General features: G+C 59.7%; 5 protein-coding genes across 12 annotated transcripts in view; 2 read left to right on the top strand and 3 right to left on the bottom strand.

The window, feature by feature from the left end:
• CLU (clusterin) overlaps positions 1-240 on the bottom strand; it is a 9,196-nt gene extending 8,956 nt beyond the window's left edge. Inside the window, exon 1 of the mRNA XM_032104905.1 lies at positions 60-240. Within this exon, the coding sequence (XP_031960796.1) occupies positions 60-240 (181 nt within the window). The remainder of the gene's footprint in view (positions 1-59) is intronic.
• Positions 241-2,075: 1,835 nt separating this feature from the next.
• SCARA3 (scavenger receptor class A member 3) lies at positions 2,076-8,097 on the top strand. The gene is given in 7 exon segments (XM_032103282.1): positions 2,076-2,402; positions 4,210-4,263; positions 4,363-4,482; positions 5,414-5,512; positions 6,105-6,352; positions 6,354-7,146; positions 7,593-8,097. Coding segments are annotated over 7 exon segments (1,761 nt in total). The 5' UTR covers positions 2,076-2,395; the 3' UTR covers positions 8,033-8,097.
• A 3,360-nt stretch (positions 8,098-11,457) lies between these two features.
• On the bottom strand, positions 11,458-26,402 carry CCDC25 (coiled-coil domain containing 25). Of its 4 annotated transcripts, XM_032103289.1 has the most exons (9): positions 26,229-26,398; positions 24,681-24,728; positions 23,830-23,869; positions 20,593-20,644; positions 19,328-19,403; positions 17,181-17,284; positions 15,392-15,594; positions 13,154-13,199; positions 11,458-11,695 (listed from the first exon to the last, which is right to left on the bottom strand). In XM_032103289.1, the coding sequence occupies exons 1-9, from the start codon at positions 26,251-26,253 to the stop codon at positions 11,666-11,668; spliced, it is 624 nt and encodes a 207-aa protein (XP_031959180.1). In that variant the 5' UTR covers positions 26,254-26,398; the 3' UTR covers positions 11,458-11,665. The 4 variants fall into 4 exon arrangements, with proteins under 4 accessions (XP_031959180.1, XP_031959181.1, XP_031959182.1 ...); XM_032103290.1 differs by lacking the exon at positions 24,681-24,728 and having other exon boundaries at positions 26,229-26,399; XM_032103293.1 differs by lacking the exons at positions 11,458-11,695; positions 13,154-13,199; positions 15,392-15,594 and adding an exon at positions 15,679-16,050 and having other exon boundaries at positions 26,229-26,402.
• A 1,574-nt stretch (positions 26,403-27,976) lies between these two features.
• ESCO2 (establishment of sister chromatid cohesion N-acetyltransferase 2) lies at positions 27,977-53,473 on the top strand. Of its 5 annotated transcripts, none has more exons than XM_032103281.1 (12): positions 27,977-28,028; positions 31,523-31,582; positions 32,284-33,250; positions 33,320-33,499; positions 34,706-34,784; positions 34,995-35,046; positions 35,883-35,991; positions 38,120-38,251; positions 38,764-38,853; positions 39,887-40,033; positions 43,444-43,703; positions 52,077-53,473. In XM_032103281.1, the coding sequence occupies exons 1-12, from the start codon at positions 28,009-28,011 to the stop codon at positions 52,879-52,881; spliced, it is 2,901 nt and encodes a 966-aa protein (XP_031959172.1). In that variant the 5' UTR covers positions 27,977-28,008; the 3' UTR covers positions 52,882-53,473. The 5 variants fall into 5 exon arrangements, with proteins under 5 accessions (XP_031959172.1, XP_031959170.1, XP_031959171.1 ...); XM_032103279.1 differs by lacking the exon at positions 27,977-28,028 and having other exon boundaries at positions 30,828-31,582; positions 33,320-33,366; positions 33,430-33,499; XM_032103280.1 differs by lacking the exon at positions 27,977-28,028 and having other exon boundaries at positions 30,829-31,582; positions 32,284-32,721; positions 32,797-33,250.
• A 1,423-nt stretch (positions 53,474-54,896) lies between these two features.
• On the bottom strand, positions 54,897-62,677 carry PBK (PDZ binding kinase). Its single transcript, XM_032103288.1, has 8 exons — positions 62,079-62,677; positions 61,029-61,099; positions 60,357-60,447; positions 59,364-59,506; positions 58,747-58,916; positions 57,910-58,039; positions 55,871-56,044; positions 54,897-55,137 (listed from the first exon to the last, which is right to left on the bottom strand). The coding sequence occupies exons 2-8, from the start codon at positions 61,075-61,077 to the stop codon at positions 54,938-54,940; spliced, it is 957 nt and encodes a 318-aa protein (XP_031959179.1). The 5' UTR covers positions 61,078-61,099; positions 62,079-62,677; the 3' UTR covers positions 54,897-54,937.
• Between the last annotated feature and the right edge of the window lie 788 nt (positions 62,678-63,465).

The raw sequence follows: 63,465 nt of genomic DNA, 5'->3' as shown, positions 1-63,465 counted from the left end.
TTTTAGGCAGATTTGGGACCTTTTAGAACCGTTGAAGCTTTAAGTCAGGACTGAGGGACGTTTAGGCCCGGCAGAGCGTTTAGGCCGCACTAAGCCCGGCTCAGCCTCCTGCTCCGCTGGCCAGGCCCAGGCAAGGACATCTCCCTGCTCCGACTGGTTCGGGCTGGGCTCGGCTTTTCCCGGGAAATCCGGGATGGAGCCGCCATTCCCGATCCGCTCGGGGGGCTCCCGCTTCCCCATGGAAGTCCTGGAATGTTTTCCCTCTTTTCCCGCCCCTCGTTGCCTTCATTAAACCGGGTTTAAGCTGCAGCCCAGGATGGGGTTAAGTCCTTGGAGCCGCTGGGAACGGGGAGATAAGCGGGAATTCTTTGGGATATCAACGCTCCAAGGCCGTTCCTGCCCCCGCATCCAAGGAATTTCTGATGGGGGCCGAGTCCCCGCTGGTGCCTTCCGGGAGCTTTCCCGAGGCTCCTTCCCAAGGTTCCCGATCGCCCTTTCCCGTTTTTCCCCAGCTCCATCTCTCCAAGCCCCTCTGCCCTTAAAACCCCGGAATTCCGGAATGACGGAGGCGGGAAAGGATCCCTGAGGGATCCAATCCAGGCAGTCCCCGGGAGCCCTGGGGGTGCCCAATCCCGGGAATCCCAACCTCTGATCCACGAGCCAGGATCAGCCTCGGACACCTCGGGATCAGCTCCAGGGAATTCTCAGGGATGGGGGTGGGGGGGGGTGAACATCCCGGGATCCCCCAAAATCTGGGAATGCCATGGGATGAGCTGCGGACGCAGCCCGAGGGGGGCTCAGTGGGAATTCCTGGGATTTTTTAATTCCCTGAGGGGGGAGGGGGGTCCTGAGGCGCCTCTGGATGTCCCCGATCCCATGGGAATCCCATCCCACGGCACCGACCTGGGATCAGCCGGGAGCTGGGAATGAACGGAGCCAGCCGGGACCCGGATCCCGATCCCAGACCCTGATCCGGGCGCCATTCCCAGGATCCCAGATCCAGGGCCCACATCCCAGACCCCGTTCCCCACACGGGATCCCCAAATCCAGGGGCCGTTCCCAGGATCCCCAAATTCACTTTCCCATCCCTGTCCCAAATCCAGGGATCAGATCCCAAACCCATCCCCTCTCCCCACCCCAAATCCAGGGATCAGATCCCAAACCCATCCCCTATTCCCAGCCCAAATCCAGGGATCAGATCCCAAACCCATCCCCTCTCCCCAGCCCAAATCCAGGGATCAGATCCCAAACCCATCCCCTCTCCCCACCCCAAATCCAGGGATCAGATCCCAAACCCGTCCCCTATTCCCTGTCCCAGATCCAGGGATCAGATCCCAAACCCGTCCCCTCTCCCCACCCCAAATCCAGGGATCAGATCCCAAGCCCATCCCCTCTCCCCACCCCAAATCCAGGGATCAGATCCCAAACCCGTCCCCTATTCCCTGTCCCAGATCCAGGGATCAGATCCCAAACCCATCCCCTATTCCCACCCCAAATCCAGGGATCAGATCCCAAACCCGTCCCCTCTCCCCACCCCAAATCCAGGGATCAGATCCCAAACCCGTCCCCTATTCCCACCCCAAATCCAGGGATCAGATCCCAAACCCGTCCCCTCTCCCCACCCCAAATCCAGGGATCAGATCCCAAACCCGTCCCCTCTCCCCACCCCAAATCCAGGGATCAGATCCCAAACCCATCCCCTCTCCCCACCCCAAATCCAGGGATCAGATCCCAAACCCGTCCCCTCTCCCCACCCCAAATCCAGGGATCAGATCCCAAACCCGTCCCCTATTCCCACCCCAAATCCAGGGATCAGATCCCAAACCCGTCCCCTATTCCCCACCCCAAATCCAGGGATCAGATCCCAAACCCGTCCCCTCTCCCCACCCCAAATCCAGGGATCAGATCCCAAACCCGTCCCCTCTCCCCAGCCCAAATCCAGGGATCAGATCCCAAACCCGTCCCCTCTCCCCACCCCACATCCACGTCCCGACGCCCCCATCCCGATCCCAGCCCCATTCCCTATCCCAGCCTCCCAGATCCCCCTTCCCGGGCTCCCGGCCCCCCATCCCAGCCCCTTTTCCCAAATTCCCGGGTTCCGCCCATTTGTTCCTCCCTGGGGGCGGGCTCGGCCTCGGTCCCTCCTTTCCCAGCCCCGATCCCGATCCCGCTTTTTGGGGCCGCGGGCCAGCCCGGACCGCGCCATTCCCGCTTTTCCACGCTCATCCCGCATGGGCGCGGCGGCCGCTCCGATCCCGCCGGGAATTCCGAGCGCTCCCCGGGAAGTTTCGGGAGCGCGGGGCCGGCGCGGGGGAGCCGCTCCCTGAACTTCTCCGGGAAGAGGAATTCCAGGGCGGATGCGGGAATTGGGGCGCTGAGGCCCGCGCTGGGGGCGATGCGAGGTGAGCCCGAGGATCCCGCGGGATTGGGGGGCTCGGGAGAGGGAAAAGCGGGAATGGGGAGGGAGAATCCCAAAATCCCACCCGGGATAATCCCAAAAATCCCACCCGGGATAATCCCAAAATCCCACCAGGGATAATCCCAAAATCCCACCCGGGATAATCCCAAAAATCCCACCCGGGATAATCTCAAAAGTCCAACCCGGGGAATCCCAAAAATCCGCTCCAGAGGATGATCCCAAAAACCCACCCGGAGAATCCTAAAAACCCACCTGGAGGAATCCCAAAAATCCGCCCGGGGGTATCCCAAAACCCACCCAGGAGATCCCAAAATTCCACCTGGAGGAGTCCTAAAAACCCACCCGGGAGGATCCCAAAAACCCACCCGGGGAATCCCAAAAATCTGCTCCAGAGGATGATCCCAAAAACCCACCCGGAGAATCCTAAAAACCCCCTTGGGGGAATCCCAAAATTCCACCGGGGGGAATCCCAAAAACCCACCCAGAGGAATCCCAAAAACCTACCCAGGGATATCCCAAAAATCCATGAGGGAGGAGATCCCAAAATCCCACCGGGGATAATCCCGAAAACCCACCCGGGATAATCCCAAAATCCCGGGAAGCCTTGGGATGAGGAGGGGGGGGAGTCGTACCCCCTCCCCCTCCCTCCGAAATTTGGGAAGGATCCAGGGGATCACGGTGGGAATGCCGAGCTCTGGGATTCTGGGAATGCCGGCACTGGGAATTCCGGACACGTCCCACCCGCAGGGAAATTTGGGAAGCGCGGGAAGGGGGACCCAAATCCCTGCCGGAATCCCAAATTTCCTCTCCGAGCACCGGGAATTTTCCCTTGGCTTCCATGGGATTTTTTATGGCTGGGAATCCTGGAAGGCCCCGGGAGCTGGGAACTCTTCCCGGAGCATCCCGAATTTTCCAGCCCTTCCTTCAGCGAGGGGCACCGGGAATTTTCCCTTCGCTCCCACAATTTTGAGGGTTGGGAATCCAGGAATCCGCTCGGGAGCCCTTCCCGCCTCCGTCTCCTGCTCTTGTCCCAAATCCAAGCGGAATTCCCAAATTCTCACCCTCGGGGTGCCCGGATTCCCGTGGGGACCCCGATGTCTTCCCGTGGGATTTGTCCTCCGGGGGGGACTCCTGGATTTCCTTGGGAATGCCGGGCTGGGGGGTCCCCAGGGATCCCGGGAACGGGATCTGGGAGCTCCAGGATCCAAGGAATGGGATCTGGGATTCCTGGGACCCTGGGAATGGGATCTGGGAACTCAGGGATCCCGAGAACCTCTGGAATGGGATCTGGGATCCCTGGGACCCTGGGAATGGGATCTGGGAACTCAGGGATCCCGGGAATGGGATCTGGGAACTCAGGGATCCCGAGAACCTCTGGAATGGGATCTGGGATTCCTGGGACCCTGGGAATGGGATCTGGGATCTCTGGGGTCCTGGGAATGGGATCTGGGATCTCTGGGATGCTGGGAATGGGATCTGGGAACTCAGGGATCCCAGGAATGGGATCTGGGAACTCAGGGATCCCGAGAACCTCTGGAATGGGACCTGGGATTCCTGGGACCCTGGGAATGGGATCTGGGACCTCTGGGATCCCGGGAATGGGATCTAGGATCTCTGGGATCCCGGGAATGGGATCTGGGACCTCTGGGATCCCGGGAATGGGATCTGGGACCTCTGGGATCCTGGGAGTGGGATCCAGGAGCTCAGGGATACTTGGAATGGGATCTGGGGATCTCCGGGATCCCGGGAATGGGATCCAGCCGCTCTGATCCCGCTCCTTTCCCTCGCAGCGGCCGAGGCAGCCGAGGAGGAGGAGATGCCGCCCTTCGGCTCCGCAGCGGGAGGTGAGGACCGGGAATGCCGGGATTCCGGCCGGGAACGGGGCTGTCGGGAGCCGCCCCATCCCGAGATCCCGATCCCTTTTCCCGGGATCCCTTTCCCAGGGCGATCCCGGAGCGGCTGCCGCCGGTGCCGCCGGAATCTCTCGCTCCGCGCGTCCGTCAGGATCCTCTTCGGCCTCTCCGGGATGCTCCTGGTGGCCGTGGCCGTGCTGGGAGCGCTGGGTGAGCCGGGATGGGCCGGGAACGCGGGATCGGGATCGGGATCGGGATCGGGGTGGGGCGGCTCCAGCGGCTCCTGGGATAGCTCGGGAATTATCCTGGGGGGGGGGGGGGGGGTTGATCCACGGGAACCTCGGGAATCGCCTGGAGGTTGGATCCCAGTGATTCCCAAGGGATGGAATCCCAGAGGAGGTCGGATCCCAGGTGATTCCCAGGAGGATCCCAGGGATGGCAATTCCCAAGGGATGGCAATTCCCAAGGGATGGAAATCCCGGAGGAGGTTGGATCCCAGGTGATTCCCAGGAGGATCCCAGGGATGGCAATTCCCGAGGGAGGGAATCCCGGAGGAGGTCGGATCCCAGGTGATTCCCAGGGATGGCAATTCCCGAGGGATGGAAATTCCCAAGGGATGGAAATCCCGGAGGAGGTTGGATCCCAGGTGATTCCCAGGAGGATCCCAGGGATGGCAATTCCCGAGGGATGGCAATTCCCAAGGGATGGAAATCCCGGAGGAGGTTGGATCCCAGGTGATTCCCAGGAGGATCCCAGGGATGGCAATTCCCGAGGGAGGGAATCCCGGAGGAGGTCGGATCCCAGGTGATTCCCAGGGATGGCAATTCCCGAGGGATGGAAATTCCCAAGGGATGGAAATCCCGGAGGAGGTTGGATCCCAGGTGATTCCCAGGAGGATCCCAGGGATGGCAATTCCCGAGGGAGGGAATCCCGGAGGAGGTCGGATCCCAGGTGATTCCCAGGGATGGCAATTCCCGAGGGATGGCAATTCCCGAGGGAGGGAATCCCGGAGGAGTTCTGGCAAATCCCACGCCTGGAATCTCCTGGGAATGCCCCTCCCAGTCCCAGCAGTCGCAGGTGGCAGCGGAGCGCGGATGGAGCCGCCATTCCCGGCTCCCTGACTTCCCGGATTCCCGCGCAGTGTTCCGGAAGGTCGATTCCATCTCCGAGGAGATCGGCTCATCCCAGAGCTTCTACGAGCGGAAAATCCTCTCCCTCCAGGAGCATCTCCAGGGATTGGGTGAGCGCTGCGATCCCGGCGCCTTTTCCAGGGATTCCTCCCTTTTCCAGCTCCTCCCCTCTTCCAGCCAAATCCCTGCTTTTGTTTTTTCCCGGGATTCTGGGCAGGGATGTCGGTCACACCCCAAGGGTGCGGTTGGTGGGATGGGGCTTTGGAGAAGCTCTCCCGGTGCCCATCTCCAGGGTGATGGAATCCGGGAATTCCAGAGGGATCCGGGTGGGAATTGTGGGATCAGGAGGAAGCTGGGATTGGGATTTTCCCAGTGCCCATCTCCAGGGTGATGGAATCCCGGAATTCCAGAGGGATCCGGGTGGGAAGGGACCTCCTGCGGGATCAGGAGGAAGCTGGGATTGGGATTTTCCCAGTGCCCGCTCCAGGGTGATGGAACCCGGGAATTCCAGAGGGATCCGGGTGGGAACGGCCCCCAGGGCTCCGGCTGCATCCAGGGGCCCCTTCCCAAGTCGCGGTGGCTCCGATTCCCGCCCAGCCCGGCCTGGAGTCGGGCACCGACCTCGGAGCGGCTCCGCGGATTCCTCCAGGCCCGGGAAGCGGGATGGGCTGGGATAACGGGCGGATCCTCTCCTCGGCTCAGGCGAGAAAACCGGGAACGGCTCCGCGTGCCGGGACACGGCGGCGCTGGGCCGGGAGCTCTCGGAGCTGCAGCGGGAGCTGGAGGAGATCCAGAAGATGCTCCTGGCCCAGGAGATCCTCCTGGATCGAACTTCCCAGAGCCACGCCCGCCTCTCCTCCGCCGGCTCCTCCATCTCCGGCGGGCTGGAAAACTGCTCCGCGTCCATCGGGAACGTCAACCGGAGCCTGGAGCGGCTGCGGGAGCGGGCGGGGGGGGTGGCAGGCGGTCGCTTCCCGCCTGGAGAATTCCCTGCAGGGCCTGGCCCGGCAGCGCTCGGAGGCGGCAGCGGCCGTGGAGCGGCTGAATTCCAGCCTGGCGCAGAATTCCCAGCGGCTCCGGGCGCTCCAGGGGAAGGCGGACGAGGAGACGCTGACGCTGCAGCGGGCGGTGACCGAGTGGCAGAACTTCTCCCGGGCCTTGGGCTCGCTCCGCTCGGCCTCGTCCCGGAGCGCGGAGCTGCTGCGGAGCCTGCAGGCCGGGCTGGGCGCGGCGGCGCGGGAAGCGGCGTGGAATTCCCAAGGGATGCACGAGCTGGCCCTGCAGCTGCTGGGGCTGCAGCTGGGGCTGGACAACGTCTCCTCGCAGCTGGACGAGCAGCAGGACAACGCCCAGGACCTGCGCTACCACCACGGCCACGGCCGCGACCGCACGGAGGAGCGGTTCCGGGCGCTGGAATCCCGCATGGAATCGCACGAGCTGGAGATCGGCACCATCGCGGCCAACGTGGGCGCCACGGGCGGGCACGTCCGCGGCATGCTGCGCTTCCTGGACGCCGTGCGCCTCTCCTGCTCCCTGGGCTTCCGCGCCCACGCCGAGGAGCTGCAGCAGCTCAACCGATCCCTCGGGAAGCTCCAGGAGGCCACGGGAGCGCTGCGGGAGCGCTCCGGGATCCTGGGCGCCCGCCTGGAATTCGACGTCCGCAACCTGTCGGCGGCGGTGGAGGAGATGAAGGCGGTGGACGCGCGGCACCGGGAGGCGCTCCGGAACGTCACCGCGCTCCGAGGTCCGCGGGAATGGGGGGCATTCCCGGGATTGGGGTGGGATCCTGATCCCGAGGCGGGTGGGAGGAGGGGCCGAATGATCCCTGGATGGTGCCGGGATCGTCCCGTGGACGTGGGGGCGTCCCAGAGAGAGCTGGCCCTTCTCTGGATTTGGGGGGTTTGGGGGGGTTTCGGGGATCCTGATCCCAAGGAAGGTGGAGGAGGATGCAAAGCTCCGCTGCGAGGTCCGGGATGGCACCGGGATGGCACCGGGATGGCACCGGGAGCATCGCACGGACGCGGATCCCAGGGACAGCAGGGAGCGCAGCGCTCGGGATGAGCAGCGGGAAGCGGCGGGATTTGGGAATGTCCCCAGCTCCCTGTCCCAGCCCAGCTCTTCCCGATCCCACTGGAGCAGCGTCCCCCGGGCGGAATTCCCGCATTCCCTCCATCCCCTCTGTCATTCCAGGCGTTCCGGGCCTCCCGGGGCCCCGCGGCCTCAGGGGCGATGCGGGATCCGGGGGCGCCCCGGGAATTCCAGGCCAGAAGGGCGACGCCGGAATTTTGGGATCGCCGGGACCGCCGGGACCGCCGGGATCTGCGGGCCCGCCCGGGCCGCAGGGGGAGCGGGGCCCCGCGGGCTCCCGGGGCTTTCCCGGCTCCAAGGGCTCCAAGGGAAGCTTGGGAATCCCCGGCTCGCGGGGCCCCGCGGGGCCCAAGGGCGATCCCGGTGTCCCCGGGCCCGCGGGAGAGCCGGGAAAGGCGGGAGCGCCCGGGCCGAGAGGAAAACCGGGAATGCCCGGGAGCCCCGGAGCCGCGGGGCCGGCGGGGCCCGAGGGGAGCAAGGGGGACCCCGGGCCCAGGGGAGCCCCGGGACTGCCGGGACCGCCCGGGGCCCCCGGAGCGTGACGGGAACCGGCACCGGCACCGGGACAGGGACAGGGGGGTCCCGGTGCCACCCCCGGGATGGGGACGGGGACAGGAACTGGGATCCTCCCAGTGCCACCCCCGGGATGGGGACAGGGACAGGAACTGGGATCCTCCCAGTGCCACCCCCGGGATGGGGACAGGGACAGGAACTGGGATCCTCCCAGTGCCACCCCCGGGATGGGGACAGGGACAGGAACTGGGATCCTCCCAGTGCCACCCCCGGGATGGGGACGGGGACAGGAACTGGGATCCTCCCAGTGCCACCCCCGGGATGGGGACAGGGACAGGAACTGGGATCCTCCCAGTGCCACCCCCGGGATGGGGACAGGGGGGTCCCGGTGCCACCCCCGGGACAGGAACTGGGATCCTCCCAGTGCCACCCCCGGGACAGGAACTGGGATAGGAACTGGGATCCTCCCAGTGCCACCCCCGGGACAGGAACTGGGATAGGAACTGGGATCCTCCCAGTGCCACCCCCGGGACAGGAACTGGGGCAGGGACGGGGACAGGGACCCCCAGTGCCCCCTCTGGGAGAGGGACAGGGACCCCCCGGTGCCACCCCGGGACAGGGACAGGAACTGGGACAGGAACTGGGATCCTCCCAGTGCCACCCCCGGACAGGGACAGGGACCCCCCGGTGCCACCCCCGGGCGGGGACAGGACCGGGCCCCGCTGTCCCCAGAGCGTCCCCGAGCGCGGGGGAGGGGACCGAGGGCTCCCAGTCCCTCCCAGTTCTCCCAGTTCGGGGCGCGGGGCCGGTCCACGCTCCCGGGAATCCGCTGGGAATCGATTTGGGAATTGGGAAGCGGGGGGGGGGGGGGTCCCCGCGGGCCGGGGGGTCCGGGCTGGGCTCAGCTGGGCCGGGCCTTTGTCCCCCCCCCCCTCGGTACCTCAATAAAGGTCCCTGGCGCCTCCCGGACTGGGAATTCCGGGAGTACTGGGAGTACTGGGAATACTGGGAAAGGCCAGGGCAGTGCGGACTTGGGAATGCTCCGCGCCGCTGATTCCCAGATCCGGGAACTCCGACCCCAAATCCCGGATTTGGGGGGGATCCCATCCCCACCCCCCCTTCCCCCATCCCAGGCATCAGCTTCCAAAATCTGGGAATTCTGACGGGAAGGAGCCGAGTTGGGATCCCAAACCCCGGATTTGGGGGGGTCCCGTGCCCCTTTCCCGGCCCGCGGAGCCTCATCCCGGGAATTCCGTGCCCGCGCCCTGTGTTGGTGTTGGCAGCTCCGTTTCCTGTTTTGATCCCAAAAATCGGCCCCGGCCCTGGAAAAGCAGCTGGAAAAGCAGCGCGGGGGCGGGGGCAGGGAAAGGGGGGGGATTTTCGGGAATTTTGGGGGGGGGTTCCGGGAATTTTGGGGGGGATTTTGGGGGCGGGGGGGGCCGAGTCCCGGGAATTCATTGCAGGGATGGGGCCGGGCTGGGATCACCCCGGGAAGGTTCGGGATCATCCCGGTGGGATTTGGGGGAGGATCTGGGGGGGGGGGCTGAGCCTCGGGAAGGTTCGGGATCATCCCGCTGGGATTTGGGATCATCCCGGTGGGATTTGAGGAGGATTTGGGAAGGGCTGAGCCTCGGGAAGGTTCGGGATCATCCCGCTGGGATTTGGGATCATCCCGGTGGGATTTGGGGAGGATTTGGGAAGGGCTGAGCCTCGGGAAGAGCTGGGATCACCCCGATGGGATTTGGGGAATTTGGGGGGGGGATTTTGGGGGGATCTGAGACCGGGAACTCATTGCAGGGATGGGGCCGGGCTGGGATCACCCCGGGAAGGTTTGGGATCATCCCGATGGGATTTGGGGAGGATTTGGGGAATTTTGGGGGGATCTGAGACCGGGAACTCATTGCGGGGATGGGGCCGGGCTGGGATCATTCCGGGAAGGTTCGGGATCATCCCGATGGGATTTGGGATCATCCCGGTGGGATTTAGGGAGGATTTGGGAGGGGCTGCACCTCAGGAATGTTTGGGATCATCCCGGTGCGATTTAGGATGATCCCGATGGGATCTGGGGAGGATTTCGGGGAATTTGGGGGGATCCGAGACCGAAAATCCTCCCCGGGCCCGGGTGGGGCACCCTAAACCCTCCCGATTTTGGGAATGGGGGACATGGACACCCCAACCATTCCCGGTTTTTGGGGTGGGAGACCCCAAACTCTTCCCGGCTTCTGGGGTGGAGCCCAGGACCCTCCAAAGGCGCCGATCCAGCCCCTGCGGATCCCCGGATCCCTCATCCCGAGCGTTCCCGAAGCCCCAGGAAAACCTCGGGAATGGGCCCAGCCCCGGTGCCAGGGCGGGAATTCCACGGGAACACCGGGAGCACCGACCGGGATCCCTCGGGAAAGCGGGAATGGGACGGGCCGGGAATGCTGACGGGGGAACGTCCCTGCGGATCGTCCTGGAAGGAAAACGGGGACCTGGGAAAGGATCCCGGGAATCCCAGCCTGGGAAAGGATCTGGGGAAAGGATCCAGGGAATCCCAGCCCTGGGAAAGGATCCGGGGAATCCCAGCCCTGGGAAAGGATCCAAGGGAAAGGATCCAGGGAATCCCAGCCCTGGGAAAGGATCCCGGGAATCCCAGCCCTGGGAAAGGATCCAGGGAATCCCAGCCCCGGGAAAGGAGCCGGGGGGTGTCTGGGATCCCCATTCCCATGGAAAAGGATCCAGGGGGATCCCGAGGACTCCCATCCCTACGGACACGGATCCAGAGGGTGTTTGGGATCCCCATCGCACGGGACAATCCCGGGAATGTCAGCAATCCCGGGAATGTCAGCAATCCCATCCCGCGGCCGCATCCGGAGCCCCGGGATTCCAGGGAAAGGCTCCGGGAACGCTCCTGGAGCGGGAGCGGCTCCTTCCCCCATTCCCCCATTCCCACCGGGATCAGGCGGGAACGGCCTCAGCTCTCCCACATTCCCACATTCCCCCTTTCCCACATTCCCAAATTCCCCCTTTCCCACATTCCAGAGCCGTCTCCTTTTCCCACCGATCCGGGAGCGCTCCCGGATCCCATTCCCGGGTCCCATCCCCGGATCCCATTCTCGGGTCCCATTCCCGGGTCCCATTCCCGGGATGCAGAGCCCAGGGAATTCCGAGCTGCGATCCCTGGGATATTCCCGCATTTCCGGCTCCCGAGGGAGCTCTTCCCTTTTCCCGCTTTTCCCCCAAACCCCTCCCGGGGTTTTTCCTGCCGGGATCCCGGAAAAGCTGCAGGGACCATCCCGAGGAATTCCCGGGATTCTCCCGCCCCGTTTCCCAGGGAACGGTGGGAACTCAGCGCAATTCCAAAGGGAATCCCAACCCCCCCCATCCCGAGCCGGAGCTTTTCCCGAAGAATCCCATCCCCCATCCCCAGGGCGGAGCTTTCCCGACAATTCCCGGCGGGAAGAATTCCAGAGGGTTCCCGGAGCCCAGGCTTTGTTCGCTCCGCTTTTCCAGCTCCCCCATTCCCGGGAAATCCCTCGCATCGTCCTTGGGAAAGCGGGGCCGGGAGCGCCCCCGGGGCCGGATCCGGCCGCGCATTCCCGACGTTTTCCAGAGGCGGAGTTCGTTTTCCCGGGAATTCTTTCGGCCGCGGCAGCGCCGGGAGCGTTCCCGGGCCGGGAGCTTCACATGAAATCGTCGGAGTCGTTCCCGTCCTGCGGGAAAAAACCGGGAAAAAACCGGGAATGCGGGAACGGGGATGGCCGGGAATTCCCGCGGCTCCGGGCGAGTCCCGGGAATTGCGGCGATTCCCGGGAAATCGGAGCCCAGCGCGGCGGGAATGCCGGGCTGGAGCGGGGGGAGGGAGCCCCGGGATGATCCCGATCCCATCCCGGCACTTCCCGGGATCCCGGGGGGCTCCAAGTGTTCCTTGGACACTTCCCGGCCCCCGGCGGCTCCTCCCCCCCCCCTCGGGATGGGAGCTCCGGGAATTCCCATTCCCGATCCCATTCCCAGTTCCCATTCCCAGCTCCGGCCGCTGTTCCTTTGGGATGGGAGCTCCGGGAATTCCCATTCCCGATCCCATTCCCATTCCCAGTTCCCATTGCCAGCTCCGGCCGCTGTTCCTTTGGGATGGGAGCTCCGGGAATTCCCATTCCCGATCCCAATCCCATTCCCAATCCCATTCCCAGTTCCCATTCCCAGCTCCGGCCGCTGTTCCCTTAGGATGGGAGCACCGGGAATTCCCGATCCCAATCCTGATCCCAATCCCATTCCCAGTTCGAATTCCCTGTTTCCATTCCAATCCCATTTCCAATCCCAATCCCGTTCCAGTTCCCATTCCCATTCCCAGCTCCTCCCTTGGGATGGGAGCACCGGGAATTCCCATTCCCATTCCCAATCCCATCCCCATTCCCAGCCCCATTCCCAGCCCCAGCGGCTCCTTCTTCGGGATGGGAGCTCCAGGAATTCCCAATCCCAATCCCATTCCCAGACCCTGTTTCCATTCCCATTCCCAGCTCCTCCCTCAGGATGGGAGCACCGGGAATTCCCATTCCCAATCCCGTTCCCATTCCCAGCTCTGGCAGCTCCTCCCTCGGGATGGAAGATCCAGAAATACCCATCCCAATCCCATTCCCAGTTTGAATTCCCTGTTTCCATTCCCAGTTCCCATTCCCAGCTCCAGCGGCTCCTCTCCTTCAGGATGGGAGCACTGGGAATTCCCATTCCCATCCCAATCCTGTTCCCAATCCCATTCCCATTCCCATCCCAATCCCATTCCCATTCCCATCCCAATCCCACTCACAATCCTAATCCCAATCCCATTCCCATTCCCAATCCCGTTCCCATTCCCAATCCCGTTCACATTCCCAATCCCATTCCCAATCCCATTCCCAATCCCATTCCCAATCTCATTCCCAATCCCAATCCCATCCCAATCCCCATCCCCATCCCATTCCCATTCCCAATCCCGTTCCCAATCCCAATCCCATTCCATTCCCCATCCCATTCCATTCCTCATTCCCTTCCCATTCCATTCCCAATCCCATTCCCAATCCCATCCCATTCCCATTCCCGTTCCCATCCCCGGCTCCTCCCGGGATCCCCCCTTGGGAAGGGCCCTGGGCAGGCGCCGATTCCGTCCCTTTCCCCGGAATTCCGGGATTGCTCACCTGGTTGGAGGACATGTTCTCCGCCTTCATCAGCGACGAGTAGCTCCTGCGGGGAGAATTCCCGGTTATCCCACGTTTCCCACGGAATCCCCATTGAAAGCCGGGGCTCGAATCCCAGAAATCCGAAGGGATTTTCCCCTCTGGAATTCGGCCGCTGCTCCCTCGCTCATGGACCCCGAGTTGGCTTTTCCCGAGGGTTTTTCCTGGGATCCCGCAGCTGGAAAATCCCGAATCCTGGATTTGGGAGCCCGGCCGCCCCAATCCCTGTTTTCCGAGCCCGGATCCCGGGGCAAATCCCGGCTTTCCTTCAAATCCCGGTTTTTGGGGCGCGTAGGGAGAGGCGGAGCTCGGGGAGCTCCCGAGGGAATCCCGGGAAGCGCGAATTCCTCGGGATAAATTCCAGGGGCACATTCCAGAGGGAATTGGGAGCAATTCCAGGGGCAGTTCTGGAAGCAATTCCAGAGGCAATTCCAGCGGTAAATCCAGGGGCAATTCCAGGGGCAATTCCAGAGGGAATTGGGGCAATTCCAGGGACAATTCCAGGGGGAATTCCAGAGGGAAGTGGGGAAATTCTGAGGGAATTCCAGAGGCAATTCCAGCCTCCCCTCCCCCCCAGCATTCCCAACCCCCTCTCCCTGCCTGATGCCCAGGAGGAGCCGCCGGGATCATCCCGGGAAAAACCCTGGAGCCGGAGAAACCCTGGAGGCACCGTCCATCCATGGATCCATGGATTCATCCCTCCACCCATGGATTCATCCCTCCATCCATGAATCCATCCCTCCACCCATGGATTCATCCATCCATCCGTGGATCCATGAATCCATCCATCCCTCCATGGATCCATTCCCTCTCTCCATCCATGGATCCCTCCATCTCTCTATCCATGCATCCATCCACCCATGGATCCCCCCCTCCATCCATTCCTCCATCCATGGATCCCTCTATGCATGGATCCATGGATCCATCCATTCCCTCCATCCCTCCACGGATCCCTTCCCCCTCCATCCATGGATCCATGGATTCATTCCCTCCATCCATCCACGGACCCATCCCTCCATCCATGGATCGCTCCATCCCTCCCTCCATCCATGGATCCATGCCTCCATCCATCCCTCCATCCATCCATCCCTCCCTCCATCCATCCCTCCATCCATCCATCCCTCCATCCATCCCTCCATCCCTCCCTCCATCCATCCCTCCCTCCATCCCTCCCTCCCTCCATCCACCCATCCCTCCATCCATCCATCCATCCCACCTTCCATCCCTCCCTCCATCCATCCATCCATCCATCCATCCATCCCTGCCTCCATCCATCCATCCCTCCATCCCTCCCTCCCTCCATCCATCCCTCCATCCCTCCCTCCATCCATCCATCCCTCCATCCCTCCCTCCCTCCCTCCATCCATCCATCATCCATCCCTCCATCCATCCCTCCATCCCTCCATCCCTCCATCCATCCCTCCATCCATCCATCCATCCATCCATCCATCCCTCCATCCATCCATCCCTCCATCCCTCCATCCATCCATCCATCCATCCATCCCTCCATCCATCCATCCCTCCATCCATCCATCCATCCATCCATCCATCCATCCATCCATCCATCCATCCATCCCTCCCTCCATCCATCCCTCCCTCCATCCATCCCTCCATCCATCCATCCCTCCATCCATCCCTCCCTCCATCCCTCCCTCCATCCATCCATCCATCCCTCCATCCCTCCATCCCTCCCTCCATCCCTCCCTCCATCCCTCCATCCATCCCTCCATCCATCCATCCATCCCTCCATCCATCCATCCCTCCCTCCATCCATCCCTCCATCCATCCATCCCTCCATCCATCCATCCATCCATCCATCCCTCCATCCATCCATCCCTCCCTCCATCCATCCCTCCATCCATCCATCCCTCCCTCCATCCATCCCTCCATCCATCCCTCCATCCATCCCTCCATCCATCCCTCCATCCATCCATCCATCCCTCCATCCATCCATCCCTCCCTCCATCCATCCCTCCATCCCTCCATCCATCCATCCATCCCTCCATCCATCCCTCCATCCATCCATCCCTCCCTCCATCCATCCCTCCATCCATCCATCCCTCCCTCCATCCATCCATCCCTCCCTCCCATCCGTATCCATGGATTTATCCATCCATCCCTCCATCCATCCATGGTTCCATCCCTCCATGGATCCCCGGCTCCCTCCCCGGCTCCCTGCTCCATTCCGGCCGTTCCCACCGGAGCTCCTCCAGCTCCTTCTTCCTCCGGAGCTCGTCCCTCTCGGCCCTGCGCAGCTCCTGCAGCTGCGCCCGGCGCCGGCCCCGCTCCTCCCGATCCCGGCATTCCCGCTCGGCCGCCAGGTCCGGGAAGCGCTCCACGCGCGTCCGCTCCAGGCGCCGCAGCTGCTCCGACGCCTTCCGCTCCACCGTCAGCGAGCGCACCTGGGCAACGGGAATGGGAATTTGGGAATGTGGGAATTTGGGAATGGGGATGGGGACACCACCGTCAGCGAGCGCACCTGGGCAACGGGAATGGGAATTTGGCAATGTGGGAATGTGGGAATGGGGATGGGGACACCACCGTCAGCGAGCGCACCTGGGCAACGGGAATGGGAATTTGGGAATGTGGGAATGTGGGAATGGGGATGGGGACACCACCGTCAGCGAGCGCACCTGGGCAACGGGAATGGGAATTTGGGAATGTGGGAATGTGGGAATGGGGATGGGGACACCACCGTCAGCGAGCGCACCTGGGCAACGGGAATGGGAATTTGGCAATGTGGGAATGTGGGAATGGGGATGGGGACACCACCGTCAGCGAGCGCACCTGGGCAACGGGAATGGGAATTTGGGAATGTGGGAATTTGGGAATGGGAATACCACCGTCAGCGAGCGCACCTGGGCAACGGGAATGGGAATTTGGGAATGTGGGAATGGGAATGGGGGAAACGGAATGGGAATGTGGGAATGGGAATGGGAATTTGGGAATGTGGGAATGGGAATGGGGACACCACCATCAGCGAGCGCACCTGGGCAACGGGAATGGGGGAATGGGAATTTGGGAATGGGAATGGGGGAATGGGAATGGGGGATGGGGATGGGGGAATGGGAATGGGGATTGGGAATGGGAACTGGGAACTGGGATGGGGAACGGGAACAGGGATGGGCATGGGAGCTGGGAATGGGAGCTGGGAATGGGGATTAGGAATGGGAACGGGAACTGGGAATGGGGACTGGGAACTAGGATTGGGAATGGGAACGGGAATGGGGATGGGAATGGGGATGGGAATGGGAAGTGGGATGGGAACAGGGGACTGGGAACGGGAACAGGGATGGGGATGGGAACTGGGATGGGAACGGGAATGGGAACAGGGGACTGGGAACGGGAACAGGGATGGGGATGGGAACTGGAAGCTGGAATGGGGAATGGGAACTGGAATGGGAACGGGAATGGGAACGGGAATGGGGTTCCCCAAGGGAGAAACCGCCCCGTCCTGGTTTGTGCTGGGAAAGTCGGGAATTGCAGAGAAAAATCCGGGAATGGGGGCGGCTCTGGGATCCCGGGATGCGTCCGTGCCCCCGGAATGGGATCGGATCCCTTCCCGCCCTTCCCGGCTCCGGAGCTTCCTTCGGACCCCGCAGAGCCCGGAGGCCCCAACTCCGGGGAATTCCCAACCCAGCCGGGAATTCCCGGGAATGGGCCAGAATTTGGGGCCTGGATTCCCGGGATCCCAGGGGGAATTCCCTGCATCCCATCGGACATTCCCTGGTGCTGGGGGGACAATTCCCTGATCCCAAGGGACACCATTCCCTGCATCCCATCGGACATTCCCTGCTCTCGGGGCCCCCATTCCCAGATCCCAGGGCCATTCCCAGATCCCAGGGCCACTCCCAGGATCCCAGGGGCCATTCCCAGATCCCAGGGCCATTCCCAGATCCCAGGGGCCATTCCCAGGATCCCAGGGCCATTCCCAGGATCCCCGGGGCCATTCCCAGATTCCCAATTCCCACATTCCCGGGGCTCTCACGTCCTTCTGCCGGTGGAATCCGATCTGCCCCACGTCCATGTCCGGCGTTTTCCGCAGGTTGCTCCAGGGGGTGTAAACCACGGTGACGGAGCTCAGCTTGCAGCCTGGGAATGGGGGAAAAGGGGGAAAAAATGGGGCAAAAAAAGGGGGGGAAAAGTGGGGAAAGGGAAGGGAAAGGGAAGGGAAAGAAGGGGGAAAAGAGTGGGGAAGGGGTGGGAAAAAGGAGGGAAAAAGAAAAGGAAGAAGGGTGGGAAAAGAGCCAGGAAAGAGCGGGAAAAGGGTGGGGAAAGAGAGGGGAAAAGGCAGGAAAAAAGGGGGAAAAAAGGGGAAAAAGGGGGGAAAAAGGGGGGAAAAAGGGGGGAAAAAGGGGGGGGAAAAGGGGGGGGAAAAGGGGGGAAAAGGGGGGAAAAGGGGGGAAAAGGGGATGGGAATGGTGGAAAAAGGGCAGGGAAAGAGAGGGGGGAAGGGTGGGAAAACAGGGAGGGAAAAGGGAGGGAAAAGAAGGGGAAAGAGCATGAAAAGAGAGGAAAAAGGGCCAGAAAAAGGGCAGGAAAAGAAGAGGGAAAAGGTGGGAAAAGGAGCGGGAAAAGGGCCAGGAAACAGTGGGAAAAGGGGGGGAAAAGGGGGGGAAAAAGGGCCAGGAAATGGTGGGAAAAGGGGGGGAAAAGAGGGAGAAAAGAAGGGAGAAAAGAGGGAGAAAAGAAGGGAGAAAAGGGGGAAAAAAGGGGGGGAAAAGGGGGGAAAAAGGGGGGAAAAAGGGGGGGAAAAGGGGGTGGGAAAAAGGGCCAGGAAATGGTGGGAAAAGAGGGGAGAAAAAGCAGGAAAAGGAGTGGGAAAAGGGCGGGGAAAGAAGGGGGAAAAGGTGGGAAAAGAGGGGAGAAAAGGGCAGGAAAAAGAGGGGGAAAAGGTGGGAAAAGGGCCGGGAAAAGGTGGGAAAAGAGCAGGAAAGAGAGGGGGAAGGGTGGGAAAAAGGGGAAAAACAGTGGGAAAAAGGGCGGGAAAAGAAATGGGAAAAAAGGTGGCGAAAGAGGAGGGAAAAGACGGGAAAAGGGTGGGAAAAGGGGGGAGAAAGGGTGGGAAAAAAGTGGGAAAGGGTGGGAAAAGGGCCGGGAAAGGGCGGGAAAAGGAGATGGGAATGGAGGGATAAAGGGAATGGGAGAGAGGGAAAAGAGAGGGAAAAGGGGGAAAAGGAAGGAAAAGAGGGAGAAACAGGGAAAAGAGCGGGAAAACGGTGAGGAAAAAGTCAGGAAAGCGGAAAAAAAAGTGGGAAAAGCAGGAAAAAATGGGGCAAAAAAAGGGGAAATGCGGGGAAAATGGGCAAAAAAAGTGGGAAAAATGGGAGAAATGGGCAAAATCCCTGCTGGAACCGCTCCTGCTCCCGAGCAGCTCCGGAAAACGGAGCAGGAGCAGCCCGGGATTGCCGGGAATGGCAGGGATGGAGCAGAATTCCCGAGGGAAAAGCTCCCGGGGGGGAGGGGAGGCTCCGATCCCAGGGAAAAGCGAATCCCGGGAACGGCGGCCGCTCCTCGCCAGGGATCCGGGGCTTCCCCGGCATTTCCAGGGAATCCTCTCGGGAGTGGGATCCCAAATCCTGAACCTGCTCTGCAGGCTGGGATTTCCCAGGATTTCCTGGGGTTTCCTGGGGTTTTCCAGGATTTCCTGGGCTTTTCCAGGATTTCCCGGGATTCCAGGCCAGAACCCGCCCGTTTCCTGCCCCTTTTCCCGGCTTTTCCCGCCCTTTTCCCGGCTTTTCCCAGGCTTTTCTTGGCTCTTCCTGCCCTTTTCCCACCCTTTTCCCGCCCTTTTCCTGGCTTTTCCCGCCCTTTTCCTGCCCATTTCCCGGCCTTTTCCTGGGCTTTTCCCAGGCTTTTCCCGCTCTTTTCCTTGTTTTTCCCAGGCTTTTCCCACCCTTTTCCCGCCCTTTTCCTGGCTTTCCCCGCACTTTTCCCACCCATTTCCCGCCCTTTTCCTGGGCTTTTCCCAGGCTTTTCCCGCTCTTTTCCTTGTTTTTCCCAGGCTTTTCCCACCCATTTCCCGCCCTTTTCCTGGCTTTTCCCAGGCTTTTCCTGGCCCTTCCCGCCCTTTTCCCGCCCTTTTCCCGCCCTTTTCCCGTTTTTTTCCCGCCCTTTTCCCGCCATTCCCGGCACCTTGGATGCTGTTGGCCTTCACCAGGTGGGCGCAGTCGCTCAGCACTTCCTTGGGAATGTCGTCCATGGTCTGGCCCTGCGGGCGGAATTCCCGGCGGCTCCGGGATCGCTCTGGAATTCCCAGCGGATTTCCCGCCTTTTCCCGAGCTTTCCCACGGGATATCCCGCTTTTCCCAGGGACTACCCCAATTTTCCTGGGGGAAATCCCAGCTTTTCCCGCTTTGCCCGGTGCCATCCCTCTTTCCCCACTGTTATCCCCAAGGGTTATCCCGCTTTTCCAGGGCCTAGCCCATTTTTCCCATTTTTCCCGGGCCCCATCCCTCTTTTCCCGCTGTTTCCCAGAGCTTATCTCGCTTTTCCCGCAGTTTCCCGGGGCCTATCCTGCTTTTCCTGGGGGTTATCCCTCTTTTCCCGCTTTTCCCAGGGGTTTTCCCGCTGTTTTCCTGCTGTTTCCCGGCTGTTTTCCTGCTTTTCCCAGGGGTTATCCCACTGTTTCCCACTATTCCCAGGTGCTATCCCTCTTTTCCCACTGTTCCCGGGTGTTATCCCTCTTTTCCCACTTTTCCTCAGGCCCATCCCTCTTTTCCCGCAGTTTCCCGGCTGTTATCCCTGTTTTCTCTCTTTTCCAGGGTGTTATCCCTGTTATCCCGCTGTTTCCCAGGTGCTATCCCGCTTTTCCAGGGCATATCCTGCTTTTCCCGCCGTTTCCCGGGTGTTATCCCTCTTTTCCCATGGCCCATCCCTGTTTTCCCGCTGTTTCCCGGGGCCCATCCCGCTGTTTTCCTGGTGTTTTCCCTCTTTTCCCGGGTGCTTTCCCACCGTTTCCCGGAAGTTATCCCACTGTTTCCAGCAGTTTCACAGAGGTTATCCCTGTTTTCCCACTTTTCCCAGGTGTTATCCCTCTTTTCCCGCTGTTTCCCGGGTGTTTTCCCGCTGTTTTCCCGCCGTTTCCCGGGTGTTATCCCTGTTTTCCCACTTTTCCCGGAGCCCATCCCGCTGTTTTCCCGCTGTTTCCCGGGTTTTATCCCGCTTTTCCAGGGCCTATCCCGCTTTTCCCGCTGTTTCCCGGGTGCTTTCCCGCTTTTCCCAGGAGTTATCCCTGTCTTCCCTCTTTTCCCGGGTGTTATCCCTCTTTTCCCGCTGTTTCCCGGCTGTTTTCCCGCTGTTTCCCAGGTGTTTTCCCGCTGTTTCCTGGCTGTTTTCCCACTTTTCCCGGCTGTTTTCCCACTGTTTTCCGGCTGTTTTCCCGCTTTTCCCGGGCTCACCTTGTGCAGCCGCAGGTAGACGTGGGCGGACGAGAGTTTATCCACGTGGAACCTGCGGAATTCCGGCAGCGCTCCGTCGGGAATTCCGGGCAATCCCGGCCCCGGAGCCCATCCCGAGCCTTCCCCCGCCCCGGGGCTCCGGAGGCTCCGATCCCGAGGGATCCCGATCCCGCTGGGAATGAGGCCGGGGAGGGGAATTCCCGGGAATGGCGAGGGAGGGGCTGGGATTGGGATTGGGATAAGCAGGGAAGGGGGAAAGGGGTGGGAATGGGAGGGGAAAATGGGGAAAAATGGGGGAAAAGAGGGTGGGAATGGGATGGGAAAATGGGATGGGAAGGGGAAAAAAGGGGAAAAAAGGGGAAAAAAGGGGGAAAAAAGGGGAAAAAAGGGGAAAAAAAAGGGGAAGAAAAAAGGGGGGAAAAAAGGGGGGAAAAAAGGGGGGAAAAAAGGGGGGAAAAAAGGGGGGAAAAAAGGGGGGAAAAAAGGGGGGAAAAAAGGGGGGAAAAAAAGGGGGGAAAAAAGGGGGGAAAAAAGGGGGGAAAAAAGGGGGGAAAAAAGGGGGGAAAAAAGGGGGGAAAAAAGGGGGGAAAAAAGGGGGGTGAAATGGGGGGGAAGGGGGGAAAAAAGGGGGGAAAAAAGGGGGGAAAAAAGGGGGGAAAAGGGATTGGGAAAAAGAATGGAGGAAAGGGATGGGAATGGGGGAAAAGGAAAGGGGGAAAAGGGAAGAGGGAGAAAGAGGAGGAAAGGAGGGAAAAGGGGACGGCAAAGGGACGGGAATGGGGAAAAAAGGGGGAAAATGGGATGGGAATGGGGGAAATGGGGATGGGAAAGTGGGGAAAAGGGAGAAAAGGATGGGGAAAAGGGAAAGGAGGGAAAAGAGGGAAAAGGGAGGGAAAAGGGAGGGAAAAGGGAGGGAAAAGGGAGGGAAAAGGGAGGGAAAAGGGAGGGAAAAGGGAGGGAAAAGGGAGGGAAAAGGGAGGGAAAAGGGAAGGAAAGAGGGAGGAAAAGGGAGGGAAAAGGGGGATGGGAAAAGGGGGATGGGAAAAGGGGGATGGGAAAAGGGGGATGGGAAAAGGGGGAAGAGGAGCCGGGGTGAGCTCAGGGAATTCGGGGCTGCATCCCAAGGACATTCCCAAAGAACCGGGAATGGGTCGGGAATGGGATGGAAGCGAGCGGGGGAAGAAAGGGGATCTGGGAAAGGGGAGCTGGGAAAGGGGATCTGGGAAAGGGGATCTGGGAAAGGGGAGCTGGGAAAGGGATCTGGGAAAGGGATCTGGGAAAAGGAGCTGGGAAAGGGATCCGGGAAAGGGATCCGGGAAAGGGATCTGGGAAAGGGATCCGGGAAAGGGATCTGGGAAAGGGAGCTGGGAAAGGGAGCTGGGAAAGGGGATCCGGGAAAGGGGATCTGGGAAAGGGATCTGGGAAAGGGGATCCGGGAAAGGGATCTGGGAAAGGGATCCGGGAAAGGGATCCGGGAAAGGGGAGCTGGGAAAGGGATCCGGGAAAGGGATCTGGGAAAGGGAGCTGGGAAAGGGATCCGGGAAAGGGATCTGGGAAAGGGGATCCGGGAAAGGGATCTGGGAAAGGGATCTGGGAAAGGGGATCCGGGAAAGGGATCTGGGAAAGGGATCCGGGAAAGGGATCCGGGAAAGGGGATCCGGGAAAGGGATCTGGGAAAGGGATCTGGGAAAGGGATCTGGGAAAGGGGATCTGGGAAAGGGAGCTGGGAAAGGGAGCTGGGAAAGGGATCTGGGAAAGGGAGCTGGGAAAGGGAGCTGGGAAAGGGATCCGGGAAAGGGATCCGGGAAAGGGAGCTGGGAAAGGGATCCGGGAAAGGGATCCGGGAAAGGGAGCTGGGAAAGGGATCCGGGAAAGGGATCCGGGAAAGGGATCCGGGAAAGGGATCCGGGAAAGGGGATCCGGGAAAGGGATCCGGGAAAGGGAGCTGGGAAAGGGATCCGGGAAAGGGATCTGGGAAAGGGGAGCTGGGAAAGGGATCCGGAAAAGGGATCTGGGAAAGGGAGCTGGGAAAGGGAGCTGGGAAAGGGATCCGGGAAAGGGAGCTGGGAAAGGGAGCTGGGAAAGGGATCCGGGAAAGGGATCTGGGAAAGGGAGCTGGGAAAGGGAGCTGGGAAAGGGATCTGGGAAAGGGAGCTGGGAAAGGGATCCGGGAAAGGGATCCGGGAAAGGGAGCTGGGAAAGGGATCCGGGAAAGGGATCCGGGAAAGGGAGCTGGGAAAGGGATCCGGGAAAGGGATCCGGGAAAGGGATCCGGGAAAGGGATCCGGGAAAGGGGATCCGGGAAAGGGATCCGGGAAAGGGAGCTGGGAAAGGGATCCGGGAAAGGGATCTGGGAAAGGGGAGCTGGGAAAGGGATCCGGAAAAGGGATCTGGGAAAGGGAGCTGGGAAAGGGAGCTGGGAAAGGGATCCGGGAAAGGGAGCTGGGAAAGGGAGCTGGGAAAGGGATCCGGGAAAGGGATCTGGGAAAGGGAGCTGGGAAAGGGATCCGGGAAAGGGATCCGGGAAAGGGATCTGGGAAAGGGAGCTGGGAAAGGGATCCGGGAAAGGGATCTGGGAAAGGGAGCTGGGAAAGGGATCCGGGAAAGGGATCCGGGAAAGGGATCCGGGAAAGGGAGCTGGGAAAGGGATCCGGGAAAGGGATCCGGGAAAGGGGAGCTGGGAAAGGGATCCGGGAAAGGGATCCGGGAAAGGGATCTGGGAAAGGGAGCTGGGAAAGGGGATCTGGGAAAGGGATCCGGGAAAGGGGAGCTGGGAAAGGGATCCGGGAAAGGGATCTGGGAAAGGGAGCTGGGAAAGGGAGCTGGGAAAGGGATCCGGGAAAGGGATCCGGGAAAGGGATCTGGGAAAGGGGATCGGGGAAAGGGATCCGGGAAAGGGATCCGGGAAAGGGATCTGGGAAAGGGATCCGGGAAAGGGATCCGGGAAAGGGATCCGGGAAAGGGATCTGGGAAAGGGATCCGGGAAAGGGATCCGGGGTTGCTGCTCTGCCAGCATCGGGAAAAGCTTCCAAGCAATTCCCAGGGAGAGCCGGGATCCCGATCCCGAGGGGTTCCTGATCCCGAGGGGTTCCCGATCCCGAGGGGCTCCTGATCCCGAGGGGTTCCCAATCCCGAGGGGATCTCGATCCCGAGGGGTTCCTGATCCCGAGGGGCTCCTGATCCCGAGGGGCTCCCATCCCATCATTCCCGGCATTCCCGGGAATTCCCGGCACCCACCAGACGTCCTCGGGCCAGCCGTACTTGATCAGGTCCTCGTCTGGGAATGGGAACGGGAGTCAGCAAATCCCGGAATTCCCGAGCCCCCCCAGGCAATCCCGGAATTCCGGAGCCCCCCAGGCAATCCCAGAATTCCCAAGCCCCCCCAGGCAATCCCAAAATTCCCAGCCCCCCCAGGCAATCCTGGAATTCCCGAGCCCCCCCCCGGCAATCCTGGAATTCCCAGCCCTGTTCCCAGCAGGAATCGACTCCTGCATGGAGAGGAGAAAATCCCTGGAAAACCCCATGGAAAACTCATGGAAAACCCACAAAAACTCCTGGAAAACTCCATGGAAAACCCCGTGGAAAATTCATGGGAAACTCCATGGATAAGTCACGGAAAATCCATGGAAAACCCCATGAAAAATTCATGGAAAACTCATGGAAAATCCATGAAAACCAACAGAAAACCCCACAGAAAATCCATGAAAAACTCATGGAAAACCCCCTGGAAAACTCCACGGAAAAGCCCTGGAAAATCCATGGAAAACCCCACGGAAAATTCATGGAAAAGCCCTGGAAAACCCACGAAAACCCCATGGAAAACTGATGGAGAATCCACGGAAAACCCCTGGAAAACTCCAGGAAAATCCATGGAAAACCCACGGAAAACCCCATGGAAAATTCACGGAAACCTCCTGGAAAACTCATGGAAAATCCATGGAAAACCTGGAAAATCCATGGAAAACCCCCTGGAAAACCCCACGGAAAAGCCCTGGAAGGTTCCCGGCCCCGAGCCGACCCCAATCCCATCCCGGGGGATCCCCGAATCCCAGGGAATTCCCGGGAATTCCCGAATTCCCGGCACTCACTCTCGTACTTGTCCTTGCCCATGTAGATGGTGTAAACGGCGGCAACGGCTGCGGGAAAAGCGGGATGAGCGCAATCCCAAAAAAAAAACCCGGGAAGAGCCCCCAGAGGAGCCCCGAGGGCAGCGCGGAATCCATGGAAAAACCCCTCCCCCCCCCGCAGGGAATTCGGGAATTCCCTCCCCCTCCCCCCCCCCCCGGAGTTTGGGAAGCGGCTTTTCCATGGAAAACCCCCCCGGAATTCCCAGGATTCCGATTCCAGCCTGGAATTCGCTCCAAGGGGATCCCGATCCCGAATCCCGCTCCGGCTTTTCCTTGGGATGTTCCCACCGGGAATTCCAAACGTTGCAGGCTTGGAGGGAAAACCTGGGAGAAATGCCCGTCCCGGGATTCCCTTGGAAAACGCAAGGAAAGGAGGGAATTCCCAGATTTTCGGGGGCCATTCCCGGGTTTTTCTGCTCCCGGTTATTCCCGTCCGAAATCCCGGGAAATCCCTGAGCTCGTCCCCTATGGAAAAGCTCCTTGGGAAAGGTTCCCGGTGGGAAACTGGGAATGCTCCCAGCGCTGGGGAAATCCCGGGAATTCGGGATATTCCAGAGGATCCGGGGAATCCTTGGAGCCGCTTCCCGAGGCCGGAGGGGCTCCGGGAGAGCGGGAATTTGGGATAAAGGGATGGGAAACAGGGAATGGCTTCAGTGGGAAAGGGGAGCTCGGGCTGGGATTTGGGAAGGGATTCCCGGCTGGGCTGGAATTCCCAGAGAATTCCCGGATCCAAGGAAAGTTTGGAGCATCCCGGGATCACCGTGGGGTCGGGATGGGATGGGATTGAAGGTCCCGTCCCACCCAATCCAGGCTGGAATTCCGGGATCCCGGGATCCCAGGATCCCCCCGCTCTCCTGCTGTGCAGCTTCTCCTCTCCCCGCTCCATCCCAAATCCCACCGCAATTCCCGGCATCCCAAAATCCTCAATCCCGATCCCTCCTGAGACATCTCCGGCCGACGTTCCCGGGAATCCCAGGGCTCTCCTGAATCCAGGGATTTGGGGCTGGCCTGGGGATGGGATCCCGGGATCGGAGCAGGATCGAGGTTTGGGTGGATTTGGGGATTCCCTGGAATTCAGGAACCTCCGGATTTCCTTGTCCTGCTGATTGTACTCAGGCAAATCCCGGATTTTGGGGCTTGGAAGTGCTTTGGGAATCGCAAAGATCGGGAAAAGGAGGGGCCTTTCCTGCAGGAGCTCAGGGATGGAATTATCCCGGGAATTCTCCCCTCGGAGCCGCTTCCCGAGGCTGGAGGGGATCCGGGATTTGGGATAAAGGGATGGGAAACAGGGAATGGCTTCCAGTGGGAAAGGGGAGCTCGGGCTGGGATCTTGGGAAGGAATTCCCGGCTGCGCTGGAATTCCCAGGGAATACCCGGGAGTGTCCAGGGAAAGGTCGGACACCGGGAAGCGTTCCCGGGCTGCAGCTGCCCGAATTCCAAGTCCCTTCCCACAGGAGCCATTCCCACATCCACAAATTCCTCCCGTCGCTGTTCCCGCGCCGCCCTCACCGTTGGAGGTGAAGTAGAACACCATAGTGCTGCTGGGGGTCGGCGCGATCCCGATCCCGTTCCCGATCCCGGGAATCCCGTTCCCGATCCCGGGAATCCCGATCCCGATCCCGATCCCAATCCCGCTCCGGGCCCGTCCCGGGGCTCCTCCGCCTCCTCCTCAGGGAAGGCCCGGCCGGAGCGGGCACTGCGCACGCGCGGAGGGAGGCGCCTCATGACGTCACGGCCCGAGCGGGGAGCTGGGCATGCGCAGAACTGCACGGAGGCTACGGGTGGATGAACTGCGCGTGCGCGGAGCGGCCATGATGGCGTACGGAAATGGAACTGCGTAGGTGTAGGAGGCCATGACACCGTACGGCAAATGGAGTTGCGCATGCGCGGGACGGCCGTGACAACGGACGGTAAAAGGAGCTGCGCATGCGCGGGGCGGCCATGACACCGTACGGCAAAAGGATCTGCGCATGCGCGGGGCGGCCATGACACCGTACGGCAAAGGGCACTGCGCATACAAGGGGCGGCCATGACAGCGTACGGCGAAGTGAGCTGCGCATGCGCAGTGCGCTGGCGATGTCTCCTGTTCTTTTCCTTTTTTTTCCTTTTCTTTCCTTTTTTCTCCTCCCCTTCTGCCTGTACTGCCTCCCCTTTTCCCCTTTCATTTTCCCTTCCCTCTCCCCCTTTCCTTTCCCCTTTTCCCCGCCCTTTCCCCCTTTTCTCTCCCCTATTTCCGTCCTCTCTTTCTCCCCTTTCCCCTTTATTCCTCTCTCCTCTTTCCCCCCTCCATTTCCCCCTCTTTCCTCCCCTTTCTCTCCTCTCATTTCCTTTTCTCTTTCCCCTTCTCCCTTTCCCTTCCCCACTTTTCCCTCTTTTTATCCCAAAACTCCAGGAAAAGCAGCACCTGGGCACCGATTCCGGGGGATTCCTCAGGGAATGGAGGCGTCGGGAACCGCAAAACTTCCCAACCTTTTCCTTCCCTCCGCCCAGGGCTTTGCTCGCCTTTCCCAAGGGGGGAAGGGAGTTGGGATTTCTTTTCCAAACACTCCGAGCTGAACATCCGCGGCTTGGCAGAGAAGCGCCCATTAGCGCCAATTAGCGCCAATTAGCGCCAATTAGACAAGAGCCGCCGCTCTCCCCTTTCTTTCCCGTCTTCTTTCCCCTTTCCTTCCCCTTCTTTTTCCCTTCCCCTTTCTCTTTTCCCTTCCCTCTCCCCCTTTTTGTCCCTTTCCCACTTTTCTTTTCTTTCTTTCTCCTCCTTTTTCCGTTTATTCTCCCTTTCCTTGGCTGCCCCCGGATCCCTGGAAGTGCCCAAGGCCGGGTTGCACACCGGGGCTTGGAGCACCCTGGGATAATGGAAGGAGTCCCTGCCCACGGCAGCTCCCTGATGCCCTAATTAACCTCCAAATCCTTAATTAGCGCCTCGTTAACCTCCCAGTCCCTCCCGTCCCCTTAACTCCCACTTTCCCCCCTCACAATCTCCCGCGCCCGGCTCGCCCCGCGCTCGGACTACAACTCCCATCATCCCCCGCGCGCCAAAAAGAGCGGAACCCCCCCCCCCCCCGCTCTGTTCTCGCAAAGCACACCGGGAGTCGTAGTCTCACCGCGCGCCCGCGCTTGGGAGCCGCGCTCTCTGATTGGCTGCAGAGGCGGAGGGGCGGGTCCAACGCGGCGCCGCGCGCCGCTCGACCAATGGCTGTCTAGGTCCCGTTGATTGACGCGGCGCTCAGCCAATGGGAGCGGAGCGCGGGCGGTTCGAAGGCGCGCGGCGGGAAGGCGGGCGGCGGCCATGGCGGAGGCGGCGCTGAGGTGAGAGAGCGGCGCCGCGGCTCTGAGGGGGCTCGGGGGGCTCCGGGCGGGGATTTGGGGCGGGGTGAGGGGGAACGAGACCCCCGGCAGCTGTAGGGGGGTGGGGGCCGCGCGGTGGGGCGGGGACGGGGCTTTGGGGGTCGGTTCGGTGAGGCCCTGAGGGGGGTGTGAGGGGGAGACTCCCCACAAAGGTTTGGGAACCCCACAGAATTCCCTCCCTGAGGGCTTCGGGACACAGAGACCCCCCCAGGGATGTGGGAACCCCACAGAATTCCCTCCCTGAGGGATCTGGGACACAGAGACCCCCCCAAGGATGTGGGAACCCCACAGAATTCCCTCCCTGAGGGATTTGGGACACAGAGACCCCCTCAGAGGTTTGGGAACCCCACAGAATTCCTTCCCTGAGGGATTTGGGACACAGAGACCCCCCCAGGGATGTGGGAACCCCACAGAATTCCCTCAGAGGACACCGGGATCCCCCCAAAAACATCTCCAAGGGCTCGAGGACCCCAAAAACACCCCAAAAAGACCCCAAAGGGTTCGGGGACCCCCCAAAACCACCCCAAAGGTTTTGGAACCCCCCAAAAGACCCCAAAGGTTCGGGGACCCCCCAAAAGACCCCAAAGGGTTTGGGGACCCCCCAAAAGACCCCAAAGGTTCGGGGACCCCCCAAAAGACCCCAAAGGTTTTGGGACCCCCCAGAAAGACCCCAAAGGGTTTTGGGACCCCCCAAAAAGACCCCAAAGGGTTTGGGACCCCCCCAAAAGACCCCAAATGTTCGGGGACCCCCCAAAAAGACCCCAAAGGGTTCAGGGATCCCCCAAAAGACCCCAAAGGGTTTTGGGACCCCCAAAAAGACCCCAAAGGTTTTGGGACCCCCCAAAAAGACCCCAAAGGTTTTGGGATCCCCCCAAAAAGACCCCAAAGATTTTGGGGACCCCCCAAAAAGACCCCAAAGGGTTCGGGGACCCCCAAAAAGACCCCAAAGGTTTTGGGACCCCCCAAAAAGACCCCAAAGGTTTTGGGACCCCCCAAAAAGACCCCAAAGATTTTGGGGCCCCCCCCAAAAAGACCCCAAAGATTTTGGGGACCCCCCAAAAGACCCCGAAGGGTTTGGGACCCCCCCAAAAAGACCCCAAAGGTTTTGGGACCTCCCAAAAAACCCCAAAGGGTTTGGGGACCCCCCCAAAAAGACCCCAAAGGTTTTGGGATCCCCCCAAAAAGACCCCAAAGGTTCGGGGACCCCCCAAAAAGACCCCAAAGGGTTTGGGGACCCCCCAAAAAGACCCCAAAGGTTTGGGACCCCCCCAAAAAGACCCCAAAGATTCAGGGACCCCCCAAAAAGACCCCAAAGGTTTTGGGACCCCCCAAAAAGACCCCAAAGGGTTTTGGGATCCCCCAAAAAGACCCCAAAGATTTTGGGGACCCCCAAAAAGACCCCAAAGGTTTTTGGACCCCCCAAAAAGACCCCAAAGGTTCGGGGATCCCCCAAAAGACCCCAAAGGGTTTTGGGACCCCCCAAAAAGACCCCAAAGGTTTTGGGACCCCCCAAAAAGACCCCAAAGGGTTCAGGGACCCCCAAAAAGACCCCAAAGGGTTTTGGGACCCCCAAAAAGACCCCGAAGGTTTTGGGACCCCCAAAAAGACCCCAAAGGTTCGGGGACCCCCCAAAAGACCCCAAAGGGTTTGGGATCCCCCAAAAAGACCCCAAAGGTTTTGGGATCCCCCAAAAAGACCCCAAAGGTTCGGGGACCCCCCCAAAAAGACCCCAAAGGGTTTGGGGACCCCCCAAAAAGACCCCAAAGGTTTGGGACCCCCCCAAAAAGACCCCAAAGGGTTCAGGGACCCCCCAAAAAAGACCCCAAATGTTCGGGGACCCCCCAAAAAGACCCCAAAGGGTTTTGGGATCCCCCAAAAAGACCCCAAAGATTTTGGGGACCCCCAGGACCCCCCCCCCCCCCCCCCCCCAAAGGGTTTTGGGACCTCCCGGCCCCCCCCCGAGCGCGTCTGATGGAACTGCCCGGGGCGGTGCTGAGTCAACGACTGCGATTGATTAACTCGTGGTAATTAGACACACGGGGTTTAATTGATGGTTAATCAGTCACCGGTCGATTAATTAGCGATGCCGAATCTAATGAGCCTGGCTGTTGCTGATTAATTAACGGTGTTGTTGATTAATTGGCTCGCGGCAGTGAATGTAATGACCCAAACCGCTCTCAATTAATTAGCTAGCAATGTTTAATTAATTAATTAATAGCATTGAGGTTAATTGCCAACCTACTTCTGGTTGATTAATGATAATGAGTTTAATGGGCCCAGCTATTGCTGGTTGATTAATGGGTAGGATTAGGTCTAATTATCAAAGTACTCCTGACTAATTAATCCCATTAAGTGTGGGGATGATGGGATGGGATGGGATGGGATTTCTGGGAATTCCGGGGATTTTCTGGGATTAAAAGGCTGGAAAATGGGATTTTGGGGAATGTAAAAGGTTAAAAGCTGGGAATTCTGGGATGGGATGGGAATGGGAATTGTGGGATGGGAGTTCTGGGATTGGATGGGAATTCTGGGATGGGAATTTTGGGATTGGATGGGAATTCTGGGATGGGATGGGAATTCTGGGATGGGAATTTTGGGATCGGATGGGAATTCTGGGATGGGAGTTCTGGGATTGGATGGGAATTCTGGGATGGGAATTCTGGGATGGGAATTCTGGGATGGGAGTTCTGGGATTGGATGGGAATTCTGGGATGGGAATTTTGGGATTGGATGGGAATTCTGGGATGGGATGGGAATTGTGGGATGGGATGAGACGGAAAAGGCAAAAAAAAAAAGGGATTTCTGTGATTTAAAGGCACAAAAAACCGGGAATTGTGGGATGGGAATGGGAATTGTGGGGTGGGATGGGATTGAGTGGGAACTCCTGGGGTTTCTGGGATTTAAAAGGCCGGGAAATGGGATTCCTGGGATTGAATGGAGATTCCTGGAATTTCTGGGATTCAAAAAGCTGGGAAATGGGATTTCTGGGATGGAGTGGGATTGCTGGGAAATAACGGCGTTCCTGGGATGTAAAAGGTTGAAAACCCAGGATTTCTGGGCTGAAATGAAGGGATTTCTGGGAATTCAGAGGCCAAAACCTGGGATTTCTGGGATGGAATGGGATTGCTGGGATCAAACAGGCAAAAACCCCCTGGGATGGAATGGAATTCCTGGGAATTCCTGGCATTTCTGGTATTAAAAAGGCTGGAAAATGGGATTTTCGGGATTTAAAAGGCTAAACCTGGGATTTCTGGGATGCAATGGGATTGCTGGGAATTCAAAGGCCAAACCCTGGGGTTCAGGCCCGGCTCGGCCCTGGCAGCTCCCTGCCGGCCGTTCCCGGCATTCCCGAGGCTTCCTCGCCCTTCTCTTCCCGATTTCCTCCCTTTCCTTGTGGAATTTGGGGTTTCCCCCTGGAATTCCATCCCCAACCTCTGGGAAATGTGGAATTGCAGCAGCTCCGGAGGGGCCGCGGCCGAGGGAACCCCCCGGAAACGGAGCCGGGATCCCGATGGGTGAGTCCGGGCTATTCCCAGGAATCGCGGCCGGATCGTCTCGGAATCCCGATCCCAAATCCATCCCTGGACGCTCCCAGGGATCCAGGGGCAGCCGGGGATTCCCTGGGAATTCCAGCGCAGCCGGGAATCCCTTCCCAAGATCCCAGCCCGAGCTCCCCTTTCCCAGGGAAATCCCTCCATTCCCGCCTCTCCCAGCCTGCCATTGGATCCAGCCCCAGCCCGACTCCTCTGCGGGAAGGAATTCCGGCCTCCAGGCCCTTCCCTGGGAATCTCGGCACTCCAGGAAGGCTCTCCCTTCCCTTTCCCATCCCCGACTTCCAGAAAAACCCCTGGCCATGGATTCGGAGCCTCCTGCATCCCACAATCCCGGAATGCTTTGGCTGGGATCCACGCAGCTTCAATCCCATCCCATTCCAAGGCCGGCACCTCCCCCGATGATCCCAGGCTGCTCCAGCCTTTCCTTGGGCACTGCCAGGGATCCGGGCATTCCCTGGGAATTCCAGCCCAGCCGCGAATTCCTTCCCAAGATCCCACCCCGAGCTCCCCTTTCCCACTGGGAAGCCATTCCCTGCCTCCTGCCCCTCCAGCCTTTATCCCAAATCCCAGCTCTCCTGGAGCCCCTTTAGGCTCGGGAAGCGGCTCCGAGGATCCGCTCCCTCATTCCCAGATCCAATCCCTCATTCCCTCTTTTTCCGCAGCTCCGGCTCCGAATTCCAGACCCCGGTGACCAAGCGGCTCCGAGCCTTTCCCGGGATTCCGTCGCCATCCCGGCAGCAGCCGCCGCTCTCTTCCCGGCCCCAGTGGGATCGCAGCGGGAATCGCTCCGGCCCGGGAGCCGAGGAGGGCGAGGCCGTTCCCGGGAAAGCGGCGCATCCCAGGAGATTGGACATCCCGGCCCTTCCCGGGAATTCCCAGCCGCATTCCCAGAATTCCCAGCCGCATTCCCACGTCCCCGTGGCAGCTTTTTATGGGAAAAGGACCTACCTGGATCCTCTGGAGAGGAAACGGCTCCGGGAGCTGCTGGGAGCGGGCGGCGGCAGCGGGGCCGGGAATATCCCGGGAAAACCCGGCGGGAATCCCAGCGGGAATGGCAGCAGGAATCCCAGCGGGAATGGCAGGAATCCCAGCAGGAATCCCAGTGGGAACAGCAGGAATCTCGGCAGGAATAGCAGAAATCCCAGCAGCAATCCCAGCAGGAATAGCAGGAATCTCAGCAGGAATCCCGGCCGGAATCCCGGCGGGCAGCGCGGCTCCAAAGGCACAGCCGACGCCGGGCGCGTTCCCAAGGCCGAGGCCGGCGTTCCGGAGGGGACGGGCGGCGGGAAGGGCCGGAATTCCGAGCGGCCGGAGGCGGCGCCGCGGGTGCTGCTGGGCCGGGGGGCGCGGCCAGCGCTGAGGCTCCCGCTGGGATCGGCCTTCTTCAGCTCCGGGAGCCGATCCCGATCCCGGAAAAAGCCCGGAGAGGCCCGAGCTGCTCCGGGAAAGGCTCAGCCGGGAGAATCCGCCCCCCGGGAAAAGGCGCAGGAGAGGCGGGAATCGGGAAGGATTGCGGAGGCTCGGGAAGAGGAGAAGGAAAACTGGGAAAGCAACGTGGGAGAGGCTGCACGGGGCGGGAACGGCAACGGGAACAGCGGGAATGGCACCGGGAATGGTGCTGGGAATGGCACCGGGAACAGCACTGGGAATGGTGCCGAGAAGAGCGAGAACGGTACTGGGAATAACGGGAACGACGCTGGGAATGGCACCGGGAACAGCACCAGGAACGGCGCCGGGAATTGCGGGAATGGCACCGGGAATTGCGGGAACAGCACCGGGAGTGGGAATGGCACCGGGAACAGCGCCAGGAACGGCACCGGGAATTGCGGGAACGGCACCGGGAATTGCGAGGCCGGAGCGGCCGGAGGCAGGAATGGGGTGAGAAATCCTGGGAGAATCCAGGGAAATCCAGGGGGGGATCTGGGGGGGATCCAGGAGGGAATCCAGAGGAATCCCAAGGGAATCCAGAGGGGATCCAGGGGGTTCAGGAGGAATCCAGAGGGAAATCCAGGGGGGGATCAGGAGGGATCCAGGAGGGGAATCCAGGGGGGCTCCAAGAGGAATCCAGGAGGGATCCAGGGGTGTTCCCGAATCCCGGCTGTGGGAAGGGCTTGGGGCGATTCCTCGTCGGGAGCGCTGGGAGGGAATTTACCTCGGAATTCCGGGGGGGGTTCCTGGAGGAATCCTTGGGAATTCCGGTGGGGTTCCTTTGGGATTCCTTTGGGAATTCCCGTGTGATTCCCGCACTTCCCAAGGCTCTCCGTGCCCCGAGCGATTCCCTGGCTTCCGGCTGAAGGGAGAATTCCCGCGGGATTTTTTTCCAAGGAAAACCACCCGAGCCTCCTCCCGGCTCCTGGTTTTCCCTGGGAAGAGCTGGAACGGGAATTCTGACCCCTCTTTTCCCTCTTCTTTTCCAAGTTGGGATCAAGGGAAGGAATTCCCCCTGGCTCTTTTGGGATCCGGCATTCCCGGAATTCTCCAAGCTGCCGGGAAATGGGATTTTCCCGGAATTCTGCCCTTTCCTGGGTCCCGTTCCGGGTTTTCCCAAGGGCTGGGAAGCTCGGGATCAGATGGAGCAAAAGAATTCCCAAATTTCCAATACTTTGGGATTTCCCTGGGGAATTGTGCCGGGAATTCCTTCCCACCCCCCCCATTCATTCCCAGCGGGAGCCGTTCCCGGTGTCCCGGCCCCCCCAAGCTTTCCCTGGATCCTTTCCCGGGAACGTTCCCGGATTGGATCCAGCCCCATCCCGACTCCTCTGCGGGAAGGAATTCCGGCCTCCAGGCCCTTCCCTGGGAATCTCGGCACTCCAGGAAGGCTCTCCCTTCCCTTTCCCATCCCCGACTTCCAGAAAAACCCCTGGCCATGGATTCGGAGCCTCCTGGATCCCACAATCCCGGAATGCTTTGGCTGGGATCCACGCAGCTTCAATCCCATCCCATTCCAAGGCCGGCGCTTCCCGGGCTGGAGCAGCCCCTGGGAAACCCCTGGAAAACCCCTGGAAAACCCCCGGGAGCCCCCCAGTCCCGCCCTGGGTCCCACAGAATTCCAAGTTTTCCCTGAAATCCTCTTTCCGTCTGCAGGAATCCCCTGGAGTTCCCGCCTCTCCCAGCGCGGATTCCCGGGATTCCCTCGGCGTTCCCAGCGGGAAGAAGGCCCCAGGTGAGTCGGGAAAACCCCGGGAATCTCCTCCTTTCCCTGCTCTTCCCGGAATTTCCGGGCCTGGGAAGTTTTTTGGGAAGAGGAGAGATCCCGGCCCCGACGCTGGGAACGACGGAGATCCGCGGGAAGCGGAATTCCCTGGATTTGGGGTTGGGGTTCCGCCTTCCCGGATTGCCGCGCTAACGCTCGGAATTCCCGGGCGTTTTCCAGGTTCTCCGGGCCCGGCCGAGCTCTATCCCATCTTCCTTCCCGGCAGGAGGAGGTCAGAGCCCCTTCCCGCCCTCCCTGATCCCGTTCCCGATCCCATTCCCACCTTTCCCAGATCCCGATCCCATTCCCAGATCTCCTTCCCGGAGCCCCTTCCCAATCCCATTCCCGCCTTTCCTGGATCCTATTCCTGGTTCCCCTTCCCCCCTTCCCAGATCCCATTCCCGATCCCGTTCCCGATCCCATTCCCAGAGCCCCTTCCCAATCCCCTTCCCGCCTTCCTAGATCCCATTCCTGATTCCATTCCCACTTTTCCTGGATCCCATTCCTGATCCCATTCCCGCCTTCCCGGAGCCCGTTCCCGATCCCATTCCCGATCCCATTCTCGATCCCGTTCCCGCCTTTCCCGGATCCCGTTCCCGATCCCATTCCCGCTTTTCCAGAGGGGCCCAGGGAGCTGCTGATCCCGGGAATCCGGGATGGGAATGTCCCAGGGAATCCTGGGATGCTTCGGGCGGGGCCGGAGCCCCGATCCCATTCCCAGGGCCGGGAATTCCCCATCCCGGATTTCTCCTCGCTCCGCCCATCCCTGCCCCTGGCTGCTGCTCCCTTCGCTGCTGGAATTCCCAGATCCCGGAATTCCGATGGCTCCGGAAGCAGCAGACGGCTCCGATCCCTTCCGATCCCATCCCCTCGGGGCTTTTCCTGGAGTTTTCCCTCAGGATTTCCCGGGAATTCTCTGTCCTGGGAACGCGCTGAACTCCTGCCTGCATTCCCGGCTTTTCCCTGGGGCTTTCCCTGTTCTTCCTACTTTTTCCTGAATTTTCCCTGCTTTTTTCCCGGATTTTCTCACTTTTTCCCGGCTTTTCCCGCCTTTCCCGTGTTTCCCAGGCCTCTGGAGGAGCTCCCGGCTCCGTTTGGGATTGGCCCCTCCTGTGGAAAAGGCGCTGCCAGGAAATCCCGGGAAGCGCCGGAGCTGCCCCGGGATCAGCTGATCATTGTGAGCTTCCCGCCGGGAATTCGGGATGGGGGAATCCGGGAATCCCCTGGGATAACCCTGGGACAATCCAAGGGATTGTTGGGAGAGGATGGGGAGAGCGGGAATTCTGGGGGTGGGAATTGGGAATTCCGGGAGCGGGAACTGGGAATTCTGGGGGTGGGAATTGGGAATTCTGGGGGCGGGCAGCGGGAATTCCCGGCAGGATCCCACCCCTGTTTCCCAGCCCCTTTCATTTTCCCGGGAATGCCGATCCCGGGCCCATCCCATTCCTGCTTTTCCAGGAATTCCCGGCGGTGCCGGGAGCTCCTTCCCAGCCCCGTTCCCGAGGGATCATTCCCGGGGTCACCCCTGGGGTCATCCCTGGAATTTTGGGATCATCCCTGGGGCCGTTCCCGGCCGATCCCAGACCTCGGATCCGACGGGAGGGAGAAATTCCCAAAATCCCTTCCCACACTCCCATCCCTAAATCCCTAAATCCCTTCCCCGAGCGCCACATTCCAAGCCCTGAATTCCTGGAATGCGGAGCCATTCCCGGCGCTCCAAGCCCTTCCCGAAATTCCCGCCTCGTTCCCATCCTGGAATCCATTCCTGATTCCATTCCCGCTCCTGGGTCCGTTCCCATCCCATTCCCGATTCCATTCCCGATTCCATTCACAATTCCATTCCTGGTCCCATTCCTGATTCCATTCCCCCTCCATTCCCGTTCCATTCCCACTCCTGGATCCATTCCTGTCCCATTCCCGGTTCCATCCCCGTCCATTCCCGATTCCATTCCCGTCCCGTTCCCGCTTCTGTTCCCGATTCCGTTCCTGATTCCATTCCCGGTCCTGGATCCGTTCCCGTCCCATTCCCGGTTCCATCCCCGTCCATTCCCGATTCCATTCCCAATCCTGTTCCCGCTTCTGTTCCCGATTCCATTCCTGGTTCTGTTCCCAATTCCATTCCCGTCCCATTCCCGGTTCCATCCCCGTCCATTCCCAATTCCATCCCCGTCCCGTTCCCGATTCCGTTCCCAATTCCATTCCTGATTCCATTCCTGGTCCTGGGTCCATTCCCATTCCTGATTCCATTCCCAGTCCCATTCCCAGTTCCTTTCCCGGTCCTGGCTCCGTTCCTGTCCCATTCCCGATTCCATCCCCGGTCCCATTCCCGAGCCGTTCCCGGTTCCATTCCCTTTCCATTCCTGTTCCATTCTTGTTCCATTCCCAGTCCAGGGTCTGTTCCCGGTTCTGTTCCTGTTCCCTTCCCATCCCATTCCTGCTTCCATCCCCGTCCATTCCCGATTCCATTCCCAATTCCATTCCTGATTCCATTCCTGGTCCTGGGTCCATTCCCATTCCTGATTCCATTCCCAGTCCCTTTCCTGGTTCCATTCCTGATTCCATTCCCCCTCCATTCCCACTCCTGGGTCTGTTCCCGTCCCATTCCTGGTTCCATCCCCGTCCATTCCCAATTCCATTCCTGTCCCATTCCCACTTCCGTTCCCGATTCCGTTCCTGGTCCTGGGTCCATTCCCGATTCCATTTCCAATTCCATGCCCATCCCATTCCCAATTCCGTTCTCATTCCCGGTTCCGTTCCCGCTTCCATTCCTGCTTCCATTCCCAGTTCCGTTCCTGATTCCATTCCCAGTTCCATTCCTGAGCTGTTCCCAGTTCCGTTCCCGTCCATTCCTGTTCCATTCCCATCCCATTCCCAATTTCATTCCTGTTCCATTCCCAATTCTATTCCCATCCTATTCCCGGTCCCATTCCTGGTTCCCGTTTCTGAGCCGTTCCCAGTCCCATTCCCATCCCATTCCTGGTCCCATTCCCGCTCCATTCCCGGTTCCAATCCTGGTCCCATCCCCATCCCATTCCTGGTCCCATTCCCGATTCCATTCCCAGTCCTGGGTCCGTTCCGATTCCGTTCCTGTTCCGTTCCCATCCCGTTCCCAGTTCCGTTCCCAATTCCATTCCTGATTCCATTCCTGGTCCTGGTTCCATTCCCAGTTCCCATTCCCGGTTCCCGTTCCCAGCTCCCGTTCCCATTCCCAGTTCCCATTCCCGTTCCCAGTCCCCAGTTCCCATTCCCAGTCCCCATTCCCAGTTCCCGTTCCCAGTTCCCATTCCCAGTTCCCGTTCCCGCAGGACGCGGGCCAGCGGCGCCTGGGGGCGGAGCAGTGCGGATCCTGCGGGATGCTCTACGCTCCCGGAATTCCCGAGGATCGGCTCCAGCACCTCCGGCACCACCGGAGGCTCCACGAGGCGCTGCGCTATCCGGTGAGCTGGGAACGCCGGGAATGAGGGGTGGGAATGGCGGGAATGAGGGGAGGGAACGCCGGGAATGAGGGGAGGGAATGAGGGGTGGGAATGGCGGGAATGAGGGGTGGGAATGGTGGGAATGAGGGGCGGGAATGCTGGGAATGTTGGGAATGAGGGGTGGGAATGAGGGACCGGGATTCCTTTCCGGGATTCCTTCCTGGGATTCCTTCCTGGGATTCCCCCCTGGAATTCCGCCCCCCCGCCCCCACCATTCCCACAGCCGTGGAATTCCCGTTCCCGGCGGCATTGGGATCCCTCCGGATGCGGGGCCGGGAATGCTCCGAGTCCCCGAGCTCCCGGCGCTTTTCCCGGTGGGAATCTCCGGAATTCCCCATCCCGGCAGGGATTTGGTGTCCGAGGGGAAGCGGCCTGGGATCGATCCCGCTGCCCGGATCCGCATTCCCGCATTCCCACATTCCCCCATTCCCCAATCCCACATTCCCGCATTGATTCCCGGATGTTCCCGGCAGGGCTGGAAGCAGGAGCGCGTGGTGGCGGAATTCTGGGATGGGAAAATCGTGCTCATCCTTCCCGGCGATCCCAAATACGCCGTGAGGAAGGTACCGGGAATTCCCGCGGGATCAGGATGGGATCCCAGCCCCGCTGGCATTCCCGCCCTTTGCCGGGCCCTGCTCCTGCCATTCCCGCTTATTCCCGGTTATTCCCGGCCATCCCGGTTTCCCTCCGCTCCCGTTTCACCACCAATCCCCTTTCCCACGAATCCCATCATTCCCTCCGTTCCCATCATTCCCACGAATCCCATCATTCCCTCCATTCCCATTCCCACGTTTCCCCCCATTCCCATTCCCATCATTCCCACCATTCCTGTTTCCCTCCATTCCCATTCCTGGTTTTCCCCCCATTCCCATTCCCATTCCCATTCCTGCTTTTCCTTCCGTTCCCCCTGTTCCCATTCCTGTTTTCCCCCCATTCCCATTCCCTCCATTCCTCCCATTTCCATTCCCATTCCCATCATTCCCACCCGCTCCCACTCCCTCCATTCCCATTCCCACCATTCCCACTTTTCCCTCTGTTCCCGCTTTTCCCTCCATTCCCATTCCCATTTTCCCTCCATTCCTATTTTCCCCCCCGTTCCCATTCCCACCTTTTCCTATTCCCTCCATTCCCATTCCCGTTCCCGTTTCCCCACGTTCCATCCCCATTCCTGTTCCCAATTCCCCCCATTCCCGTTCCCATTTCCCCATTCCCATCCCCATTTCTCCCCGTTCCCATCCCCTTTTCCCATTCCCATTCCCATCCCTGTTCCCGTTCCCATCCCCATTCCCATTCCCTCCATTCCCATTTCCCCTGTTCCCATTGCCATTCCCATCCTGGTTCCCGTTCCCATTCCCGTTTTCCCATTCCCGTTCCCCTGTTCCTGTCCCCATCCCCATTTCCCCCATTCCCATTCCCGATTTCCCGTTCCCGATTTCCCGTTCCCATTCCCATTCCCGATTTCCCGTTCCCATCCCCATTCCCGATTTCCCGTTCCCGATTTCCCGTTCCCGATTTCCCGTTCCCATCCCCATTCCCGATTTCCCGTTCCCATCCCCATTCCCGATTTTCCCGTTCCCGATTTCCCGTTCCGCGCAGGCCGAGCAGCTCCGGGAGTTGGTGGATTCCGAGCTGGGCTTCCAGGCGGGAGCGGCTGCGGAGCGGGGCCGGAGCCTCTGGAGCTTCCTCTTCGTGTCCCCGGGGGGCGGCGTCGAGGGGGTGCTGCTGGCCCAGCCCCTCACACAGGTAATTAGTGCTAATTAGTGCTAATTAACGCTCCTTAACCCAGTGCTGCCCTGCAGGGGGTGCTGCTGGCCCAGCCCCTCACACAGGTACCTAATTAGTGCTAATTAGTGCTAATTAACGCTCATTAACCCAGTGCTGCTGTGCAGGGGGTGCTGCTGGCCCAGCCCCTCACACAGGTACCTAATTAGTGCTAATTAGTGCTAATTAACGCTCCTTAACCCAGTGCTGCCCTGCAGGGGGTGCTGCTGGCCCAGCCCCTCACACAGGTACCTAATTAGTGCTAATTAGTGCTAATTAACGCTCATTAACCCAGTGCTGCCCTGCAGGGGGTGCTGCTGGCCCAGCCCCTCACACAGGTACCTAATTAGTGCTAATTAGTGCTAATTAACGCTCATTAACCCAGTGCTGCCCTGCAGGGGGTGCTGCTGGCCCAGCCCCTCACACAGGTACCTAATTAGTGCTAATTAGTGCTAATTAACGCTCATTAACCCAGTGCTGCCCTGCAGGGGGTGCTGCTGGCCCAGCCCCTCACACAGGTACCTAATTAGTGCTAATTAGTGCTGATTAACGCTCATTAACCCAGTGCTGCCCTGCAGGGGGTGCTGCTGGCCCAGCCCCTCACACAGGTACCTAATTAGTGCTAATTAGCGCTAATTAACGCTCATTAACCCAGTGCTGCCCTGCAGGGGGTGCTGCTGGCCCAGCCCCTCACACAGGTACCTCGTTAGTGCTAATTAGTGCTAATTAACGCTCATTAACCCAGTGCTGCCCTGCAGGGGGTGCTGCTGGCCCAGCCCCTCACACAGGTAATTAGTGCTAATTAGTGCTAATTAACGCTCATTAACCCAGTGCTGCCCTGCAGGGGGTGCTGCTGGCCCAGCCCCTCACACAGGTAATTAGTGCTAATTAGTGCTAATTAACGCTCATTAACCCAGTGCTGCCCTGCAGGGGGTGCTGCTGGCCCAGCCCCTCACACAGGTAATTAGTGCTAATTAGTGCTAATTAACGCTCATTAACCCAGTGCTGCCCTGCAGGGGGTGCTGCTGGCCCAGCCCCTCACACAGGTACCTAATTAGTGCTAATTAGTGCTAATTAACGCTCATTAACCCAGTGCTGCCCTGCAGGGGGTGCTGCTGGCCCAGCCCCTCACACAGGTACCTAATTAGTGCTAATTAGTGCTGATTAACGCTCATTAACCCAGTGCTGCCCTGCAGGGGGTGCTGCTGGCCCAGCCCCTCACACAGGTACCTCGTTAGTGCTAATTAGTGCTAATTAACGCTCATTAACCCAGTGCTGCCCTGCAGGGGGTGCTGCTGGCCCAGCCCCTCACACAGGTACCTAATTAGTGCTAATTAACGCTCATTAACCCAGTGCTGCCCTGCAGGGGGTGCTGCTGGCCCAGCCCCTCACACAGGTACCTAATTAACCCTAATTAGTGCTCATTAGTGCTCATTAACCCAGTGCTGGGCCAGCGTTAGCGGTTAATTAGTGATTGCTGGGTGAGTGGCTGATTGGTGATCGGTTAGTGGCTAATTAGCCCCTGATTAGTGGTTAATTGGTGGTTAGTGTTTGATTAGTGGTTAATTAGTCTTTGATTCGTGGTTAATTGGTGATTAGTAGCTGATTGGTGATCGATTAGTGGCTAATTAGCCACTGATTAGTGGTTATTTGGTGATTAGTGGCTGATTGGTGATTGGGTAATGGCTGATTAATGCTGAGCTCTTGGTTAATTAGTGACTAATGGCGCATTAATGATGGTTAATGACTGGGCGGTGATTACTCAGTGATTCATGGCTGATTAATGATTGATTAGTGATTAATTAATGACCGCTGATGGATCAGCGATTGATCAGTGATTATTTAATGAGTGGCGGCTCATTAACGATCGATCAGTGATTAGTTAATGAGTGGCAACTCATTAACGATCGATCAGTGATTAGTTAATGAGTGGCAGGTCGTTAACGATCGATCAGTGATTAGCTAATGAGTGGCAGGTCGTTAACGATCCATCAGTGATTGTTTCACAAATGGTGGGTCATTAACGATCGATCAGTGATTAGCTAATGAGTGGTAGGTCGTTAACGATCGATCAGTGATTAGTTAATGAGTGGCGGGTCGTTAACGATCGATCAGTGATTAGCTAATTAGTGGCAGCTCATTAACGATCGATCAGTGGTTAATTAATGAGTGGCAGGTCGTTAATGATCCATCAGTGATTGTTTCACAAATGGTGGGTTATTAACGATCGATCAGTGATTAGCTAATGAGTGGTAGGTCGTTAGCGATCGATCACTGATTGATCAATGATCAGTGATTAGTTAACGAGTGACAGCTCATTAGCGATTGATCAGCGATCGGTTGCTGATTGATCACTGATTGATCAGTGGTTAACGAGTGACAGCTCGTTAGCGATCGGTCGCTGATTGCTCAGTGATTAGTTAATGAGTGACAGCTCGTTAGCGATCGATCGGTGATCCATCGCTGATTGCTCAGTGATTAGTTAATGAGTGACAGCTCGTTAGGGATCGATCCATCGCTGATTGCTCAGTGATTAGTTAATGAGTGACAGCTCGTTAGCGATCGATCGGTGATCCATCGCTGATTGCTCAGTGATTAGTTAATGAGTGACAGCTCGTTAGGGATCGATCGGTGATCCATCGCTGATTGCTCAGTGATTAGTTAATGAGTGACAGCTCGTTAGGGATCGATCCATCGCTGATTGCTCAGTGATTAGTTAACGAGTGACAGCTCGTTAGGGATCGATCGGTGATCCATCGCTGATTGCTCAGTGATTAGTTAATGAGTGACAGCTCATTAGCGATTGATCAGCGGTCGGTCGGTGATTGCTCAGTGATTAGTTAATGAGTGACAGCTCGTTAGCGATTGATCAGCGGTCGGTCGCTGATTGCTCAGTGATTAGTTAATGAGTGACAGCTCGTTAGCGATTGATCAGCGGTCGGTCGGTGATTGCTCAGTGATTAGTTAATGAGTGACAGCTCATTAGTGATTGATCAGCGGTCGGTCGGTGATTGCCGTTCCCAGCTCCCGTTCCCAGCTCCCGTTCCCAGTTCCCATTCCCAGTTCCCAACCCCCACATTCCCAGTTCCCAGCTCCAGTTCCTGTTCCCCGTTCCCCCCCATTCCCAGTTCCCGTCCCTCATTCCCAGTTCCCATCCCCGATTCCCAGTTCCCATTCCCAGTTCCCATCCCCCATTCCCAGTTCCCATTCCCAGTTCCCGTCCCTCATTCCCAGCTCCCAATCCCATTTCCCTGATCCCATTCCCATTATTCCCATTCCCAGTTCCCACTCCCACCATTCCCACTCCCACCATTCCCATTCCCGTTATTCCCATTCCCAGTTCCCACTCCCAGTTCCCACTCCCGCCATTCCCACTCCCGTTATTCCCGCAGGCGTTCCGGGTGCTGCCGGAGCCGTTCCCATCCCCGGCCGATTCCCAGGATCATTCCCAGGATCATTCCCAGGCTGACTCCCAGCACTCCCAGCGCTCCCAGTGCCGCTCCCAGCCCCGTTCCGGGGCGCTGCCGGGGCCGTGCCGGGCCTGGCGCTGCTCGGAGCAGCCGGAGGCGGCCGCGTGCGGCATCAGCCGCATCTGGGTGCGGGCGGCGCGGCGGCGGCGCGGCATCGGCCGCAGGATGGCGGACGCGCTGCGGTGCGTGGGGACTGGGAGCACTGGGAGCACTGGGAGCACTGGGAACTGGGAGCACTGGGAACTGGGATGGCGGACGCGCTGCGGTGCGTGGGGACTGGGAGCACTGGGGGCACTGGGAGCACTGGGAACTGGGAGCACTGGGAACTGGGATGGCGGACGCGCTGCGGTGCGTGGGACTGGGAGCACTGGGAACACTGGGAGCACTGGGAACACTGGGAACTGGGAACACTGGGAACTGGGATGGCGGACGCGCTGCGGTGCGTGGGGACTGGGAGCACTGGGAACACTGGGAGCACTGGGAACACTGGGAACTGGGAGCACTGGGAACACTGGGAATTGGGATGGCGGACGCGCTGCGGTGCGTGGGGACTGGGAGCACTGGGAGCACTGGGAACACTGGGAACTGGGAACACTGGGAACTGGGATGGCGGACGCGCTGCGGTGCGTGGGGACTGGGAGCACTGGGAGCACTGGGAGCACTGGGAACTGGGAGCACTGGGAACTGGGATGGCGGACGCGCTGCGGTGCGTGGGGACTGGGAGCACTGGGAGCACTGGGAACACTGGGAACTGGGAGCACTGGGAACTGGGATGGCGGACGCGCTGCGGTGCGTGGGGACTGGGAGCACTGGGAGCACTGGGAGCACTGGGAGCACTGGGAACTGGGAACACTGGGAACTGGGATGGCGGACGCGCTGCGGTGCGTGGGGACTGGGAGCACTGGGAACGCTGGGAACTGGGAGCACTGGGAACTGGGGTGGCGGACACGCTGCGGTGCGTGGGGACTGGGAGCACTGGGAGCACTGGGAACACTGGGAACTGGGAGCACTGGGAACTGGGATGGCGGACGCGCTGCGGTGCGTGGGGACTGGGAGCACTGGGGGCACTGGGAGCACTGGGAACTGGGATGACAGATGCGCTGCGGTGCGTGGGACTGGGAGCACTGGGGGCACTGGGAGCACTGGGGGCACTGGGAGCACTGGGAGCACTGGGAACTGGGAACACTGGGAACTGGGATGGCGGACGCGCTGCGGTGCGTGGGGACTGGGAGCACTGGGAGCACTGGGAACACTGGGAACTGGGATGGCGGACACGCTGCGGTGCGTGGGGACTGGGAGCACTGGGAGCACTGGGAACACTGGGAGCACTGGGAACACTGGGAACTGGGATGGCGGACGCGCTGCGGTGCGTGGGGACTGGGAGCACTGGGGGCACTGGGAGCACTGGGAACACTGGGAACTGGGATGGCGGACGCGCTGCGGTGCGTGGGGACTGGGAGCACTGGGGGCACTGGGGGCACTGGGAGCACTGGGAGCACTGGGAACTGGGAACACTGGGAACTGGGATGGCGGACGCGCTGCGGTGCGTGGGACTGGGAGCACTGGGAGCACTGGGGGCACTGGGAACACTGGGAACTGGGATGGCGGACGCGCTGCGGTGCGTGGGGACTGGGAGCACTGGGGGCACTGGGAGCACTGGGAACTGGGATGACAGATGCGCTGCGGTGCGTGGGACTGGGAGCACTGGGGGCACTGGGAGCACTGGGGGCACTGGGAGCACTGGGAGCACTGGGAACTGGGAACACTGGGAACTGGGATGGCGGACGCGCTGCGGTGCGTGGGGACTGGGAGCACTGGGAGCACTGGGGGCACTGGGAGCACTGGGAACACTGGGAACTGGGATGGCGGACGCGCTGCGGTGCGTGGGGACTGGGAGCACTGGGAGCACTGGGAACACTGGGAACTGGGATGGCGGACGCGCTGCGGTGCGTGGGGACTGGGAGCACTGGGAGCACTGGGAACACTGGGAGCACTGGGAACACTGGGAGCACTGGGAACACTGGGAACTGGGATGGCGGACGCGCTGCGGTGCGTGGGGACTGGGAGCACTAGGAGCACTGGGGGCACTGGGAGCACTGGGAGCACTGGGAGCACTGGGAACACTGGGAACTGGGAACTGGGATGGCGGACGCGCTGCGGTGCGTGGGGACTGGGAGCACTGGGAGCACTGGGGGCACTGGGAGCACTGGGAACACTGGGAACACTGGGAACACTGGGAACTGGGATGGCGGACGCGCTGCGGTGCGTGGGGACTGGGAGCACTGGGAGCACTGGGAACACTGGGAACTGGGAAGAGTGGGAATTGGGACTGGGAACACTGGGAACTGGGAACACTGGGAACTGGGATGGCGGACGCGCTGCGGTGCGTGGGGACTGGGAGCACTGGGAGCACTGGGAGCACTGGGAACTGGGAGCACTGGGAACTGGGATGGCGGACGCGCTGCGGTGCGTGGGGACTGGGAGCACTGGGAGCACTGGGAACACTGGGAACTGGGAGCACTGGGAACTGGGATGGCGGACGCGCTGCGGTGCGTGGGGACTGGGAGCACTGGGAGCACTGGGAGCACTGGGAGCACTGGGAACTGGGAACACTGGGAACTGGGATGGCGGACGCGCTGCGGTGCGTGGGGACTGGGAGCACTGGGAACGCTGGGAACTGGGAGCACTGGGAACTGGGGTGGCGGACACGCTGCGGTGCGTGGGGACTGGGAGCACTGGGAGCACTGGGAACACTGGGAACTGGGAGCACTGGGAACTGGGATGGCGGACGCGCTGCGGTGCGTGGGGACTGGGAGCACTGGGGGCACTGGGAGCACTGGGAACTGGGATGACAGATGCGCTGCGGTGCGTGGGACTGGGAGCACTGGGGGCACTGGGAGCACTGGGGGCACTGGGAGCACTGGGAGCACTGGGAACTGGGAACACTGGGAACTGGGATGGCGGACGCGCTGCGGTGCGTGGGGACTGGGAGCACTGGGAGCACTGGGAACACTGGGAACTGGGATGGCGGACGCGCTGCGGTGCGTGGGGACTGGGAGCACTGGGAGCACTGGGAGCACTGGGAACACTGGGAACTGGGATGGCGGACGCGCTGCGGTGCGTGGGGACTGGGAGCACTGGGAGCACTGGGAACACTGGGAACTGGGATGGCGGACACGCTGCGGTGCGTGGGGACTGGGAGCACTGGGAGCACTGGGAACACTGGGAGCACTGGGAACACTGGGAACTGGGATGGCGGACGCGCTGCGGTGCGTGGGGACTGGGAGCACTGGGGGCACTGGGAGCACTGGGAACACTGGGAACTGGGATGGCGGACGCGCTGCGGTGCGTGGGGACTGGGAGCACTGGGGGCACTGGGGGCACTGGGAGCACTGGGAGCACTGGGAACTGGGAACACTGGGAACTGGGATGGCGGACGCGCTGCGGTGCGTGGGACTGGGAGCACTGGGAGCACTGGGGGCACTGGGAACACTGGGAACTGGGATGGCGGACGCGCTGCGGTGCGTGGGGACTGGGAGCACTGGGGGCACTGGGAGCACTGGGAACTGGGATGACAGATGCGCTGCGGTGCGTGGGACTGGGAGCACTGGGGGCACTGGGAGCACTGGGGGCACTGGGAGCACTGGGAGCACTGGGAACTGGGAACACTGGGAACTGGGATGGCGGACGCGCTGCGGTGCGTGGGGACTGGGAGCACTGGGAGCACTGGGGGCACTGGGAGCACTGGGAACACTGGGAACTGGGATGGCGGACGCGCTGCGGTGCGTGGGGACTGGGAGCACTGGGAGCACTGGGAACACTGGGAACTGGGATGGCGGACGCGCTGCGGTGCGTGGGGACTGGGAGCACTGGGAGCACTGGGAACACTGGGAACTGGGATGGCGGACACGCTGCGGTGCGTGGGGACTGGGAGCACTGGGAGCACTGGGAACACTGGGAGCACTGGGAACACTGGGAGCACTGGGAACACTGGGAACTGGGATGGCGGACGCGCTGCGGTGCGTGGGGACTGGGAGCACTAGGAGCACTGGGGGCACTGGGAGCACTGGGAGCACTGGGAACACTGGGAACTGGGAACTGGGATGGCGGACGCGCTGCGGTGCGTGGGGACTGGGAGCACTGGGAGCACTGGGGGCACTGGGAGCACTGGGAACACTGGGAACACTGGGAACACTGGGAACTGGGATGGCGGACGCGCTGCGGTGCGTGGGGACTGGGAGCACTGGGAGCACTGGGAACACTGGGAACTGGGAAGAGTGGGAATTGGGACTGGGAACACTGGGAACTGGGAACACTGGGAACTGGGATGGCGGACGCGCTGCGGTGCGTGGGACTGGGAGCACTGGGAGCACTGGGAGCACTGGGAACTGGGATGGCGGATGCGCTGCGGTGCGTGGGACTGGGAGCACTGGGGGCACTGGGAGCACTGGGAACACTGGGAACTGGGAACACTGGGAACTGGGATGGCGGATGCGCTCTGGTGCGCGGGGGCTGGGAACACTGGGAGCACTGGGAACTGGGAACACTGGGAACTGGGATGGCGGACACGCTGCGGTGCGAGGGGAGTGGGGGGACTGGGAGCACTGGGAGCACTGGGAACTGGGAACACTGGGAACACTGGGAGCACTGGGAACACTGGGAACTGGGAACAATGGGAATTGGGACTGGGAACACTGGGAACTGGGATGGGAACAGTGGGAATTGGGATGGGGAATACTGGGAACTGGGATGGGAACACTGGGAACTGGGAACAGTGCGAATTGGGACTGGGAACAGTGGGAATTGGGAACACTGGGAACTGGGGAGGGAAAAAGGGAATTGGGGCGGGGTTCAGGGAAAAGCGGGAATTGGGGCGGGAAAAGTGGGAATTGGGGCGGGAAAGGCGGGAATTGGGGAGGGAAAGGCGGGAATTGGGGAGGGAAAAGCGGGAATTGGGGCGGGAAAGGCGGGAATTGGGGAGGGAAAGGCGGGAATTGGGGAGGGAAAAGCGGGAATTGGGGCGGGAAAGGTGGGAATTGGGGAGGGAAAGGTGGGAATTGAGGGAAAGGCGGGAATTGGGGAGGGAAAGGCGGGAATTGGGGCGGGGTTCAGGAAAAGCGGGAATTGGGGCGGGGTTCAGGGAAAGGTGGGATTTGGGACAGGGAAAGGCGGGAATTGGGGCGGGAAAAGCGGGAATTGGGGCGGGGTTCAGGGAAAAGCGGGAATTGGGGCGGGGTTCAGGGAAAGGTGGGATTTGGGACAGGGAAAGGCGGGAATTGGGGCTGGAAAAGCGGGAATTGGGGCGGGAAAAGTGGGAATTGGGGCGGGGTTCAGGAAAAGCGGGAATTGGGGCGGGAAAAGCGGGAATTGGGGCGGGGTTCAGGAAAAGCGGGAATTGGGACGGGATTCAGGGAAAGGTGGGATTTGGGACAGGGAAAGGCGGGAATTGGGGCGGGAAAAGCGGGAATTGGGGCGGGGTTCAGGGAAAAGCGGGAATTGGGGCGGGGTTCAGGAAAAGCGGGAATTGGGGTGGGATTCAGGGAAAGGTGGGATTTGGGACAGGGAAAGGCGGGAATTGGGGCGGGAAAAGCGGGAATTGGGGTGGGAAAAGCGGGAATTGGGGAGGGAAAGGCGGGAATTGGGGCGGGGCTCGGGGCAGGCGGCCGGGGCCGGGCGGGGGAGGGGAGGTCGGGGCCCGGGGCCGCTGCTGCGGCTTCGGGATCGGCCGTCGGGAACGGGAATCCCGACCCTTCCTTCCACCCCCCCCGGCTCCGCGGGAATTCCGGGATGGCGCGAACCCGCTCCCAGGGCCGCTCCCGATCTCCCGGCCGGGACCCGGCAAGGGCAGCGCCGGCAATCCCAAATTCCAGCCCGAACCGCGCCCGATCCCGAAGGAAAAGCTGCGGGGTCCCAGCTCCGGAGAGTCCGGATTGAGCGGAAAACATTCCCGGATTTTCAGTGGGAGGCTCTGAAGTTTGAATGGAGAACGTTGCGGGTTTTTAGGGAAAACATTCCCGGTTTTTAGGGAGGACATTCCCGGTTTTTAGGGAAAATATTCCCGGTTTTTAGGGAGAATATTCCCGGTTTTAGTGGAGAACTTCCCATTTTTTAGTGGAAAACATTCCGGGTCTTTAGCAGAAAAATTCCCAGTTTTTAAGGAAAACATTCCCAGTTTTTAGGGAGAACATTCGGGGTTTTTAGGGAGAACATTCCCGGTTTTTAGGGAGAACATTCCCGGTTTTTAGGGAAAATATTCCCAGTTTTTAGGGAGAACGTTCCCAGTTTTTAAGGGAAACATTCCTGGTTTTAATGAAAAAATTCCCATTTTTTAAGGGAAAACATTCCTGGATTTAACGGAAAACATTCCTGGTTTTTAAAGGAAAAATTCCTCGGTTTTAGGCGAAACAATCCCAGTTTTTTAGGGAAAACATTCTGGGTTTTTAGGGAGAACATTCCGGGTTTTTTAGCGGAAAAGTTCCCAGTTTTAAGGAAAACATTCCCCGTTTTTAGGGAGAACATTCCCAGTTTTTCGGGAGAACATTCCCAGTTTCTAGGGAAAATATTCCCGGTTTTAGTGGAGAACTTCCCATTTTTTAGTGGAAAACATTCCGGGTTCTTAGCGGAAAAATTCCCAGTTTTAAGGAAAACATTCCCAGTTTTTAGGGAGAACATTCCCAGTTTTTCGGGAGAACATTCCCAGTTTCTAGGGAAAATATTCCCGGTTTTAGTGGAGAAATTCCCAATTTTTAGTGGAAAACATTCCGGGTTTTTAGCAGAGAAAATTCCCGGTTTTAAGGAAAACATTCCCCCTTTTTAGGGAGAACATTCCCAGTTTTTAGGGAGAACATTCGGGGTTTTTAGGGAAAATATTCCCAGTTTTTAGGGGGAACATTCCGGGTTTCTAAGGGAAAACATTTGGGGTTTTTAGGGAGAACATTCCCGGTTCTTAACGGAGAACATTCCCGGTTTTTAAGGGAAAACATTCCCGGTTTTTAGCAGAAAAATTCCCAGTTTTAATGAAAAAGTTCCGGGTTCTCAGCGGAAAAATTCCTGGTTTTAGGCAAAACATTCCTGGTTTTTAGGGAGAACGTTCCTGATTTTAGTGGAAAAATTCCTGGTTCTCAACAAAAACATTCCTGGTTTTTAAAGGAAAACATTCCCGGTTTTTAGGGAGAACATTCCGGGTTTTTAAGGAAAACATTCCCGGTTTTTCGGGAGAACATTCCCAGTTTTTAGGGAGAACATTGCTGGTTTTTAGGGAGAACATTCCGGGTTTTTAAGGAAAACATTCCCGGTTTTTCGGGAGAACATTCCGGGTTTTTAGGGAGAACATTCTGGGTTTTTCAGGAGAACATTCCGGGTTTTTAAGGAGAACATTCCGGGTTTTTCGGGCGACCATTCCCGCTTCCAGCTGGGACCATTCCCGCTTTTCCCCCCACCCCGAGCAGTTGCCATGGAAACCATTCCCGACTTCCGGCTCGGGAAGATCCCGGATTTCCAGGGAACCTTGGTGGAGCTGAAAGAGGAGCGATCCCGAGCTCCGATCCCGAGCTCTGAGGGGGAACATCCCGAACTATTCCAGCTGGGCCCGGCCCGGCGTTCGTTACCCCTTAATTACCCCTTAATTACCCCTTAATTACCCGTTAATTACCCCTTAATTACCCCTTAATTACCCGTTAATTACCCCTTCATTCCCCGTTCATTACAGCCCCCATTCCCAGCTCCGCCGCTCCGGCTGGAGAACGGGAATGTTCTTCCTAAAAACCCGGAATGTTCTCCTCAAAAACACGGAATGTTTTCCCTAAAAACTGGGAACGTTTTCATTAAGAACCAGGAATGTTCTCCCGAAAAACTGGGAACGTTTTCCTTAAAAACCCGGAATGTTCTCCCTAAAAACCCCGAATGTTCTCCTTAAAAACTGGGAATGTTCTCCCTAAAAACTGGGAATGTTCTCCCTAAAAACTGGGAATATTTTCCTTTAAAAACCAGGAACGTTTTCATTAAAAACCGGGAATGTTTCCACTAAAACCCCGAATGTTCTCCCTAAAAACCGGGAATGTTTTCCTTTAAAAACCCGGAATATTTCCATTAAAAACCAGGGATTTTTTCCACTAAAACCGGGAACGTTCTCCTTAAAAACCCCGAATGTTCTCCCTAAAAATCGGGAATGTTTTCCTTAAAGACCGGGAACGTTCTCCCTAAAAACTGGGAATGTTTTCCCTTAAAAACCAGGAACGTTCTCCCTAAAACCCGGGAATGTTCTCCCTAAAAATCGGGAATGTTTTCCTTAAAGACCGGGAATGTTCTCCCTAAAAACTGGGAATGTTTTCCCTTAAAAACCAGGAACGTTCTCCCTAAAACCCGGGAACGTTCTCCCTAAAACCCGGGAACGTTTTCCCTAGAAGGCGGGCCCGGCCCGGCCGTTAATTGCTCGTTAATCCCCGCCCCGCGTTCCCAGCTCCGGCTGGAGGCCGCGATTCCCGCGGGAGCGTTCCCGCCTTTCCCGCCCGCTCCCCGGCGCTCCCCGGCGCTCACGCTCCCCTCTCCCGGCCCAGGCGCTCCTTCGTCTTCGGGACGGTGCTGAATTCCCGGGATTTGGCCTTCTCTGACCCCACTCCGGACGGGAGAGCCTTCGCCGCGCGCTACTGCGGCCGGCCCGACTTCCTGGTCTACAGCTTCCTGCACGGAGCCGGAGCGGCAGCGGGAACCGCAGCGGGAGCGGGATCGGCTGGATCGGGAGCAGCAGCAGGATCGGGATCAGCTGGATCAGGATCAGCTGGATCGGGATCAGCTGGATCGGGATCAGCTGGATCGGGATCAGCAGGAGGGTTGAGATCAGCAGCAGGATTGGGATCAGCAGCAGGATCGGGATCAGCTGGATCGGGATCAGGATTGGGATCAGCTGGATCGGGATCAGGATTGGGATCAGCTGGATCGGGAGCAGCAGGATCAGGATCGGCTGGAGGGTTGGGATCAGCAGGAGCAGGATCCGCAGCTGGATCAGGATCAGCAGGAGCGGGATCAGCAGGAGCGGGAGCAGCTGGAGGATTGGGATCAGCAGGATCAGGATCAGGATTGGGATCAGCTGGATCAGGATCAGGATTGGGATCAGGATTGGGATCAGCAGCAGGATCAGGATTGGGATCAGTGAGATTGGGAGGACCGGGAGCGGGATCAGCAGCAGGATCGGGATCGGCAGCAGGAGCGGGATCAGCGGGATCTGGATTGGGATCAGGATCAGGATTGGGATCAGCAGCAGGATCAGGATCAGCAGGATCCGGATTGGGATTGGGATCAGCAGGATCAGGATCGGGACTGGGATCGGGATCATCGGGCTCGGGCTCCTCAGGCCTGCCCTGAGTTCCAGAGGGGCTGGAGAAGCCGGGATTGATCCAGGGGGTCCTGCTGAGCTCCCGCGGGAATCCTTCCCTAAATCCCTTCCCTAAATCCCTTCCCTAAATCCCTTCCCAAATCCTTCCCCAAATCCCTTCATTCCCTCGGGAATCTCCATTCCCTCGGGAATCCTCCCCTCCCTTCCTTCCCTCGGGAGCCGTTCCCCGGGAATTCCCACCCCCCCCGCCCCCGCTCCCTTTCCCGCTGGGAATCCCGGAATTCCGCCCTCGCTTTTCCCGGGAATCCTTCGGGGCCGGGGCTCTCTGCCCTGGCCTCGCCTTGGGATGGAGCCGGGAATCCTTCCCGGAGCTTCCCCGCGGGATCTGCGCCCGGAGCCTCCCGGGGCCCTCCCAGCCGGGAGATTCCCGACATTCCCGAGGACGTTCCGTGGATTTCTGACGCCGCCCCGTGGAGTTACAGCAGCGTTCCGGGGCTTTGCCGCGAGATTCCAAGGTTTTGTGACGGGATCCCGAGGTTTTCTGGAGTTTATCCCAAAGTTTGCTGGAATTTGTATAAATCCCGTGAGTTTCTGACGAGATTCCGAGGCTTTGTGCTGATATTCCATGAATTTCTGAGTTTATTCCAGGGTTTCCTGAGGATATTCCCCTCCCCCTGGGGGATTGCTGGGAACCTCTTGTGCCGGGAATCCTTTTCCTGGAGTTTTCCGGCTGTTTTCCCTCAGGATTTGGGATTTGATCATCCTGGAAGGGGGGGGGGGGGGCTCTTCCAGCCAGGAAATTCCAGGATTTTTCCCCCACCCCGAGAGCACCCAAGCCCCATCCAAGCTCCCACCCCTCTGGAAAAGCCGAATCCCAAGGAAAAATCCACCGATCCCACACGGAGAGGAAGGAATCTGTTTATTGGGAACATCCCTGAGGGAAAACTCGGGAAAATCCAACCCCAAAAGGAGGGAAAATCCCACCCTAAAAAGGGGGAAAATCCCACCTAAACTCAGGAAAATCCAGCCCAAAAAAGAAGGAAAATCCAAGGAAAAAATGAGGGAAAACCCGAACTGAACTCAGGAAATTCCAGCCCCAAAAAGAGGGAAAATCCAAGGAAAAAGGGGGCGGGATCCAACCCCAAAAAGAGGGAAAATCCAACCAAAAAATGATGGAAATTCCAGCCTAAAGAAGAGGGAAAATCCAACCTAAACTCAGGAAGTTCCAGCCCAAAAAAGAGGGAAAATCCAAGGAAAAAGGGGGCGGGATCCAACCCCAAAAAGAGGGAAAACCCAGCCCAGAAAGGAGAGGGAGAATCCAACCAAAAATGATGGAAAATCCAGCCTAGAAAAGAGGGAAAATCCAGGCCTAAACTCGGGAAATTCCAGCCCAAAACCTTGGGAAAACCTGACCCAAACTCGGGAAATTCCAGCCCCAAAAAGAGGGAAAATCCAAGGAAAAAGGGGGTGGGATCCAACCCCAAAAGGAGGGAAAAAGCCAACCAGAAATGATGGAAATTCCAGCCTAAAAAAAGAGGGAAAATCCGACCTAAACTCGGGAAATTCCAGCCCCAAAAAGAGGGAAAATCCAACTAAAAAATGCAGGAAAACTGGACCTGAACTCAGGAAATTCCAGCCCAAAAAAAAAGGAAAAATCCAAGGAAATGGGGGCGGGATCAAAGCCCAAAAAGGACGGAAAATCCAACGAAAAATGAAGGAAATTCCAGCCTAAAAAAAGAGGGAAAATCCAAGGAAAAAGGGGGCGGGATCCAACCCAAAATGATGGAAATTCCAGCCTAAAAAAGGGAAAATCCAACCCCCAAAAAGAGGAAAAATCCAACCTAAACTCAGGAAATTCCAGCCCCAAAAAGAGCGGGAAAACTGAACCGAAGAGTGGGAAAACCCAACCCTAAAAAAAAACCCGGGAAAACCCAACCCTAAAAAAAAACCCGGGAAAACCCAACCCGACGCTGAGGAAAATCCATCCCGAAACCCCGAAGGAGCAGAGCGGGGAGCGCGGCCCGGGAATCCCGAAGGGCTCTTCCCGAGGCTCCGGAGCCGCTTCCCGCTGGGAATGCGGATGGCTCAGGGCGGGGGCGGCTCCAGCGCCCGCAGGATCTGCGCGGCCGAGGGCCTTTTCCCGGGATCGCGGCACGTGCAGACGGAGAAGAGCTCCAGCACCGAGCCCTGGGACGGATCCAGCGCCTCCGGAGGCAGCGGCGGCCGCGTGCCCAGCGCCGCGTAGTAGGAATCCTCGTCGAAGGATTCCTCGGAAAAGGATTCCTCTGCAAGGGCGGCAGAGAGGAGATGTCGGAAGGAAAGCCCGGGAATCCCGATCCCGGCGCTTCCCGATGATCCCAGGGAGATCCGAACCCGGCCTCGGGCGCTCCCGGGGATTCCCTGGGAATCCCTTCCCAAGATCCCAGCCCGAGCTCCCCTTTCCCAGGGAAATCCCTCCATTCCCGCCTCTCCCAGCCTGCCATTGGATCCAGCCCCAGCCCGACTCCTCTGCGGGAAGGAATTCCGGCCTCCAGGCCCTTCCCTGGGAATCTCGGCACTCCAGGAAGGCTCTCCCTTCCCTTTCCCATCCCCGACTTCCAGAAAAACCCCTGGCCATGGATTCGGAGCCTCCTGCATCCCAGAATCCCGGAATGCTTTGGCTGGGATCCACGCAGCTTCAATCCCATCCCATTCCAAGGCCGGCACCTCCCCCGATGATCCCAGGCTGCTCCAGCCTTTCCTTGGGCACTGCCAGGGATCCGGCCATTCCCTGGGAATTCCAGCCCAGCTGGGAATTCCTTCCCAAGATCCCACCCCGAGCTCCCCTTTCCCACTGGGAAGCCATTCCCGTTTCCCATCCCTTCATCCCAAATTCCCGCTCTCCCGGATCCCCTCCAGCCTCAGGCAGCGCCTCCGAGGATTCCCCGGATCCTTTTCCCGATGACCATTCCCAGCTCTCCCCGCCCGCCTCCGGAGGTTCCCATTCCCGGATCCCGCTCCGGGCCCGGCATTCCCGACCTTCCGTGTCGGATTCCGGCAGCGGGAGGTGCGGGATGCTCAGGGCCAGCATCTCCCACAGGGTGAGGCCGAAGGGGAAGATGTCGGATCTGTCCGTGATGATCCCGCCCGGCTCCAGCGCCTCCGGAGGCTTCCAGGGCTCCGTGCCCACGTAGCAGAGCTCGGGATCGCTCACTGCAACCGAGCGGGTGGGATCCGGTGGGATCGGGTGGGATCGGATGGGGTTGGATGGGATCGGGAACTGGCTCTGGGGAAACGGCGCCTTCCCGAGGGATTCCAGAACCCCCAGGATCCCCATTCCCGAGGAATTCCAGAACCCCGGGATCCCCATTCCCAAGGGATTCCAGAGCCCCCCGGACCCCCATTCCAGAACCCCCATTCCAGAGGGATTCCAGAGCCCCAGGATCCCCATTCCTGAGGGATTCCAGAGGCCCGGGATCCCCATTCCCAAAGGATTCCAGAGCCCCCCGGACCCCCATTCCAGAACCCCCATTCCAGAGGGATTCCAGAGCCCCAGGACCCCCATTCCCAAGGGATTCCAGAACCCCCTGGAATCCCCATTCCCACGAGACTCCAGAGCCTCAGGATCCCCATTCCCAAGGGATTCCAGAGCCCCTGGATCCCTATTCCAGAAGGATTCCAGAATCCCCATTCCCAAGGGATTCCAGAGCCCCAGGATCCCCATTCCAGAGCCCCAGGATCCCCATTCCCGAGGGATTCCAGCCTCCCGGCTGGATTCCCAAGCCCCCTCGATCCTTGGGGCAATCCCAGAGCCCAGGAGGCTTCCAGAGCCCTGGGAATCCCCAGCCCTGGCTCGGCATTCCCCGAGGAATTCCAGCTCCCTGTGCATCCCTGGGTTCATTCCAGAGCCCCAGGATCCCTCCCGGAGATTCCAGAGCCTCCAGATTCCCAAGGAAACCGGAGCCAGCCCCACATTCCCTGAGGAGATCCCGATGTCTCCAGCTGGATATTCCCGATAAATCCCATCTGTCCCCAGAGATCCCGGTGCCTCCAGCTGGATATTCCCAATAAATCCCATCCATCCCCACATTCCCTGAGGAGATCCCAGTGCTTCCAGCTGGATATTCCCAACAAATCCCATCCATCCCCAGGAGATCCCGGTGCCTCCAGCTGGATATTCCCAATAAATCCCATCCATCCCCACATTCCCTGAGGAGATCCCAGCGCTTCCAGCTGGATATTCCCAACAAATCCCATCCATCCCCAGGAGATCCCGGTGCCTCCAGCTGGATATTCCCAATAAATCCCATCCATCCCCGGAGATCCCGGTGTCTCCAGCTGGATATTCCCAACAAATCCCATCCATCCCCAGGAGATCCCGGTGTCCCCAGCTGGATATTCCCGATAAATCCCATCCATCCCCGGAGATCCCGGTGTCTCCAGCTGGATATTCCCGATAAATCCCATCCATCCCCAGGAGATCCCGGTGTCTCCAGCTGGATATTCCCGATAAATCCCATCCATCCCCAGGAGATCCCGGTGTCCCCAGCTGGATATTCCCGATAAATCCCATCCATCCCCAGGAGATCCCGGTGTCCCCAGCTGGATATTCCTGAGAATCCCATCCATCCCCCGGGACATTCCGGTGCCTCCAGCTGGATATTCCCGATAAATCCCATCCATCCCCCGGGACATTCCGGTGCCTCCAGCTGGATATTCCCGATAAATCCCATCCATCCCCCGGGACATTCCGGTGCCTCCAGCTGGATATTCCCGATAAATCCCATCCATCCCCCAGAACATTCTGGTGTCTCCAGCTGGATATTCCCGATAAATCCCATCCACCCCCCAGAACATTCCGGCGCCTCCGGCTCCTTTTCCATGGGCTCTCACCAATGGATCCTCAGGCAGCTGGAGAATTCCCGAGGGTTCTTTGCCGGGAATGCTCCGTGTCTTATCCCGCCCGCATTCCCGCCATTCCCGGCCCACCCTCGGATCCTTCCAAAGCCTGGAATCGCCTCCTGCTCCCCCCCGGCCTCCGGGGATTCCCTGCGGGGCGGCATTCCCGGGAATCTCACCTGCCAGGTTCTCATCCAGGGGCAGCGAGACTCCGACGTCGCAGATTTTCACGGATTCGAAGCAGCCCCGGACGACGACGTTGGGGGATTTGATGTCCCCGTGGAGCAGCCGCTGCTCCGTGTGCAGGTACTGGGAACAGCCCGGGAAAACCACGGGAAGAGCTGTGGGATTGGGATAACCCACGGGAAAATCCCGCACCCCCCCCCGGCCTTAAAACCTCGGGGATTGTGGGAAGGGATCTTCGGGATCATCCCAGTCCCGCCCCGGCGCTTCCCGATGATCCCAGGTGGATCCAGCCTTTCCTTGGGCACTGCCGGGGATTCCCTGGGAATTCCAGCGCAGCCGGGAATTCCTTCCCAAGATCCCAGCCCGAGCTCCCCTTTCCCAGGGAAATCCCTCCATTCCCGCCTCTCCCAGCCTGCCATTGGATCCAGCCCCAGCCCGACTCCTCTGCGGGAAGGAATTCCGGCCTCCAGGCCCTTCCCTGGGAATCTCGGCACTCCAGGAAGGCTCTCCCTTCCCTTTCCCATCCCCGACTTCCAGAAAAACCCCTGGCCATGGATTCGGAGCCTCCTGCATCCCACAATCCCGGAATGCTTTGGCTGGGATCCACGCAGCTTCAATCCCATCCCATTCCAAGGCCGGCACCTCCCCCGATGATCCCAGGCTGCTCCAGCCTTTCCTTGGGCACTGCCAGGGATCCGGCCATTCCCTGGGAATTCCAGCCCAGCTGGGAATTCCTTCCCAACATCCCACTCATCCCAATCCCATCCCCCCCAGCAGCCCCAGCTCCCCTTTCTCCCCGAATCCCGGGATTTCCCCGCCATTCCCGGTACCTGGAGCCCCCTGGCCATGCTCAGGGCCACCTGCAGGATGGTGGGAGCCGGGAACGCTCCCAATCGCTGCTCCCGGCGCTCCTCGATGAGGTCGTTCAGGGATTTCTCCCCCCCGAATTCCATGGCCAGGCACAAGCTCCCGTCCGGAGCCTTCGTCAGCGCCCGGTAGCCTGGGATGGGATGGGAATGGGGTGGGAATGGGGTGGGAATGGAATGGGAATGGGATGGAAGTGGGAGAGCAGCGATCCCGGAATGCTTTGGGTGGGATCCACGCAGCTTCAATCCCATCCCATTCCAAGCCCGATGATCCCAGGCTGCTCTAAATCCATCCCTGGACACTCCCAGGGATCCAGCGGCAGCTGTGGCTTCTCTGGGAATTCCAGAGGCACTGGGAGGGCTTTAACTCCGGGATCCCGAATCCCCCTCGTCTCCCTCTGGGATTGGCTCCAACCCCTCCATCCCCAGTGGATCCAACCCCTCCATTCCCATGGATCCAACCCCTGCATTCCCATGGGATCCAACCCCTCCCTTCCCATGGATCCAACCCCTCCATCCCCAATGGATCCAACCCCTCCATTCCCAATGGATCCAACCCGTCCATTCCCAGGAATCCTCACCCACGATGTTGGGATGCCGCAGATTCCGGAGGATCTGGGCCTCCTCCTGGAGTCTCCTCTGGAAGAGGCTCCGCTGGCTCCGGCTGCAGCCGGAGTTGATTTTCTTCACGGCCCACGGAGAGTGGGATAATCCCCGCGGAGACCTGGGCGGGAAGAGCCTCTGGAATTCCCATGGATAACGTGCCGGGAATGGCCGTGGGAGGGGCTTTTTTGTGGAATTCGTGAGGAAATTGGGGAAAGGGTGAAATCTGCCGTGGGCCGGGAATGCTCCAGGGAATGCTTGGCTTCCCGGGAGCTTCGATCCGTTCCCATTTCCGGCTGGAGCGGAGGGAATGGAGCCCCAATCCCGGAATTCCAGCCAGGGAAAGACCGATGGGGTTATCCCAAAAATCATGGACCCGAAATGCTGGAATTGCAGCCAGGGAAAGGGTTGTCCCAAAAAAAAAATGGAGGCCAAGTCCTGGAATTCCACCCAAGGTTTATCCCAGGAATGGCCTCAAATCCCTGAATTCCATCCAAGGAAAGGCTTATCCCAAAAAAAAAAATGGGGCCCAAATCCCTGAATTCCACCCCGGGCAAGGCTTATCCCAAAATAACGGATCCCAAATCCCAGAATTCCACCCAAGGTTTATCCCAGGAATGGCCCCAAATCCCGGAATTCCATCCAAGGAAAGGCTTATCCCAAAAACAAAAGGATCTCAAATCCCAGAATTCCAGCCAGGAAAAGGCTGATGGGTTATCCCAGGAATGGGCCCCAAATCCCGGAATTCCCAGGAATGGGCCCCGAATCCTTGGATTCCATCCAGGGAAAGGCTTCTCCCAAAGGAAGGGGCTCCTTCCCGGCTCTGCAAATCCCAAATCCCTCCTTCGGCTCTGTATCCTGGATTTGGGATCATCCCCAGGTCGGCGCCGCCACCCCTTTCCTTCCCGGAGCTCCTTTCCCACCCGCTCCGGGACTTTTCCGGGACTTTTCCGGGATAACGCTTCCCGAACCTTTTCATCAGGTACACGCTGACTCCGGTGCCGAATCCCAACTTCTGCATGAAGGGAGAGGCCGGGATGGTGACGGACACGGCGCCGGCATCTGCAGGAAGGAGTCGCGGTGAAGCCCCAGGAAGCTCCAGCCGGGATCGGGATCCACTCCCGGGGAATCGCGGACAGGGAACGGCCTCAAGTCGTTCCAGGGAAAGTTCGGCCGGGTTTTGGGAACAATTGGGGTTTTCCAGCCCCGGCACAATCCCTGTTCCCAGAGGGATTGAAATCCCTGGGGATTTGGGGGGGACACGGATCCGGGTGGGAATTCCGGGCCTTGAAGCTCCTTCCCAAAGTGTTCCACGATTCCCACCGGAATCCCGCGGATGGGAAACCGATCCCAGGTGATCCCAGGTGATCCCAGGGATTTCCCAGCCCCGATGTGCTCAGGAATAAAACTGGGAGGAGGAGGAGGAGGAAGGGGGAGGGAGTGGCAGAGTTTTCCAGGGAATCTGCGGCTGCCCCATCCCTGGGATTGTCCCAGGAAAGGTCGGACAGGGCTTGGAGCAGCCTCTGGAATTCAGCCCCGAGATCCCTTCAGGGCCCTTCCCGCCATTCCGCGATCCCGGCTCTGGGATGGGGTCCCTGCGATTCCTCGTGGGAATATTCCGGGATCATCCCGGAATTCCTCACCCGGTTTGTCCCTGCGGGATGAGGGCGTCGGAGACTGGAAGGCGGCCATGGATCCGATCCCGATCCCGATCCTGTGGGACAGGAGGGGATGTGGAGGGGCTCCGGTGGCACCTGGGGGGTCCCGGATTCGGGAATTGGGGGATGCTGGGTTTGGGAATTGGGGGATCCTGGATTTGGGAATTGAGGGTTCCTGGATTTGGGAATTGGGGGATCCTGGATTCAGGAATTGGGGGGTGCTGGATTTGGGAATTGGGGGGTCCTGGATTTGGGAATTGGGGGGTGCTGGGTTTGGGAATTGGGGGATCCTGGATTTGGGAACTGGGGGGTCCTGGATTTGGGAATTGGGGGATCCTGGATTCAGGAATTCGGGGGTCCCGGATTGGGAATTGGGGGATCCTGGATTCGGGAATTGGGGGGTCCTGGATTCAGGAATTGGGGGGTCCTGGATTCGGGAATTGGGGGATCCTGGATTCAGGAATTGGGGGGTCCTGGGTTTGGGAATTGGGGGGTCCTGGATTCGGGAATTGGGGGGTCCCGGATTTGGGAACTGGGGAGTCCTGGATTCAGGAACTGGGGGGTGCTGGGTTTGGGAATTGGGGGGTCCTGGATTCGGGAATTGGGGGGTCCTGGATTCGGGAATTGAGGGGTCCTGGATTCGGGAATTGGGGGGTCTCGGATTTGGGAACTGAGGGCTCCCAGATTTGGGAACTGGGGAGTCCCGGATTCAGGAATTGGGGGGTGCTGGATTTGGGAATTGGGGTGTCCTGGATTCAGGAATTGGGGGGTCTGGGGTTGGGGAATTTGGGAGGTGCCAGATTTGGGAATGGAGGGGTCCCGGACTGGGCAACTGGGGGAGGTCTCGGATTTGGGAATTGGAGGTCCTGGATTTGGGAATTGGGGGAGGGGGGAGGTCCCAGTTTGGGGATCCCAGAGCAGGGATGGGGGGTCCGGGCTTGGGATGTCCCAGATCCGGGAATTGGGGGGGTCCCAGCTGGGGGAGGGGAGAATCCCAGATCCGAGGGGTTCCCAGGAAAACCCCGCGGGTCCCACCTCGGTCCGGGGTTCGCGGCGTGCGGGGACCGAGCCAAGGGAATTCCGGGATCCTCTTCCCGCTCCCGGTGCTGATCCCGGGAAATTCCGGGCTCCTTTTCCCTCTCCCGGTGCCGATCCCGGGCAATTCCGGGCTCCTTTTCCCACTCCCGGTGCCGATCCCGGGCAATTCCGGGCTCCTTTTCCCGCTCCCGGTGCCGATCCCGGGCGATTCCGGGCTCCTTTTCCCGCTCCCGGTGCCGATCCCGGGCGATTCCGGGCTCCTTTTCCCGCTCCTGGTGCCGATCCCGGGCGATTCCGGGCTCCTTTTCCCTCTCCCGGTGCCGATTCCGGGCTCCTTTTCCCTCTCCCGGTGCCGATTCCCGGCTCCTTTTCCCGCTCCCGGTGCCGATCCCGGGAGATTCCCGGCTCCTTTTCCCTCTCCCGGTGCCGATTCCGGGCTCCTTTTCCCTCTCCCGGTGCCGATTCCCGGCTCCTTTTCCCGCTCCCGGCCGTTACCGGGCGCCTCTTTCGAATCCCGCGCGCGCGCGCGCGCCGGCCCCGCCCCTTCCGTGAGGGGGCGTGGCCACATCCATATATGGAGGTGGGGGTGCGGATGTGGGCGTGGCCAGAGCCGCGCGTCGGGGCCCGGTGGGCGTGGCCTGAGCTGGGGGCGTGGCCTGAGCTGGGGGCGTGGCCAGCGCGGGGTGGGCGTGGCCTGAGCGGGGGGCGTGGCCTCAGCTGGGGGCGTGGCCAGCGCGGGGTGGGCGTGGCCTGGGGCGGTCGTGGGGAGCCCGCGGGGTTTTTGGGGGGTTCCCGAAGCTTTTTGGGGCGCTCCGGGGGCTCGCTGGGAGCTGGGGGGGTCCTCAGGGGCTTTGTGGGGGTCTCTGGAGGGTCCCTGGAACCCCCCCCACGAACCCCGCCCGCTCCGTCACCCCCCAGCCCCATAAAGGCCCAGAACTGTCTGACCCCCCCCCCCACACAGCCCCCAGACCCCATAAACCCCCCCCCAAAACCCCCATCGCTCCTTGAGCCCCCACAGCCCCCAGACCCCCATAAACCGCCCCCTAAACCCCCCCAAATCCCCATAACCCCCCATAAACTGCCCCATAAACCCCCCCAAATCCCCATAACCCCCCCATAAACCCCCATAAACCCCCCATAAACACCGCCAAACCCCCATAACCCCCCCATAAACCCCCCATAAACCCCCCCAGATCCCCCCAATCCCCCATAAAGCCCCAAAGCCCCCCAAACCCCCCAAAACCCCCATAAAACCCCCATAAAGCCCCCATAAAGCCCCCCAGAGCCCCATAAACCCCCCATAAACACCCCCAAACCCCCAAAACCCCCCAAACCCCCATAAATCCCCCAAAACCCCCATAACCCCTCCCAGATCCCCCCAATC

The sequence above is a fragment of the Corvus moneduloides genome, chromosome 3, assembly GCF_009650955.1.
Source record: "Corvus moneduloides isolate bCorMon1 chromosome 3, bCorMon1.pri, whole genome shotgun sequence".
NCBI lineage: Eukaryota > Metazoa > Chordata > Aves > Passeriformes > Corvidae > Corvus > Corvus moneduloides.
Note: the sequence above shows the minus strand (reverse complement) of the source record. Positions and strands in the feature narration are given on the sequence as shown.

What these genes read in the sequence shown, in the direction of transcription:
- ESCO2 (XM_032103277.1), top strand. Translation starts at nt 31,323, where the DNA reads ATGCAATGGGATTGCTGGGAATTCAAAGGCCAAACCCTGGGGTTCAGG. An exon ending in GGAATGGTGCTGGGAATGGC is followed by an intron (nt 33,251 to 33,319) that starts ACCGGGAACAGC and finishes GGGAACGACGCT; the next exon opens with GGGAATGGCACCGGGAACAG. An exon ending in CAGCGGGAAGAAGGCCCCAG is followed by an intron (nt 34,785 to 34,994) that starts GTGAGTCGGGAA and finishes GGCGTTTTCCAG; the next exon opens with GTTCTCCGGGCCCGGCCGAG.
- CCDC25 (XM_032103289.1), bottom strand. Translation starts at nt 26,253, where the DNA reads ATGGTGTTCTACTTCACCTCCAACG. An exon ending in GAAGGCCAACAGCATCCAAG is followed by an intron (nt 17,285 to 19,327) that starts GTGCCGGGAATG and finishes CCCCATTCCCAG; the next exon opens with GCTGCAAGCTGAGCTCCGTC. An exon ending in GATTCCACCGGCAGAAGGAC is followed by an intron (nt 15,595 to 17,180) that starts GTGAGAGCCCCG and finishes CCCGTTGCCCAG; the next exon opens with GTGCGCTCGCTGACGGTGGA.
- PBK (XM_032103288.1), bottom strand. Translation starts at nt 61,077, where the DNA reads ATGGCCGCCTTCCAGTCTCCGACGCCCTCATCCCGCAGGGACAAACCG. An exon ending in GCGGCATCCCAACATCGTGG is followed by an intron (nt 58,917 to 59,363) that starts GTGAGGATTCCT and finishes ATCCCATCCCAG; the next exon opens with GCTACCGGGCGCTGACGAAG. An exon ending in GCATGGCCAGGGGGCTCCAG is followed by an intron (nt 58,040 to 58,746) that starts GTACCGGGAATG and finishes GGCTGTTCCCAG; the next exon opens with TACCTGCACACGGAGCAGCG.